Raw genomic sequence first — 72,089 nt, forward strand, 5'->3', positions numbered from 1 at the left:
TAGTTTCTGCAACTTATGATTTCGTCGGTCGCTCGTACCAAGTTTGAAAAGTTGAAACTGAAGGAAGTTTTAAAAACTCATCAAAATATATTCAAAATGGATCTCATTTGAAAGCCCCTCGTCACCGAAAACATAAATATTTAAAAACAAAACTTGATTTGGAATTTTGGTATGAAAGATATGAAAGATTGAAAATCGAAAGCCCAAAGAAAAACTGGGATGCGTGCCCCCGCTCTTGCGTACATTCTGCAAAGCCCCTCCCTAGGAAAGAATACAACTTCATATATATGCTTGATAAATAAATAGATCCTGATTTGTGAAGTTAATATTGAAGATGACACTAGGATCTGATGACGTCCATTGGAGAATGTGGAGGAAGTGAGAACTACAAGTCTACAATTGCAGATCTATTCCCAGAAGAAGAATTCCCACGAAGTCACACAGGGGTCAGGGAACCAGGATTACCACTTCAAGGCCTACAACTACATCCTCCAAACTACTAAGTTCGCCAAAAAAAATTGCTAGTAGGCGTCCCAGTGTCAAAAGAAGAGCGGTATAAAGCCATAGTAGTAATGCAATCACATTGTTGGTTGTCGCTTGTAGAATAATCTTTACTTTCTGGTTATTGCATCCTTCTGTCCACTTAGGATAATTAGAGAGAGGCTTGCCGCTTTATTATTATAACAGCTCCATACTTGCATTGATTCATGGACAATGTACAAGTGATTTAAAATGTCTTCTATTTGTTATTGTTATTTTGTCAGAAGAATTGATAATGAAAATTTTATTGATTTCGTCATCACATCGAGTGCTCACTCTGGCATCTGCGTTCGAAAATAGATTAAAAATCCATGAAGTGCCTACCCGATGATTAGATCCTCATTCCCATTCATGCTAGATGATGAGCTCCATACTATTTGCTCAAGGCCAAGGCACACCCATTCGTCATATCCCACTCCTCTTTTCTCTTCTATTCATTGTTTGCTTGTGTTCATGGTCTTTGTAAATTGTTCTCCCTGGAACTAGGATAGTAGACCTCGTCCATGCACAACGCACGCACCAGACATGCCTTGGAAACCTGCACGCATGACATGCGTCATGAACAGATATGTGCGCGCCGTGCCTGGGCCATGCACATACACACGCGCACACCAACTGGCCCATGGTATGGCACACACGCACGAGCGCACATGCCTCACAAACGCGCACTCCCGACCATGGCCGTGCACACGCGCAGGCAGACGGCCAGGGCCCCGGAGCGGAGCGGCGGAGTGGAGCTAATTTTTTTTAAATAATACATTTTTTTTATGAAATTACAGAAATAATACGCGGAAATTATTATTTTTAAAAATAATACACCGTCGGCCCGCTGCAGGCCGACTGGGCCTAATCGGCCCACAGCAGGCCGATCGGCTAGCAGCAGGCCGACTGCAGGCCCGGCTGGCACGCGGCGGCCTGTGGTTGGTCGGGCCACGTCGCGAGGGGGAGGTAGTGGGCTGTCGGCGTTGTGCGCCCCTGTCGGCCTACTGCCCGCCGATCGGCCAGCTGCTGGCCGACAGGGTGCTGCCACCTGACGCGCTGGCCGGCCTGTGCCTTATCCTCCCCTTCCTCTCTTCTTCTTCTCCCCTTGCTCGTTTCTTCTGTGTTCTTCCCTTCTCCTCTCTCTACAGAAAAATGGCACCCATTTATACACCTAAATGAGCAAGATTTTCGCGATTTTGGCACCGTGAATGGGTTCAACTCATTTAGGGCAGCCAAAAGAGGTGTCGATCTACTGATGGGGTAGCTCGTGGTGGTCGTGGTGAGCATTTTGGTGGAGGTGGTGGTGGTGAAGTTGGGGCAGTGTGGTGGTGGTGAAGTTGGGGCAGTGTGGTGGAGGTGAAGCTATTGTTCGTCGTTCTTCGTTGGAGCCGGAGCACCGGCAGTTTTTCGTTCGTCGTTCGTCGTTCTCGTTCGTCGTTCGTCGTTTTTCGTTCCCACGCACGCTTTAAGGGTATATTTCAGCCCACATTTTATTTTTCGTAGGTGCTCCGGTAGTATACATAAATATTGTTATTTGCCCCGATAGTATACGTAAATATTTTTGTGCGATTATTGTTATTTGCCCCGGTAGTATACGTAAATATTGTTATTTGCCCCGGTAGTATACGTAAATATTCTTCGTTCGCACGCACGCTTCGTTCGATGTGAAATTAAATTTGTGTGCGATTATTGTTATTTGCCCCGGTAGTATACGTAAATATTTGTAGTTGCTACGGCAAATATTCGTAATATAGTTGTAGGTGTGTGAATTGTATTAGTTGTTAGTGGGGATAATAAGTTGTTGCTTAATACTTGATACGTACACAGGTGCGTGATAAGAAGTTGGAAACATGAATAAAAAGTTCGAAAGAAGAGACTAGTTTTTTTTAAAGAGTTCGGGTCGGCATGTGCATAGCATGTCAGTGTGATGGAAATTTAACAAGCAAACAAAAAATGGGAAAACTACAACTACATGTTAAAAAACGTTTCAGTCCATATCCGATGCCAATTTGAAGCGGATAACTAAAGTACGTCTCAATGCCAAACTGTTTTTTTTAACTGCCACGCTGTAGTTTAACCCATAACAAGCAATAGCACCCCGCTAATGCCTCAACGTGGGCCTGCTAACAAAAAAACTTCAGATAAAAACTTGGCTAGAAAAAAGACGCATGCCTTTTTCTAAATTATTCTTAAAATAGATTAAAATGAAAAATACATCAACATGGGCCATATAATTCAAATAAACTGAATTATCATATTTGTCGGTTATATTATTATTATTATTTGAGGCATATTTATTATTAGTAAACATGGGCCTATTTATTATATTATTATTAAAACAAGAGTCAAGCAACTCATCATAATCGTCCACATAGATTAAATTATATTGATCGTGAAATTTACTATGGTCCTGGTAATATATAGATATGTCTAATACTTGTATTTCGTTGTTAAAAAAAATAGGTGAGTCGAGATGTCCGATGTAGTGAAGTTGAGATTTTACTATGGTCCTGGTACTGTCCAAACAAATGAGTTGGGAGCAAATCTGAGTGAATTTACTCACATAGAGGTGGCAATGAGCGCACCACAAACATGGTCTGTTAGTCAGTTGAAAGAATGGATTGCGGCAAGTTTAGGTCTTGATACTGAAACACACACCGTCGGTGTTCATGCATTGTGGACACGGTCAAGTTCAAAAATTTACTTTTATTTGAGGCCAATAGAGGGAGACTCCGATTGGGTGCGGTGGTTACAAGGTTGTGAACGAAGGGGATGCAATCCTGTTGCTTTAGTGCTTCCCGTCGTGAAGGAGGTCACTGCACATGAAGGCGAGGGTGGCTACGAAGGACAGAGCAGTCAGGTAGAACAAGGAAATGCTTATGGTTACGAACAAGGACAGAGCAGTCAGGTAGAAGGAGGAAATGCTTATGGTTATGAACCAGGGCAGAGTAGTCAGGTAGAAGGAGGAAATGCCGATGGTGATTACAATGGCGAGGTGGACGCTGACGAGGTAGATGGGCACATGCAGAACCAAATGGAAGAAGAAGACACCGATGTTGAAAGGGGTCATGCCGATGATTCTGACGAGTCAGATGAAGAAGAAAATGCAGAGGAGGTCCCGAATCCTGCATGGTGGAATCATGACTTATCATCTGCAATGACCGTGAATGATGGACATGATTCAGCCTGGCAATATCACCAGAACAATATTGCGACGGGTGCTATGTATCCGAACAAGCAAGCCCTGAAGGATGCAATAATTAATTGGGCAATGTCCACGCAAAGGGTTTTCACAGCTCAGGTGTCCAGTCAGAAATTCCTGATAATGGTATGCAAGAACGCAGATTGTCCCGCCAGGGTGCACGGCTTTCTCCCTAAGTATGGCACAAGTTGGGTGATAAGTGACTTAGTTAATCACACTTGTCTTATTCCCTGCGTCCCTCAAGATCATGCCAACCTTTCATCCACGCTTATTGCTTGATTGTTTTACGATGAGATAGTGCAGGACAATGCTATGGAAGTGAAGGCAGTCCAGACAAAAGTCTTCGCCAGGTTGAAGTACAGAATTTCTTATGGCAAGGCTTGGAGGGCTAAGCATGCAGCGCTTGAGAGGAGATTTGGTTCTTATTTTGATGCATATGACTCTGTTGTCCACCTCCTCCACACCCTGCAGCAGCGGAATCCAGGCACCTATATCGATATCCAAGACATGTTCATGCCAGAGTTCTCAATTGTGAGGGTGTTGCATCGTCTCTTCTTCTCTTTCGGTGTATGCATCGAAGCTTTTAGGCATTGCCGACCGGTGATATGTGTTGACGGTACTTTTCTCACAGGCAAGTACAAGGGTCAGATCCTGACAGCCATAGGTCAAGACGGCCAAAATCAAGTCGTCCCACTGGCATTTGCTTTTGTGGAGAGTGAGAACATTGAAAGTTGGACATGGTTCTTCAGGCAGTTGAAAATATCAGTTGTGAAGGAGAAGCCCAATGTGTGCATCCTTCATGACAGGCATGCAGGTATACTCAGTGCGATAAGGACACTGACAAACCTAGGCCCTGAGGAACAAGTTCCATGGCAGGACTTGCAGAGCCGTTGGTGCATGCGCCATCTCGGGGCTAATTTCTTCTCGCAGTTTAGAAATAAGAACCTGATGAATCTGTTCAAAAAACTCTGCAAGCAGAACCAGTTATGGAAGTACAATTTGATACGCGACAGACTTAATGTGTGCACGCAGAGACACGTGAGGGACAGGAAAGCTGCAAGAGATGCAGCGGTGAGGGCACATGTTGAAGCAGTAGCTGCACAGTTGGCAACAGGAACAACGGCCGTGGAGGAGGAGCCTGTTGGGCTATGTGACCTGCCAGACTTTGACCCACCTGGTACTAGGAGAAGGCTCGGGAGGTCGATTAAAACCTTCGAGCAGTGGATAGAGCATGAGCCTCTGGAGAGGTGGTCTTTGCTACATGACACACATGGAGCAAGGTACGGTGTCATGACAACGAACCTCGCGGAAACATACAACTTTGTCCTCAGAGGAAACCGGGCATTGCCACTTACAGCCATCGTTGAGGGTATTTTCTATGGCACCGTCAAGTATTTCAGAGACAGACGTCAAATAGCAGAGCAGCATATCTTGAACAACCCAAATACACGGTACTGTGAAAGAGTCACGAAGTACATGGACAACAAGATGCAAAAAGCTAGGTCACACACTGTAGTCGCCATCGGTAATCAAGAAAGAAGGTTTGAGGTCCGCTTAGCCAACAACAAATTTGGATGTGCAAATGAGTTGAGGACGCATGAGGTGAAAATTGGCAATGAAGCCTGGCCAACGTGTGAGTGCACATGCAATAAACCGAAATTGCTTCACCTACCTTGCTCACATGTACTTGCTGCTTGCGGGCAGCTTGGAATGGACGCAATATCGTTTGTGTCTCCATATTTTCTGAAAGAGGCTGTCCTCAATACCTGGACAGGTGAGTTGATTGGTTTTCGATCAATGGGTAATTTCAACAGCGTCAACCCCGCCGAAAGGCGTTACATTCCGAACCCAGAGCATATGCGTACAAGTAGAGGCAGACGGCAATGTCAGCGCATCCGAAATGATATGGATGAATCTGAAGCAGGAGGTCCGACTAGGCAATGCATTCTATGCAATGAATTTGGCCATAGGGACACTAATTGTCCCACTTTCGTCACTGGGCGTGGACGAGGCAACCGGGGAAGAAGAGGAGGTAGAGGCAGTAGAGGAGTAAGGGCGAGAGGAAGAAGCTAAGCTAGCACTAGTTTGTTCTGAATTTGTATTAAGTGTGGTGTGGCACTATGTTCTGAATTTGTATTAAGTGTGGCACTATGTTCTGAATTTTTATGAAGTGTGGCACTATGTTCTGAATTTGTACTAAGTGTGACACTATGTTCTGAATTCTTATTAAGTGTGGCACTATGTTCTGAATTTTTATTAAGTGTGGCACTATGTTCTGAATTTTTATTAAGTGTGGCACTATGTTCTGAATTTTTATTAAGTGTGACACTATGTTCTGAATTTTGTATGTGCAGGAATGTCGGGATTGTGGTTGCTGAATGGGGACATTGATAGGGGCCATCGTGCTGCGATATGGTATGAGCGCAAGCTTGAGCCTCTGGTCACTCGCACTCCTAAGAAAAACTGGAAGATACACTCAGGATGGCTTCAGCGGTACGTGCTTTATTAATTTGCACACTGACATGCATATTAATGGTTGAAATGGGAGACACTAACTGCAAAGTTCTCTGATGAAGGTTGAAATGGGCCGGCCTTTTACCTTTCGCGTGAGTCTATCCCGGGTGAGAAACGCCTCGCCATCGATGGGTCTTTGCTGAGCTGCTTAGTGGACCGTTGGAGGCCAGAGACCCACACGTTTCACTTCAGATGGGGAGAGATGGCTCCTACTCTGGAGGATGTGTCACTTTTGCTCGGACTACCGTTGGCAGGTCATGCCGTAGGACCGTTGGACGCACCGGCTGGTTGGGAGCGAGCTCTTACAGAACGTTTTCATGGTGTTTTTCCGGATGCTCCGGATCCGGTATGGGAGCATCACGGACCTAAGTATGAGTGGTTGCTAAATTTCCGGATAATTTCCCCTACCTATTATCTTGAAGTTATCGTGCATAAAGTTTTACAGAAAATAATTGCGGCTTACTAAAACTTTCTCTTCGCTTAATGCAGATCCAGAACTTCCGGGCGCCGTTGACTGCGGAACAGATCACTCGGAGCCTGGAGGCCTACTTACTGTGGCTTTTCGGCAAGGTGATGTCCACGGAGAACCATTTCACCACTATTAGCGCCCTCTACATCCCTATGGCACTCGAGATAGCGAGCGCTCAGACGGCGGATCAGATCAGACAGAGGAGTTGGGGTTCGGCGGTCTTAGCGGCTACATACCGAGGTATGTGGAATGGTTGCCAGCTTACATCGAGAAAGCCAGCCCTTCTTGGATGCCCTCTATTCCTACAGCTGTGGTCGTGGGAGAGGTTCTCTATAGGTCGACCAGATGTACATGTTCATGAGCCTATAGACGCCATGTTTGATGTTGACGGCATCGACATGCCTACTTTCGGTCTGTGTTGGACTCGTCGCGAGGTATGCACCGTGTTGTAGTTTAATGCAACTTTTTCTGCACAAGAGATAGTTCGATGCTAGCGGCTACTAACTTTTCTTCTCTGCAGAGACGCTCTGCTAGTGATCAGACCAGGAAGGCATACACAGCATTGAACGAGCAGTTCGATGCGTACACCGGGGTCATCTGGCAGCCCTACACGGAAGCAGCCATACATGCGAGATACCCTGCTGGTATGTCTGTGCTATGCACAAGGGACCGAGATTACTTGATGACAAAATCTAAGATCATCTTCGATGTCTTCGTCGAGGAGATGGCATAACAGAGGGTTATGAGGCAATTTGGTCTTCTGCAGTTGGAGCTACCTCCCCCTATAGAGAACCCGGTGCTAGCACACAACCACAGGTATTAACCAGTTTTTCAATGTTGCATTATCTTTCATAGTAATCCATTCGAAGCTTTAGGTAATTGTTGAACACACACCACAATTTTAGGACGACAAGGAAGGGCATGAACAGGACAACTGCTGACTGGCTAGTTAGACTAGAGCCGTATGTTATAGAATGGGAGACAGCAAACACAAATCTATGGCACGAGAATCGCAATTTCGATCTCGATGAATTCAATCTCTATTTGCGGCGCTACATGACCGGAACACGGTTACGCATTGTTGAGTACTCCCACCCAGAGGAGATACCGGATCCTACTCCGTTGGATATGTACCCGAGCTATGATACTTCGGGCTCTAGGCAGTACGCGGTAAGATATATTTTCTTACGTAATGTTCTCACATACTTTGACGTGCAAGAGACAGACATTATTAATCGTCATGCAAATTTGCAGGCTACCTTGACACGTGAACTCTACGACGACGTGACCACCTTTGGACGATCACTATCGTCTGGACCTCTTCTTCAGCATCGTCCAGTGGTACAACCCTTCTTGGAAAGAATTCAGAATAAGATACGGACTGTGTACTAGGCTATCACGTGCACCCAGAGAACCGATGTTGTTCAGCACCAGCAGGAGCAGCCGCGTCACTCCATGCACCGACATCAACCACGTCCACGTCTAGCACATCAGCCGACAACCAGGCCACCCCGTCCTGCCCAACCTGGCAGTTCTACGTGGCACCCGCAGCACTATGGTCCCACGTCGAGCTTCGTGTTTTCTCCACAGCCACAGCAACACGGTCCCTCATCGAGCTTCGTGTTATCTCCACAGCCACAGCAGCACGGTCCCTCGTCCAGTTTCGTGTTTGAGCCAGAGCAGACGTCACACCCAGCAGGTATGTGTCTTCATATTTATTGTTTTCAATATTAATTGACGCGACCTCATTCTTCATGATGAAACGTTCCATCGCGTAGGAGCCTATGGATATCAGGCGTCTATGTCGGCATCACATGATATGTGGGGGAGTGATCAACATCCTGAGGACAACATACAGGCTCAGATGTCGCAGCACACGCAGTGGATGAACATGTTTTCGACTCCTCCACCAGGCCCGACACAGGATACACAGCATGGCCAGGGAGAGTCTGAGATTCCTCCTCGTCACGTTAGGGCACCCGACAGGTTGGGATGGTCCCCGATTCCAGATCCGCCTCCCCGCCAGGCCAGACGTCCTCACTGACGCTTCTATCTATCAGTAGAGACATTACCATCTATTTCTGTGTGAGACTTATGTCTATTCTATGTATGAGAAAAATGACTATGTACTTATGTACGAGACATATGCCTACTCTATTTTAGTACTCTGTTATCGGAACTACAAGATCAAATTTAGATAGAACATAATATTCATACAACGAGACATTACAAACAATTAGATAGAACTACATCTAAATTAAATGGTACGTAACTGAACTCACAACATACGGCATAAAAACTACATGAAGTCATCATCGTCATCCTCGATCGATGCAGAAACCTTGCCCTTTGATGATGAAGAACCCTTTCCCGCCATATGTTCGCGCCAACTTTTTCCCGCCACCCGTTTCCCGCCACCCGTTTCCCTCCTCCCATTTCCCGCCCCATGTCCCGCCACCCATTTCCCGCCACCCGTTTCCCTCCTCCCATTTCCCGCCCCGTGTCCCGCCACCCGTTTCCCGCCACCCGTTTCCCTCCTCCTATTTCCCGCCACCCGTTTCCCGCCACCCGTTTCCCTCCTCCCATTTCCCGCCAACCCTTTGCCGCCTTACCGCAGTCGTTCTTTCCCGCCGTTTTCTCCTCTCTACCTATAAAACCCCCTTCAGATGGAGCTGGATAAGCATTGCAGTGTGGTGGTGGTGAAGTTGGGGCAGTGTGGTGGAGGTGAAGCTGTTGTTCGTCGTTCTTCGTTGGAGCCGGAGCACCGGCAGTTTGGTGGCCGCCGTTCTTCGTTCTTCGTTCGCACGCACGCTTCAAGGGTATATTTCAGCCCACATTTTATTTTTCTTAGGTGCTCCGGTAGTATTTGTTAATATATTTAGATGTCAACTAATTAGTTGTGTAAAAATGTGTAGTTGCTCCGGTAATAATCCGTCCTATATGTGGATGTCAAGTATTTAGGAGTGTCAGTATATGTAGTAGTCCAGAAAAAAGGTCCGTAATATAGGCAGTCCATTCAAATATATTAATCTGTCAATATTTGTAGTTGCTACGGCAAATATTCGTAATATACTTGTAGGTGGGTGAATTGTATTAGTTGCTCCGTTAATATTCTGTAACATATAGCTTGGTAATATATAGACATGTCTAATATTTGTTAGTGGGGATATTAAGGGGTAGGTTAGGTACTCAATGCGATTTGTGTGTTGCAGATGGCTAAGGGTACTCAGTGGGTGCTTAGCCCTATTGTTCATGTCCAAGGCTTTTCTCCAACCGTTGTGCAAGTTAGTGAAGTGGACCTCATTTTTGATTGGTTGAAGACTAAATTCATGTTGAAGCAAGGGTTGAAGGAAGACGATTTTGTGTACTACGTCAGCAGGAAGCAGTCAGATGGCCCTGGGGAAAGAAAATTGATTGACATAACTGATGATGGCAAGATTCAAGAAATGCTGAGCGAATGGGAATGGAAAAGGGTTGTTGAGTTGCATTGCTACAGGAAACCGAGTTATATGTGATGAATTTGTCATTCGAAATCCGCCTCCCCGCCAGGCCAGACGTCGTCACTGACGCTCCTATCTATCAGTAGAGACATTACCATCTATTTCTGTGTGAGACTTATGTCTATTCTATGTATAAGACAAATGACTATGTACTTATGTACGAGACATATGCCTACTCTATTTTAGTACTCTGTTATCGGAAGTCCAAGATCATATTTAGATAGAACATAATATTTATACAATGAGACATTACAAACAACTAGATAGAACTACATATAAATTAAATGGCACGTAACTGAACTCACAACATACAGCATAAAAACTACATGAAGTCATCATCGTCATCCTCGATCGATGCAGAACTCTTGCCCTTCGACGATGAAGAACTCTTGCCCTTCGACGATGCAGAAACCTTGCCCTTCGATGATGAAGAACTCTTGCCCTTCGACGATGCAGAACCCGGAAGCGGCGGCATGAAGATATCATCTTCGTCCTCGCTCTCCTCAGTCCATAAACATGGATTATTTGCTGCAATCCTTCTGAAAGTTTCACTCTTCGGCACCACTACCTTCTTCCACTTGTCATGCAACCTAAGAAGTTCTTTACGTACCTCCCCATAGGTCCTTTCAGGCCACCCAGACCTACGTAATTGGTGAGCCAACTCATTCATTATGGTGTCACTACCAGTGAGTTCGTCCCATGGAACTATCCTATTATCCATCCTGAAATCGGTAGCTAGCCTCAGAAGAGTCCTGCTCATCCCAGGGTGAAAACTACGATCGAAAGGATAATGGGACATCTCAACTACACTACACTGCAATGCTTATCCACCTCCGTCTGAAGGGGGTTTTATAGGTAGACAGGAGAAAATGGCGGGAAAGCGAGCTCCGGTATGGCGGGAAATGGGTGGCGGGAAACGGGTGGCTGGAAATGGGTGGCGGGAAACGGGTGGCGGGAAAGGGTTGGCGGGAAATGGGTGGCGGGAAACGGGTGGCGGGAAATGGGTGGCGGGAAAGGGTTGTGCGGAATACGTCAAAGTTTTACAAAAAAAATCAGCGATCATTCGGAAAAAAAATATTGGCACATGCACCAGTCGGCCCACAGCACGCCTAGTCGGCCCACTGCAGGCCTATCGGCCAACTGCAGGCAGACTGGACCCTGTCGGCCAACTGCAGGCCGACTGGGCTTGATCTGGTGGCCGACAGCCCAATCGGCCAGCAGCAAGCTGATGGGACACCAGTCGGCCTGCAGCGGGCCGACGGTGTATTATTTTTGAAAATTCTTTTTTCAGCGTAATATTTCTGTAATTTAAAAAAAATGTATTATTTAAAAAAAATTAGCCGGAGTGGAGGGACTCCGAACAGTGCTCTATTCTAAAAAAAAACTATAAAGGGTTTGAAAGCATATGGAGGAAACGAACACAAAAACACCATGATAAAAGATAGAAAATCCTAGATCTATTCAAAATATAAACAATGAAGGGTTTGAAAGCATATAGAGGAACTAAATCCATCTAAAAACTATGATAAAAAAGAATTGAAAATCTTAGATCTATTCTGAAAATGAAGCGGTGAAGGGTTTAAAAGAATTTGCAGGAACTGGATGCACCAAAAAACAACACGACAAAAGATAGAAAATCCTAGATCTAGTCTGAAAGCAAACAATGGAGATTTTGACAAATATCTGTAAGAACTAAATGCACCTAGAAACCACCACGATAAAGGATTGAAAATCCTAGATCTGTTTGTGAAAATGAATGATGGAATGTCTACAATCATCTGCGTAGGAACCAAACTCAACCAGAAACACCACAATAAGATTGTAGAAAAATCCTAGATCTATTCTGAAAACGAATTTAATGCCAATCTTCTGTGTGACAACGAATGAAGTGCACATCTGTTGCGTTAAGCAACACATCTCTGAAAATTCTATCGGAAAATCCATTCTTCAAATGGATAAACTCCATACAAAAAGTTGGGATGATATTGGATCTGAAAATAATTCGTATCAATATTATGGACAAACTCAGGAGCAAGACTGCAGAAAAGCTGGCAGAGGATAGGACGTAAAATAACAAAGCACAAACCCAATAATCAAGCATTTCCTTTTTAATTAAAATAGTCAGCCTGGTGGCGTGCAGTGTGAAACCAGATCCAGCAAGATTACGTGCATGCAAACGGGCCATAGTTGCAACGTATCTTTTCTTTTTCCCCTCGAATCCACACCATCGTCGACGGTTAGGTGTATACGTACGCATTACTACGCCGCGTTCGTTGCTTCTCACGTTGTGATGTGATGGATTGTGGTGGAGGCCAGATGGCATGTCTGGGTGTTTATATAAAAGCCAGCCGGTTGGAACAAAATGGCAAGTACTGATACGGATTAGAATTTTGGGATGGAAACAACCAAGGACTTTTGGCGCTGAGGCAAAATGAAACATTGCCGATTTAAAGGGAACTCTTATTTTAGAAAGAGGTAATGACAGGCCAATCAAACAAGAAAATAGAACGCGTGGAAACAAGCTGTGAATTACCAATAAACACATTTCTACCCTAAAGAGGTTACTTTCTCCATTGCCATAAAACCTTCAAAGTCATATGCTTTGCTTTCTCTACACTCCAATCATATGCTTTGAACCCAATATCTTTAAAAAATAATGCATTTGAACTATGGTGCAACCAAATAACTTCTACTATAGATATTACGTTCTCATCGGGTGGCCGACCGGAAGACTAGTTTGATGGAGAGACCCGGGAGAGATGTATCTCCTCGGTGGCATAGAGATTTAAAAAGAGTTGTCTCCCTTAGAAAGTCATACACGTGCCAGCCCAAGGCATTGATACAAATCTCTCACATTTGTGCTACAAATACCACTGTTATATACTCCATCCGTCCCACAATATAAGACGTCTTTGAAAGCTAACATAGCTTGCAAAGATGACTTATACTGTGGGACGGAGGGAGCATTATTTATGCCCATTACACACGACATATATGTGCCAGATAAAAGGTGACAAAATATCACGAAACACATGAAATTCACACAACTTTAACTGAGTACAAAATAAAGTACAATAGCTGAACGGAACAACGAACAAGGAACAATACAATGACTAGTTATCTTAGCGGACATTCCAGTCCTCTGCGTTCCGCATGGATGGCACGAGCCAGATAGGGGGGCATCGCGCCCGAGCTTGATTGCTGGTAAGTTCTACACCTAGTGCAAGATCTTCATTCAAGCTGAAACGGCATAGGTCAGGAAAGTCTCCATTCCAACTCCTAATGCGTTCATGCATACTGAAAATGCATCCATGCTTCATGAAGGGAAGATCCTGGGCATCATGTACAGATGGTGGCATTTCAATCATCAGTGGATAATTCATGCCAATGAACAGAGAGTATGCTCCAAGATCATGTTTCCTTTCCCAGTGAGCCCCAGCAAGATTCCAGACCATGCCATTCAACTGGAACACAAGGCAGCGCATTGTTCCATATGAGCGCAGTCCTCGCTCCAGATATGGACTCTCGACCTCTTCCCCTGTTACAACCCCACGTGTGTGGACCAATAACATAGTTTGATTGTCATTTATGTCAGGTACAAGATTCCAAGAGAGAGGCGTGAGGTCCTGTCCATCGATGATAACAGGAGCCGGGATTTTCTGAGGAGCCAAGTTCAATCCTGCCCAAAAACCGTTCATCATATTAGTTGTCTGAATTGCAATAGTTCCTAAAATGTGATCAATGTAGTTGAGCTTACCGTACGAGAGCTGCCAAACGAAAACAGACCCCTCGTTTGTCAGTGCAAAGATCCGTCCGCCATGAAGAACAGCATCTTCATACACAAAAGGGAACATGAGGTCCGACCTTAATAGTTTCCACCCGTCGGAGGTGAAACCACCCCTGGCGATGGCAATTGAGATGTCGAACACCGCGATCACAGTGTACTTGCTATAGCCGGCCTTCTTGGATGGTGCATCAGCGATAGCTATCTTGTTCAGCTTTGCCCTTGCTTGATCAAAGTGGAATTGCACGCTGTCTGGCAAGTCTTCCAGATCAAACCCTATGCTGGAAATGGGCGGAAGTGGCACAGTGACCGTAGTGTACACATTGTGCAGTTCAATATGGCCAGCATCCCCGACATACGCTAGCCAGTCACCGTTAGCACCAACCCAGCGTTTGTCAGGAGTAGACATAAAGCGTGCATGCAGTGCCGGGGCATCCAGAGGCATGAGCGTACATCGCGTACCTTCCTGTGGCAGCCCGATCGGCCACGAGAGATCTTCCTCGAGCACGCATGGTAAATCAAGCGGCATGTCAAGGGATATTCTAGGAACTGTCTCTAGAAGGACGGTGCAAGTACCAGCAAGTCGAGCACGACTAAGCACGTCAATCCGAGATGTTATTATTTGCAGGATGTCCTCCTGCATGTTGGCCCATCTTCGCTGGTTGCCGTCCGTCGCCTCCAAGTTTGCCTCGCGGGCATGTAGCATGTTGGCATTCCGGCTAGGCGATGTGGGGAGAGGATTTGGCAAACATTAATAAGACATGTAAATTCTAAAGGAATTTAGTAATATTAAGGCGTGTCAATTAGAATGGAAAGAACAATGGATAACCGGTGATAAATTACTTATTTGAGATGGGTTTGACAAACATCTCCAAGAACCAAATGCACGTACAAACACCATCAATTCTCAAAAGAAAACGTAGAAACATCATCAGAAATGGTATAGGAAATTTGAAATGTGCTCTCGAAATTATCTTTAAGTGTTCATTTGTAGCGTTAAGCAAAACAATGCTTTTTTTCAAATTTTCTGCAAAACTTCATTCTTCAAAGGCGTGAACTTCACAAAAAAGGGTGATATTATAGAGATGACACATGATATAATACATGTCAAATCCATAAAACATGTCGGAATCTGATGGCATACGGTACGAAAAGAGAATCCCATTAAAAAGTACAAACGAGAACGAGCGGTGATACATGTGATTGACATGTATTATATCGTAAGAGCAAAAGTAGACTACGAATGATTAACATGCAACGGGCAAGAGCTGCAGCATACCGGGGCCGGCCGCGTATGGAGTTCCTTCTCGACCGTCGAATCCGCGCCATCGTCAGGTGTATCGCGATACAGCCTGTAAGTACTACCCTGCCGTTGTGGCTTCTCAGGCTGTGATTGACTGGTGGAGGCCGGAAGGAGGTGATGGTTTGTCAGCCAGGCCAAAAGGCCGGCTTATATAAGCTGGCCAGTTGGAACAAAATGGCAAGTCTTGATACTATTGATAAGGATTCAAAATTTTGGATTTTAGCGAGAGGCATGTGAACGTGTTCGGGTCTACGCCTTGAGTTTTATAGATGTAAACGTGGACGATATAACTTTATTTTCTTATGTATGTGAATGCCGTTGATTTAACCTTCTTGTTATATATGTGAACGTGGTTTATTTTACTTTACGAACACAGACGCTCATACATACGAACATTTACTCATCCCTATAAACGCACGCACGCACGCCCTATCCTTATGAGCACCTCCGAGAGACTGAGACGACACATCATTTTGAGATTGAGAAAGTTGCCACAGACGTCTACCTAGTCAACGGGAACGTCTCCTTCCACTGAACCCACATCACCAGAAGGTCTGAAATAAATTCAGAAAAATACGAGCACCAGTGTCAAGTCTACACCTGAACCCTCGTGGGCCCGGGATAAAACTGTGCTCCTAGCCATCCAACCACATGTTGGTTAGTGGTTGGTTCGTGAGCGTATAACTTGTTATCAAAAGATAATCAGTGACTCCCTGGAGGGAAAAAAGTAAACACTAGAAAAATGCATAACATTATTATAACGCCATAGACATAAGAAAAATGCATCCTAGCTAATAAAAATGTATAGCTTTGGTCTTATATGACTTTGCTTTTGTCGATGTTTTTCCATGTGCGCGTGAGTTGGTGTAAGTTGTGTGCATCTTAAGTATGCAAAGGCCGGGTGTCTGCTCATTGTGTTATGTATGTTCTTGATGCTTCATTTTAAGGTTAAAAGAATCCACCCTTTGTCGAAAAAAGGATGACCAATGGCAGCACATATAGACCATTGCCATTAGCAATATCTTTCACATGATTTGAGGAATATTAAACTTGTTTTTTCCTGGGTTTCTCGTGCGCCAAGAAATAGTGGGAGTACAGGTTGCACGGTTGTATTCCACCATGCAACAGAGGCTAAACTACGTTGGGAGCACAACTGACGCTACATGGGAGTACATTATCTGGGAGTTGCACCGAAAAACGGTTCAGCCAAACCTATCAACAATGTTTCTACTTCCAAAGATCTTCACGTGCCAATCGCAAAGATGAAAACAGCTCATAATTTGGACGCTCGATTCAAGAATATTCCACTTTGAAAAGTTGGATCCAAGAAAAAGAGCACAAGCAACCCACCCATTTGCCTCCCATGGGAATAAACATCAAAAACTCTTTGGTGGCGACACCTGGCGCAAATGCAGTGAGCCACTTGTTCCCACCAGAGAAGTTTGAAAGTGACATTTGTAAGAGGTACCCCTTAACAAGTTATTTCGAATAAAACATGTCTTGAAATTATCATTCTACTTAAAACACACGGGGACCTATTAAGAAAACTGGCCCATTGTGCAAAAAACGTTAAAATGAAATACTTATCAAGTGAGACAAAACAACTTGCGCTATAACACATAGTTGAATTGAGCCCATTTTACGCCCGCGGCTGCCTCCTTACTAGTTGAATTGACCCCATTGAGCTCACTCCCTGCCCGAAATCTCCTACACCGGTATGCAAGAGATAGGAGCCCGAGGGGCTACAGACCGTGGTGATGGAACGACTATGTTCGTTGGAGCAGTGTACATTGGACTCAGTTCCAGTGCTCCTCTATCAAGTGTGGCTACTAATGTCATGCGCATGGCGCCGTGATCGATTGTGTTGGTCGGGAGGTGGCCACTAGTGCCAATGAAAAATTTGGATGTGATGCTGATGTGCGTTGGATTGGCGCCTAAAGGGTGGCCGAGGATGCGCTAGGGGGATCCTTGGCTCAGATGACCGCCTATGAATGGGATCGGGAATCCAGATCGGTGCAGCGCCCAATCTGATCACTCCTACATTGTAGCTGGCTTCCAAGGCCTGCAGGCGGATGCAGCTGCATTGTGTTGACCGTGGGGTCACATGGAGATGTGTGGGGTTGTGTTATGGCGTTTGATGTTCTTAAGTGTATAGGGTTGAGTTGCAGCCTTTTCAGGGTAGGAGTATTATTCTCACAGAGTGCTTAGCAAATGGTCTTTGCCTCATATAGAGGTTTATCAAAATGTGTCTGCAATTTGATTAGGGATGGTGTCTATCTATACAGAAATATATGTGGAATTTCGTGACCACTCTTACAGGATAACTTAGACACATCCAAATAAATAATTTCACTTGTTTTTAAAAATATTTCTTGCACTAGTACTTGCATTAGCATAATAACATACTATGCGTTTGTGGATTGCTCACTCTTTATTTTGCAACCAAGACATCATAATATAATTAACTATTATGATGCTCTTTAATTGATGTTAAAAAATATTAACAAATTTGAACAATAGGTATACAGGAAGAATCAATCATGCCCTTTAAATTACCACAATGATCTAGAGTTAGAATAACTTATTTTGAAGTGTGGAGGTCTTCCCAAGGTGATAGTTTCTATAGCTAATTTACTGGCTACACAAAATGTAAACATTGATAGATAATATTGGTGGGATACGTTAGGCGCATCGGCTGCAATATAAAATTTTCCTACTGGTAGTACAACCAGGAACATGCTACGGAGATGGATCACATATCATTACCACTAGACGTGTAGTACCATGCAGCAGAAAAAGAGTCGTGGAAGCGCGTCACCAAAGTCATCTCCTCCTCGTGATCTCCCATGTAGCCGATCGGACCTCATGAACAGGTTAGTCGGAGCGTAGCAAGTGCACTGCCTCTAACGATATCCTCTCGTGCAGGAGGAGAGCCCGTGTGGCGGACTGCTAGGTTTGATTGCATAGCCGGCAGCATGTGGAGGTGGCTAGTTACAACACATGCAAAGCCCTCATGACCAACGCCGAAGCGATCAACTGAATGCATGTGTCGCACCTCCACTATATATATATATATATATATATATATATATATATATATATATATATATATATATATATATATATATATATATATATATATATATATATATATATATATATATATATATAGGCATCCACCGCGGGCTTAACACATGGGCCCCACATGGATTATAAAGCCCAAAGTCTGTCTGACCTGGATCTGAGTACGAGTAGGATCATATCCGACTCACCAAGTCGGTTCGGGCTTTACAGGTTCCTTCCCTTAAGAGCGGGACCCCTTAGGTTATCATCAACTTGGTCTTTAGCAAAGCGTGCCTACTCTAAGTGTCTAATGAAGTAGGTTCGGTGAACCTGTATAACGTGTCACACTTCTATTCCTTTTGCCTCATGATATATGTTGTCGTGCTATAGGCGAGTCAGTCATCCTTGTTGTACGTAGCCTGGGCTCTTTCTCATTCCAGTGATGCTGACCTCAAACCGGATTGTATCATAATCCTTATCACATGGACATACTTATCCAGGTCGGATCACACGAGGGGTCTAGAGTATATCTATACTAATCGGAGGGGCAAATCCCATCTTACTCAACCATGCCTCAGGACATGGGTTAGGACAAGCCCCAACCCTACCTTTATAACCGATTTACAGAGTATCATTTGGTCTGCCCAAAGCAGAATTATCACTATCCCGAGTCCATGTTCCAACTCAGGTCTTAGGATACAGAACCTATGTTGTACAAGAGACTCACATATGACATATCTCCGCGTCTCACAGTCGGGTCTATCCGACTCACACCTTATCTGAACTCGGATCCGACTAAGTCGAATCTGACTCCAGATCTTTCTGAGTCCATATAATCCTGCTAGCATCCAATGCTACATGGCTAGTGAGACTAAGCCATCCACCATATCATATGCTAGTCTAGCCGGCTGCTTGTCCACACAACCCTTTTGACTAGGGACCATTTAGACAGTCATCATACAATGCATAGTCTCACAAACAAGTCACGTACTTGCTGATACGCATCATTGATAATATCGAAATACTATATTGATTCATGAACTTACATAGGAAATATCATCGTAGCTGATCGCCTCTAGGGCATATCTCTAACAAATGTGCAGTCGTTGATTCCCAAAGTCATGCATCATCCATAGACAAATATGGAGTATAATAGTCTATGGGGCCTATTTGATTGGATGCATCACCATTTTCGTACTTGTCCGGATTAACTCAAGCCATGTATCTTCTGCCTATCAATTTTTCGTCGAGGCCACAACATTTGGCGAAGGGGACTAGTAAGGAGGTGGATTGCAGAAGGTCACTCCAGAGATAGTGAAGAAGAATCAGTGGTGGAGAAAGGGGAGAATTTCTTCTCCAAACTCCTTGATTTGAGCTTACTCCAATAGATGCCACAGTTAGTCACCACTGCATTCAATGACATAAGGATAGTTTCGTCCCATGATAATGGATTCATCCCCGAGTACATTGTATCATGAATAATGGAAGAAAACCTTGTGTTATCCCTTGGATCCAATCGTATCCTAACCACCCAACGCACAAGGCGTCACCTAATAGTTATGAGAGACTGGGATAAATATAAAATTATCTTTGGAGCATTGACTTCTCACGGTTATAGTCGCTGATACTGTTTGGGGAGTGGGTATCACATCTCTGTAGGTATGAGGCTACTTTGGGTGCTTGATCTGGAGGCTGCATTGTGTGTAAAGGAGGAAAATCTCAAGAAGATGATCAAGCGGCAGTATTGCCTGAAGTTTCACTCTTTATAATGATGCATTGAGATCTTCCATCTGGCAAGTTCACTTGCTGATATCAGGTTGCTCCAGACTCTAGATGTGAGACATCCCTCCATATTAACACTTCCTGTGAGCATAACCAAGTTACATAAGCTACAGTATATTCGTGACGACAACATCATCCCGGTATCAACACTGTATGTCTCATCTAGTAGCTCACTAGAGTTACACGCATGCCCTGACATATTTGGTGTTCAGGTGCCTATAGGTATTGAAAAATTTACGGTGTTGTGCACAATTGGTGTTGTCAATGTTTGTGTTCCACGTGGGAAGACCATTGTGGAAGACCTCAACAAGCATACCCAATTGCACAAGCTTGGAGTGTCTGCTATTAATAAGCGTAACAACAAGGACTTTTTAATTGCAACTGTTAAGCTTCCACTAGTAAAAGAGGGCCATTTGTCCCGGTTCGTAAGGCCCATTTGTCCCGATTGAGGAACCGGGACTAAAGGGTTGGTACTAAAGCCCTATACCTTTAGTCCTAGTTCTTACACCAACCGGGACAGATGGGCCTCCACGTGGCCGCTGCTGCGAGCCCAGGCAGGAGGGCCTTTGGTGCCGGTTGGTAGCACCAACCGGGACCAAAAGGCCTCCACGCGTCAGTAGCTGGCAAGAGCTGAGGTTTTTTTTGAAAGAGGGTGGTTTTGGGGGTTTTGGGGGTTAATTTAGGGTGTTAGCTAGCTAATAGAAAGAAGTGTCCTCTTTTATCTCCGTGCTTGGTCGACGATACGTACTATATGTATAGAGAGGCCCTCGACACGCTAGCTAGTAAGCACATGAAGGAAACCATTAAGTACAGAAGTTCGTCATGAACATATGCATACCGAGAGAAGTGATATCGACCTCTCCTTCTCCGAGAGATTGTGCGAACAACAAGTTTTCGTATATCTATCCGACGCTACTGGCTACATATATACAATATTAAGATCTCTTACAATATAATCCCCTAATTATATATGAACTTTGGCACCCCGATCCGCATGGAACAGGGGGCCTTCGCACGTCAGCCCATTATAACACCGGACGCACGACAGGTCCATGATACAGCATTCCAGGTACAAGAATACTCATCAAATACATGTGTATAAGATTACATCATTGATGAATACAATTTTTCTGGCATAGCCCTAAGGCTATTTACATGGCACCGGAAGTCCATATAAATGGCGGCGGAAGTCTTGGTTTGGCAGCGTCTCACTAAGGCGGGGCTCCATAACGCATAGGACTGGCAAGATTACGGCCTAGCATGACGGAACAAGCGAACGACCTACAAAACTGGCATGAAACGTCAGGTCAGTACATTCAATGTACTTGCAAGACAACCAAATAGATAGCATCCAAACAAACAGATGACAACGCAAGAACCAAGCGTATGCAACAACCTACCTCATGGCAGAAACTAAGCATGGCAATGGCATATCAAACTTACTTCTAACATGGCTACAGCAAAACATAGCATGGCATTTCAATCATAACATGGCATATCAAAGCATGGCGTAAATTCAGTCAAAGCATGGCATGGCATCATGAAACTATGCGGAAAATAAACTGCCAGTCATATCCGATGCAAACGTAACATGTTAACTTTATGCAACCTTCTACTGTTCTACCATGGTTCTTTAAATGCAAATAACAACTTACTACTCATGCAATGCAAACAGAATGTGCACCGAGTCCCTTGGACTATCTTACCCGTGGGTTGTATTGCAACCAAGCGATGATCATGCACGGACCACCAATGGAACCACACTTGGTTCAACACTGACCGAGACCTTGTCTCGTGATCATGCCAACTCATCATCGTGATTACTCACGACTGTCTCACAGTCCAAGTCATCACCTTATTTCACATTATTCATCCACTTAGTTATATTTGGTTCACCCTCCATTTCTACCGAGATCTGATAGTGTGACCCACTACGAACTTGTGCCCATGACCGAGGACGCGGCTATCGATAGATTTAACACACACACACTCTGCAGTGGTAGCGCACTGTACCCACACCATAAAACCCACGGCCTCGCACTCCCATTCGGGTGGACCAACGGAGTTCCGACAAAACCGATCTATTGCCATGACACTCTCTCGGCCACTCCGACCAACACCCCTTTTGGGTTCAGTCCTGGGTGGCCCATGCCTACCAAAGGTCTTACGACCACCGTCGTGGCAAAAACGGTCCCAAATGGGGACAAACAACGCAAAACAACTCAGGCTCACAAGGTTCATGTCCGCCTACCTGATCAGGGTAGCGCGTGCCCATAACCTTCCCTACGTTGGAGGCACCAGCGAGAGGCCTGACAATAGACCTGTTAGGGCCTTCCCATACCAAGGCAAATGTGGCTGCACTGGAAAAAGCCCGATTTGGTGGCACTATAACATCCTAGTGATGACGGAGGGGGTTGGTTATTAAGTCATATTATTAACCTCTCCATCATCAATCATTATGCAAGCATTATTAAAATGAATGCAACAACTAACATGCAACATAGCGATGCAGTAACAGTGATATCATATGAAACATGGCAATACTAAGTACTTGCAATCTTAGCAGTGCAACCGAATTATCATAGCATCGATACTACTAACATGAAACTAAGCAGAGGCATGATATTCTCAGTAACAACATCAAACTAGCATGTCAACTATTTCATGAAAACTTAAGCATGCAAGGCAGATAACAAAATCATATCGTACGAGTGAAATATCAGCAGACGGAACAACTAAGAAACTACTGCAACTAAACACACACACGAGGTGCGAGCAAAGTCAACATGCGAGTTCGGGGCTTATGATAAGAGGTTGGCTTGCCTGGGGTCGAGGATTACTCCGGAAAAGTGTGAAACGATCGCGGAAAGATTTGCCGGAAACAGTTCTCTCTCGGAGGGGGCTGTTTTCGTGCAAGGGCAAAATGGTCATTTTCAGAATGCACAAACATGGTGAAAATAATTCCATCAGAATGGGTTCGACGAAACAAAGACGTGGGCTTTGGAATCACCTGATTTGGAGCTACGGTTAAAGAGATACGATTGTTTAACTACCAGGGACCTATGTGTGAAGAAAACCATTACAAACTGGCCCCCGACAGAAAAACAAATCATGCCTTTCTCAGAAATACGATTTCCAGAGGGGAAAGCGCATTCAGGCCTGGAGAAGAGGAAGAATATGCTTTCGGCTTAGGGAAAGCGCATTTTTGGGAATACGTGATCACTTATCCACGTCAGCGCCTGGGGTCAACCCCTAGTGCGACTGACGGGTGGGCCTCGCGGAGGTGGGGCCCGCCTGGCCTGCGTCTTCAACCTCCCGCTCGCACGCCCGCCGGGCAGAGGGAGGGGCTCACCTCGACTGCGATAGCCGGCGCGTCCGGCCACCGCTCGTGACGGCCGACCTACCCCCTCCCGTGGTGTTGTCAGCTGCCGTCGAGGGGCACTAGGGAGGGAGCAGCAAGGTGGGCGGTGGAGCAGGGCGTCGGCCTCCGGTGAACAAGGGGCTTCGGTGGGGGAATGGGGTGGGCAAGGCAACGGGGAGGCTCACCGGACCCTGGGAAGGACAGAGGTGGAGGTGGAACGGCGAGAGGGGAGCGGCATCACCGGAATCGAGCGGAGCCCGAGACAGCGGCCATGGCGATGGGGAGGGGTCAGAGAGGAGCTCTGGGCTCGGGGAGAGGCTCTGGGAGGCGTTGAGAACTACGAGGGGGCCGAGGGCTCTACTTATAGCCGCGGGGACGAGCTCTAGAGGGAGGGGCGAGGCGACACGCGGCACGGCTAAAGTTGGAGGGGATTTGGGGAAGGATTTGGCATAGCTGCAGTTCAAATGCCAAATCTGACCCAGAAAGCAATTGATGAAGAAGAACTCACTAGGAGTGTTGTATTAGGCTAAAACTTGGTAAAGCTTCCTGATTTGGTCATATGTAGACGCTGCAAAAATATCATACCAAATGGACTTGCCAAATTGGTACTTGTTTCACAAGCATCAGATCTGACCAGAAACTTTGGAAAAATCCAGGAGAATATTGGCTACATGAAATGAGCCAAAATTTGGTCTAGCTGGGTTATATGGATAGGAGAAGGCTTGGGAATTTTTCAGCCATATTGGAGCAAGATAAAATACACTTGCTTCACAAACTAAAAATTTGGACAGAAACCAAGAATTGCTCCTGTGCTCACATAGATCAATGAAATGATCTGAATTTGGGTGGAGGCTAATGATTTGGAATACTTGATAAGAGGGAAAAGTTTCATCCCATTCTTAAACTCTATGAAGGTACTTCCTTCACAACGTTACAATCTGGTCAGAAACTTTGAAAAATTGCACAGGGAGCTAAGATGAAGAGAGTGAGGTCACATTTGGTATCCAGGGGTTATTTAACAATGTTAATCACCCTGCCAAATTGCGGCTCAATTGGAATTAGGAATAGAGCACTTCCTTTGCAAAACTTCAGAGAAGGCAGAAACTTGCATTGGATCATGTGCCTAATTTTTGAACTGTGGAACATGGGATAAGGATGGAACTTGTGATTATATAGCAAGGGCAAGCCCCACAATTTATGTGAGAATTTTCCCTGCTATGAAAATAGTAGTTCCTTTAGGAAGTGGCAGAAATGCCATATTGGTATTAAATAGGAAAAGGCAATTTTCCATATTTAATTATGGCCAATATATTTGCCAGAGCTTGGATTAGGCATAAATATCAACTCCACCAATTCTCATGAATTTAGGAGATGGCTAGCTATGCCTTTGGATTTTATTCCTCAGAAAGGCAAGAAAAGGAATAAATCATAATTAAAAAATATTGCATGGGACTTAGCAATATTTTTGCATATCCAAGGATTAGTAGATTTGGAGGGTCTCTTGAAACAGATGGAATGATCAACAGCTCAAAGAAAACGATGACTCCTTTGTAATCACAAAGGACACATTCAAATTCCAAAAATTTGGAAATAGGGTTTGAGAGGATTTGTGCTGGTGCAAAAGAGGGCTTGCCCACTGACAAAGACATGATCAAGGTTTTGAAAGATTGGAAATGACAAAATTTCTCAGAGTCATCCAACAAACTCCGGAGAAAATTTTGAAAATGAGTGCCAGGAAGGAATAACAGCACAAAAATTGATAACCCAATTTTGGGGCTGTTACATGAACGTAGCTGCAACATGGTATTCTCCGGCTTTATTGATGACGTGATCAAGAAAGAATCCCGCCAAGTCCTCTTCAATTGCTTTCATGCGATCTTGTGGTAGGAGTTCATTCCGCATCTGCCACATCTAATTTGAAGAAGGGGGTTAATACATATATATGAATGAAACTCAACAGAAATGATGGCGTAATAAAATGATATTGTGTATATTATTGCTTACGCACCTCATATTGGCTTTTAGAGTAGCCCCGCTTATTTTTGCAAGTCGCGTTGTAGATGAACTCGCACACGTAGTATCCACAGTAATCATTCCGTTGTTCCTGCCACAAGCACTTTACGAGAAATAGAGGTCAACCAAACTGATAATGAAAGCATTATAAATGGCATGATGAAAGTAGCTAGAATCAGCGGGTGATGCGCCGAACAAGCTAGCTAGTAGTACTTACTTTCGGGTATGTAAATCGCAGCTCCCTCGTCAGTCCTGGAGATTGTGCGGTGAATACTTTCCAAACCCTGCGAGACAAAGAAAATAATTACTTGATATCAGGAAATGAACAAAAAGTTCCCGATATGGTGCGATAATGATCGATTGAACTTACTTCTTGAGAGTTTTAGTCATGTTTGCATAGGTCTCGGGATCTTTTCGTCTCGAGTGTAAGACGGTTACTAGTCCCTGGTCAAGCTTAATCTCCAGGATAATATAGAGGAAGCTGCGCACGCATGCATAACTCATCAATTACATTACTATAACCTCGAGTGATACGGGAAACTGAATATGCACAAGACAGTAACACTCACTTGAAGTTGTAAGGAAAGAGTATTTTATCTTTGTTTTGATTTATTACCAACGATTTGAACAAGTTAGCCTCGGTTTCTTTGGCTTGAAATTTAACCGTAAATTCATATATGAGATTTGTGTTAATGAACCCAATATCATACATTTCTGCTTTTCTGCATTCGACGATCTTCAATCTGCATAATATAGTGAGGATAATTATAAATACATGCAATGAAAGAGCTGAGCTATTTATAGAGACTTAATGACAGAAGTAGTACTTACAGACAGTAGCAAGTGACCGTTAATTTATCGAGGGCCTTTTGATTGAAAAACTGGAAGAACTCCTCAAATGGAATAGACAACAGATCAATTCCAATAAGGTCGTGCTCCTCTTTAACTCTCAGCATCAAAGTATTCGTCCCCCAGACTCTCTACAGGTTTCCATGTACCAATCATGGAATCTTCACATCATCGTTGTAAGAGATCTTTCATCTTTGACGAGAGGCTTCCCGTAATGGTATTTGTGTTCGTCCACCTCCAAGAAATCATAATGTACATCGTCGGGCAGGTAATCTCCAAGATTAGTATTGGGCAAAATCTCTGGATGATTAGCGACGATATCGCTAGACACCTTGAGCGGGGGCACGATTGGTTTGCTTGTTCGCCGACCCGGGCAATTTTTTTCCAAGCTCGTCGTTCTGCTAACCTTCGATCACTGATAGTACTTCCCGACCGCTCCGCTTCGATATATACCTTTTCAGTAATGTGCTCATAGTTGTTTTTTGGCGGAGACGGTGGTGGTTTCTTCAGGGCATCGATAGTGCGCTTTACTCTCACCGGATCTATCTTCTCCTCCGGAGGTGGATGTTTCTTTGCTTTCACCGCTTGAAAGAAGTCCCTCACTTCGGCTTCCACAATCTTCGCGGTTTCCTCCACGGTCCTCTCGTATGGTAACTTCTCTAGAGGCTTGAGAGATGGATCGAATCTTTATTGCCTCCCGCCTCTGGCTGTACTGCTAGACACCAGAGCAGACAGAGTGGCTGCGGCTGTCTTTTTTCTTTGCTTACGAGGCGGAGGAGAAGGACTACGATGCGCCGGAGCAGCCGGAGCGGCGGCGGGTCTCTTCCGCCCTTGCTGACGAGGCGGAGAAGGAGAAGGCTGGCTGCTCGGGCGCGCCAGCGCAGGCGGAGAAGGAGGCGGAGTGCCGCCACACGCCGAAGAAGGAGGCGTAGTGCCCTGATCACTCGCCGGAGGAGGAGGCAGAGGAGGAGGCGGAGTGTCCTGACTCGCCGGAGGAGGCGGAGGCGTCCAGTTCGGAAGGATGATGAGCTCCTTCCGCCATAGGAATGGAGTCTTCAGAGCAGAACCCAGCTGAGTCTCCCCTTCACCGGTAGGGTGGTCAAGCTCGAGGTCCTCAAATCCCTCCGTTATTTCGTCCACCATCACCCTAGCATATCCTTCTAGAATCGGACCGCAGTGAAAAGTTGCGCCGGGTTCAGGAGGTCGAACAGAGCCGACAGCCGCCTTGACTTTTAAGTTCTAACATTGTGCCATAAGGTGGCAATGTTGAGACTCCGTGATAGCATCCATGGGGTAGCTAGCAGGAGCCGTCAAGACAGGCTCCTGAAGCAGCTCGGTGGAAGCCACGCTGCTTCTCCGCTGAGATGGCGGGGCATTTTCGGGGGTAGCTTCAGCAAGTCGCTTGCTGCGAACTGCATCTCGTTCCTCTAGCGCTTGTACCCTTGCGTGCAGCTTCTGCAGTTGGGTCTGCTCCAATTTCTTCCTACTCTCCTGGCATTTGTACCCGCCTGCGTCCGAAAACCCAGCCTTCCGCGGAACGGAGCCTGGCGTGCCTCGTGTCCGTCCAGGGTGCTCAGGATTCCCGAGGGCCATTGTGAGCTCGTCGTTCTCTCTGTCGGGAACGAACGTCCCCTCATGTGCTGCGGCGACATAGTCCTGAAGCTTCGTGACGGGTATTCGCAGTTCCTCGTTCGTCCAAACGCACTTCCCTATTACAGGGTCCAAGGTTCCACCAACCCCGAAGAACCAAGTCCGGCAATGGTATGGCCAGTTCAATGTCTCTGGTTCAACCCCTTTATGACACAGGTCACTCTCAGCCTTGGGCCACAACGGCCGGGCTTTGAGGTAGCCACCTGACCCCGTGCGATGGTGAAGCTCCTACTTCGCAGCATTTTTCTTGTTTCTCGCTGACATCTTCTTACTCTTGTCCGATGTCTTGTGGGCCACAAATGCGTCCCAGTGATCCCTGATCTTCTCATACCGGCCAATGAATTATGGAGTCTTGTCTTTGTCGACAAACGTTATTTTCAGCTCAGTCTTCCACCTCCTGAATAGATCCGCCATCTTCTTAAGAGCATGAGCCTTGACCAATGGCTCTATAACTGACTTCTTCAGATCCTCCTCTGGCGGTAGGGTGAAATTTTCCTTCAGCTCGGTCCAAAGATCATCTTTCTGCCTATCGTTGACATAAGACACCTCAGGGTCTTCCTCCTTAGGCTTATACCATTGGTGGATGCTGATCGGGATGATGTCCCTAACAAGAACCCCGCACTGAGTAGAAAAAGCTTCCTTAGTCCGGATGGGTGCAATCGGTCGGCCATCGCGCTATTTCTGTGATCGTGAACTTTTCATCCGAGCGCAACTTTTTCTTCGGGCCTCATCTCTTTACCGAAGTTGTGCTCGATCCGGAGGTCTAGAAAAAAGAAGACAGACGAGAGTTAATATGTGTGCATACCAAAACAATGAATGCATCTAGTCAGCACATGCTTAATTAATATATATACCTGGCCGAACTCCATTCGGTCACCGGAGCCGTTGTCACGGTTTCCTTCTTCCACCGGCATTCGGTCACTGGAGCCATTATAATCATGTCTCTCTTCCTCCATTGTTCGATCACCGTAGCCTGCTTCTTCACCCTATCCTTCCAGACCATCGATGTCGTAGAGATACGACAAGACATCAGCTCCGGCTGCGATTATGTCCCCCAACACCTGTTCTGCTTCCTCGTCTCGTCCGTGCTCCATTGTTTCTGCAAATATTACAACATGGAAATTATTATACAAACATGACAGCATGTGGATATATTAGTGGCAAACGTTGACCTAGCTACCTAATCACAACAAGGAATCATATTAGTGGCCTCGACGCTTCTCTAGGGTTTGGGGTGGCCTCGGCAATGCTTATAGGGTTCGGGGTGGCCTCGACGACAACGCTCTTTTAACTTGGTAAATTTGGGTGGCCTCGGCAGCGCTTCTATGGTTTTGGCCGGACCGCCTCTCTCATGATTGTCTGACGTCCGGACCGACAAGGGATTTAGCAAAATGGCGCCATTCTGGATGTGCAGAAAATTGTCTAGTGTCAAAGGATTCAACAAAACCATGTCTTCATCATTAGGCGAAAGTAACAGGCGCATGGTGGTACGAAGTTCTCCAAAGTTGTTCTGGAACAGAGTCCCGGATAGGATAATTCATACAAAAAGATGAATTATCCTATCCGGGACTCCGTTCCAGAATAACTTTGGAGAGCTTCATACCATCATGCCCCGGTTACTTCCGGCTAATGATGAAGCCATGGATTTCTTCAATACCTTGACACTAGGCAACCTCTCGACCCATCGAAGATCCTTGACCCTCGACCCTCAAACCCTCGGCCCCTCGATGACCCTCGAACCCTCGACCCTCGAACCCTCGGCAACCCTCGACCCTCTACCCTAGCTAGTTCCCGAGCCTCGACCCCTCGGTGATCCTCGACACCATCGTTCCTGATAAAAATAAGAAGAAGAAGAAGAAGAAGAAGAAGAAGAAGAAGAAGAAGAAGAAGAAGAAGAAGAAGAAGAAGAAGAAGAAATAAAAAGAGGAGAAGAAGAAGAAAAATAGAAAAAAAGAGGAGAAGTTCTATTTTTTCTTCTTCTCCTCTATTCCTTCTTCTTCTCCTTTTTTTTCTTCTACTTCCTCTTCTTATTTTTTTACTTCTCTTCTTCTCATTCTTCCTCTCCTTCTTCTTTCTTCCTCTTTTCTTCTTTTTCCTTATTTTCCTTCTTCCTCGACGACCCCAACCCTAAACAGCACAACTTCCTCTTTTCTTCTTTCTATGAATAAAAAAAACATCATATTCTATGAACAAGAAAACATCATATTTCATCCACATCCATGCATACATCATATATATGATCATCTATGAACAAAAAATCATCATATTCTATAAAAAATCATCATATATATGAACAAAAACAATTATGATAACAAGCATATATATCATCATATATATGAAAAAAACAAGCATATATATGAAGAAAAACAAGGAGAGGGAGGGCGTCGGCCGGACCAAGGTGAGGAGGGGCGCAGGGTCGGCGGCGAGGACGGCGACGGCGATGACATCGACGGGGCAGGGGCGCGCGCTCGAGGCAGGGGGCTACGGCGACGAAGTGGGCGGGGCAGGGCGACGGCGACGACGGGGGTGGGCCGGGGCTGCGCGCGTCGGGGCAGGGCCGGGGAAGCCCGCGTCGTGTCAGGGGCGGCGAGCGGCGACGGCGTCGGGCAAGGGGCGCGGGCGACGGCATCGGGCAAGGGGCGCGGGCGACGGTGAGGGCGCGGGCGACGGCGACGGCGTGTGACGGCGAGGGCACGGCCGACGACGACGACGGGCACGGGCGACAGTGACGATGGGCGCGGGAGACGGTGACGACGACGACGGGGGCGGCGGCGGCGGCGGGATAGCCTGGCAGCGTCGATGTGTCGGCATCGTCGAGGCGGCAACTGCGAGATGAGAAGTGAAATCTCACAAGTGTTTGCTTATATACCAAAGCCTTTAGTCCCGGTTCGTGGAACTAACCGGTACCAATGCCCCCTTTAGTCCCGGTTGGTGCCACCAACCGGGACCAAAGGGTGTCATTGGTCTCGGTTGGTGCCACGAACCGGTACCACTGAATCCTGGCCCATGATTGGGTTTCTAGTCGTATTCAGGCCGTGTTGACCCAGTAGGTGGCACTTTTTTTTGTGTTCTTTGTTGCTTTATTTATTTTATTTTGTTTCTACTTACAACAAAATACTTACTTTTGCTATTTTATTTTATTTTATTTTGTTTCTACTTATTTATTTTATTTTGTCTACTTATTTATTTTATTTTGTTTCTACTTATTTATTTTATTTTCTTTTTGCTTATAATGTTTTGAACAGAAAATACTTTGATAATTTTAGTTGCATAAATTTTATATAATTGTAGTTTAAAAAATACTAGAGGTTTTTGAAAGCTTTGAAGTTCATTCTTTTAGCTATTATTCATTTTTTTTGCTATAGTTCATTTCTTTTTTATATTAGCTCATTTTTTGAGCTAAATGATCCTGAAATTGAAAAGCACTACAAATGAACTCTGAAAAGGTTGAAAGTTGCCATGGTATCATCATTTCACCCAAATAGCATGTGCTAAAAAGTTGAGAGGGTTACAACAAAAACTAGATGCACTTCGTGTACAAAACGGACAATCTCTTTCGAAGTATCAGAGTTTCATACGGAAACTCGTCTGTTACATGGATATTCTAGATCAAAGGCATCATCATAGTAGTCGTGGAGAGAAAGTCTTCACTTTTCCTTCGCTTCTGTCCTTTGCTTATTGCACGGTAACCATGGATAATCTTCATCGTTTAACAGGGTGCTTGGGTCAGCCTTGACTTTGAAGGGAGGAATTTCATGAAACTTTTCATAATCTCCGGACATGTCTGTCTTGCCCTCCACTCCCACGATGTCTCTTTTTCCTGAAAGAACTATGTGGCGCTTTGGCTCATCGTATGATGTGTTCGCTTCCTTATCTTTTCTTTTTCTCGGTTTGCTAGACATGTCCTTCACATAGAAAACCTGCGCCACATCATTGGCTAGGATGAACGGTTCGTCAGTGTAACCAAGATTGTCCAGATCCACTGTCGTCATTCCGTACTGTGGGTCTAGCTGTTCCCCGCCTCCTGACAGATTGACCCATTTGCACTTAAACAAAGGGACCTTAAAATCATGTCCGTAGTCAAGTTCTCATATGTCCACTATGTAACCATAATATGTGTCCTTTCCCCTCTTGGTTACTGCATCAAAGCGGACACTGTTGTTTTGGTTGTTGCTCTTTTGATCTTGGGCGATCGTGTAAATGTATTCCCATTTATCTCGTATCCTTTGTAAGTCAATACAGTCGAAGATGGTCCCCTGGACAACGAGTACAACTCATCACAAATAGTGTTTTGACCTGTGAGACGTGTTTCCAACCAACTGCCGAAAGTCTTGATGTGTTCACATGTAATCCAGTCGTCACACTGCTCCGGTGTTTGGAGCGCAGACTGTTCTTGTGTTCATCGACATACGGGGTCACCAAGGTAGAGTTCTGTAGAACTGTGTAGTGTGCTTGAGACTAAGAATGCTTGTCCCTGCATATTATTGAGTCCCCTCCAAGCATGCCTTTTCCAGCCTGTCTCCCCTCATACCGCGATTTAGGGAGACCTATCTTCTTAAGGCCAGGAATGAAGTCAACACAAAACCCAATGACATCCTCTGTTTGATGGCCCATGGAGATGCTTCCTTCTGGCCTAGCGCGATTAAGGACATATTTCTTTAGGACTCCCATGAACCTCTCAAAGGGGAACATATTGTGTAGAAATATGGGGCCCAGAATGACAATCTCGTCGACTAGATGAACTAGGACGTGCGTCATGATATTGAAGAAGGATGGTGGGAACACCAGCTCAAAACTGACAAGACATTGTGCCACATGACTCCTTAGCCTTGGTATGATTTCTGGATTGATCACCTTCTGAGAGATTGCATTGAGGAATGCACATAGCTTCACAATGGCTAATCGAACGTTTTCCGATAGAAGACCCCTCAATGCAACCAGAAGCAGTTGCGTCATAATTACGTGACAGGCATGAGACTTTAGGTTCTGGAACTTTTTCTCTGGCATATTTATTATTCCCTTTATATTCGACGAGAAGCCGGACGGGACCTTCATACTGAGCAGGCATTCAAAGAAGATTTCCTTCTCCTCTTTGGTAAGAGCGTAGCTGGCAGGACATTCATACTACTTTGGAGGCATGCCGTCTTTTTGTGCAAACGTTGCAGGTCCTCCCGTGACTCCGGTGTATGTTTTGTGTTCCCATACACGCCAAAGAAGCCTAGCAGGTTCACGCAAAGGTTCTTCGTCACGTGCATCACGTCGATTGAAGAGCGGACCTCTAGGTCTTTCCAGTAGGGTAGTTCCCAAAATATAGATTTCTTCTTCCAAATGTGTCCGCGTCCCTCAGTGATATTCGGAATAGATAGTCCGCCGGGACCCTTTCCAAAGATTACGTGTAAATCATTGACCATAGCAAGTACGTGATCACCGGTACGCATGGCGGGCTTCTTTCGGTGATATGCCTCGCCTTTGAAATGCTTGCCTTTCTTTCGACATTGATGGTTGGTCGGAAGAAATCGATGATGGCCCGGGTACACATTCTTCCTGCATTTGTCCAGGTATATACTTTCGGTGTCAGCTAAACAGTGCGTGCATGCGTGGTATCCCTTGTTTGTCTATCCTGAAAGGTTACTTAGAGCGGGCCAATCATTGATGGTTACAAACAGCAACGCGTGCAGGTTAAATTCCTCCTGTTTGTGCTCATCCCACACATGTACACCGTTTCCATTCCATATCTGTAAAAGTTCTTCAACTAATGGCCTTAGGTACACATCAATGTCGTTGCCGGTTTCTTAGAGCCTTGGATGAGAACTGGCATCATAATGAACTTCCGCTTCATGCACATCCAAGGAGGAAGGTTATACATATATAGAGTCACAGGCCAGGTGTTGTGATTGCTGCTCTGCTCCCCGAAAGGATTAATGCCATCCGCGCTTAAACCAAACCATACGTTCCTTGGGTCACCTGCAAACTCAGCCCGGTACTTTCTCTCGATTTTTCTCCACTACAACCCGTCAGCGGGTGCTCTCAACTTCCCGTCTTTCTTACGGTCCTTACTGTGCCATCGCATCAACTTGGCATGCTCTTTGTTTCTGAACAGTCGTTTCAACCGTGGTATTATAGGAGCATACCACATCACCTTCTCAGGAACCCTCTTCCTGGGGGGCTCGCCGTCAACATCACCAGGGTCATGTCGTCTAATCTTATAACGCAATGCACTGCATACCGGGCATGCCTTCAAATCCTCGTACGGACCGCGGTAGAGGATGGAGTCATTAGGGCATGCATGTATCTTCTGCACCTCCAATCCTAGAGGCATACAACCTTCTTTGTTGCGTACGTACTGTCGGGCAATTTGTTATCTTTTGGAAGCTTCTTCTTCAATATTTTCAGTAGCTTCTCAAATCCTTTGTCAGGCATAGCATTCTCTGCCTTCCATTGCAGCAATTCCAGTACTGTACCGAGCTTTGTGTTGCCATCTTCGAAATTGGGGTACAACCCTTTTTTGTGATCATCTAACATGCGATCGAACTTCAGCTTCTCCTTTTGAGTTTCGCACTGTGTCCTGGCATCAACAATGACCCGACGGAGATCATCATCGGGCACAATATCATTTGGTTCCTCTTGATCATCAGCAGCTTCCCCCGTTGCAGCATCACCGTATTCCGGGGGCACATAGTTGTCATCGTCCTCTTCTTCTTCGCTGTCTTCCATCATAACCCCTATTTATCCATGCCTGGTCCAAACATTATAGTGTGGCATGAAACCCTTATAAAGCAGGTGGGTGTGAAGGATTTTCCGGTCAGAGTAACACTTCGTATTCCCACATATAGGGCATGGAAAGCACATAAAATCATTCTGCTTCTTTGCCTCAGCCACTTCTAGAAAATTATGCACGCCATTAACGTACTCGGAGGTGTGTCTGTCACCGTACATCCATTGCCAGTTCATCTGCGTGCATTACATATAATTATGTGTGTCAAAAACCATTACAGATTCACATGGATAGATAAGTGACCAAATTAATAGAAGTTCATCATCACATTAAAACCAAAGAACATACATAGTTCTCATTGAACAACATATAGCTCTCCAGAGCATCTAATTAAACCATACATTGAAACTATGTAAAACCTTTCAATGCAACAACAAATGTGATAATAATCACAACCAAGGTAACAATTGATCCAACGACGTAATGATACCAAGCCTCGGTATGAATGGCATATTTTCTAATCTTTCTAATCTTCAACCGCATTGCGTCCATCTTGATCTTGTGATCATCGATGACATCCGTGACATGCAACTCCAATATCATCTTCTCCTCCACAATTGTTTTTATTTTTTCCTTCAAATAATTGTTTTCTTCTTCAACTAAATTTAACCTCTCGACAATAGGGTCGGTTGGAATTTCCGGTTCAACTACCTCCTAGATAAATAAAATCTATGTCAACTTGATGGGCATAATTGTCATAAACACTAAATGAACCAAATAGTTATAAAAGATAATATATACCACATCCGAATCATAGACAGGACGAGGGCCGACGGGGGCGGATAACAAAACCATCACACTATATAATAACAAGCAATAATAAAAGTAAGAAAAATAGACAAGTACCTATTTAAAGTAAGAATTTTTTCTTTCAGAAGAAGATAAGAACAAGAGGCTCACCACGGTGGTGCCGGCGACGAGATCGGCGCGGGCGATCGACGGGGGTGAGGGGACGGGACGTGATGGACCGCTAAACCTAGACAAATCTCGGGGAAAATGGAGCTTGGAGGTCGAGCTTCGAGAGGAGAAAGCATAACTAGTGTGGCTCAGGCATTTCATCAAACACCTCATGTGCATAGGAGGTGAGCTAGAGCACCACAAAGCTCTCCCCTTCGGCCAGAAAAAACAGAGCACTGTGGAGTGCTCTGCTCGTGGGCGAGGGGTATATATATAGGCAACTCATTGGTCCCGGTTCATGGAAGGAACCGGGACTAAAGGCCCCCCTTCCGTCCCGGTTCTAGGCACGAATTGGGACCAATGGTTGTGGGCCAGGAGCGAGGTCCATTGGTCCCAGTTCGTGCCTAGAACCGGGACTAATGGGTCCACACGAACCGGGACAAATGCCTCCCGAGGCCCGGCAGCCCCGTGGGCACACGAACCGGGACGTATGCCCCCATGGGTCCCGGGTCGTGACAGAACCAGGACTAATGGGCTGGCCAAGCCCCAATCAAAGCCCTGTTTTCTACTAGTGTTCATGCACTAGCCAACGCAACCAAAAGTGCGAACTAATGGAAAGATCTTGGCAATTCACATATACACTTCAACACCCCCTTGCACGTGTGACGCAGAAAGTCAACACGTGAATAGATTTAGAGGTATGGCTCAAGAAGCCTATAAGTGCACAGAAAGGGGGCAATAACAATTTTTGAATAAATCGTGAAAGCAAGGACTTGAAGCTCAAGTTCGTAGGCTCTAATTTCCATGTTAAGCTTCATGCACTAGTCAAGGTAACCAAAAGTCCAAACTGATGGAAAGGGCTATGCTATCCACATATACACTTCAACAGCAACCTCGGGTCTTGTGCATTTGGAATCATTTTTATTGTGGTATGGCAAGGATAATCAAGGGGCTTCGATGACATCTTCCTGCCTTGGGAAAACCTACAGCGTCTTCCACTCTATGGGCTTGAAGACGAGTTGCCAAAATTAAGAGACCTTAGCAAGCTAAAGAAGCTGGATCTTGAGATGGTCACTTTGAAGAAATATGACATTGAGTTCCTTCGCCAACAACCTAACAAAACAATGCATTTTTCATCTTCAAGTCAAATAGCTTCAACTCCATTTTCATGTCAAGATGTGTGGGGAGCAGCTGGTCACCTTCTTAAAGGTGAAGATAGTCGAGATTGCTTGCAGCTGCAGTGAGTTACATGTATCCTTGGATCAAAATCGATGAAGAATCTTAAGCTTCTCTAGATTGTTTACGCATGTGGATCATATCAGCTTGGCGGCCTGAATAATCTATCTGTACTCAAGCAAGTCTTTCTCAAGGGTACCAATGATGAAGCATTCATGAAACAATTTGCAAACGATCTTGCCAATCATCCAAAGAGCCCTACCGTAAATCAAGGGTAACTACCGCCATCATCTTGAAACCTCACTGTATCTGAGTATCAGTTTGTTTGCTTCTCCTTTTTGTTAAATCCCCTTTTGTTTGTAATCCTGAAGAGTCTTGGTGTTGGTGTTGCTATTAATCTTAATTTCCCTGGCCTGTTGACTCTGCTTATTCTAGATTTCTCACACTTCAGTATGCTCTGATGTGTACTAAATCAAACGTCCACACAAGTGGAGGTGTCTGTCTTAATACAATATGATTTTAAGTGTATCACTCATACAAGGGAAGGATGGTTTTTTAACCCGCAATCAGGGATTTATGTGTTTTCTGAGGAGCCGGCTGCATCCCTACAGATCTTCCAGGTTAGTTTTCAAACTCTTGTCAAATACTCCCGGCAACGATGATTAACCACCCTTCACTTTCGCACTATGTCTTGTCTCTTTTGAATTGTATCCCGAAACTTTCAAATCTTAATTAATATACAGATGGAGTATATTTTATCTTTGTTCTTATAATCACCTTACACAGAAATCTAATAAACTAGATGAGACCCCGCGCATTGTTGTGGACCGTTGAATACATTTCAATTAGATTGGATTGTGTGGAATATAAATATACAGATTAATAACATCTGAGCCGAAAGTAAAAATACATACAACTTATTATATTTGATTATATATAGTTGTAAAATATTTATTGAATATTTAGATTAATAACATGTGAGCCAAAACTGAAAATGCATACGAAATTATTATATTTGATTATATATAGTTGTAAAATAATTATTGAAAATGAGTAGAATAATTGAATGAAAAATATTTTTGCACGAATGATTGCATGTGGGGGTGGGTCTTTTCCCATGCATGGTTGCATGTTGAGGTGTGCCTTAACGCATCCATAATTGTATGGTGATGTGGCACATTTGCATGTTGAGATAAATAAGTTAGTGGAGGTCACTCTTTTACGTATATAGGATATAGGATATGTTAACACAATTTCCATTTTATGTCGTGTTGTGTGTTTTAAACATGCAATAGATTGATCGTTCATTCCAAAAGGAGTTTAAGCGATGCATATTTCTCGGAATTAACATTTGAATTACATTAAGAATGAATTTGTTCTGGTCTTGTTGATTACTGGCTACCCATTTATTTTTTTTCTTTGAGTGCTGTTACAGAATTTATGTCTTGTTATTTTAGTAGAAATTTAAAATCTAAAGAAAGGGGCAAGATTCAATTTTTCTCACTATATTCTTGTGATTTCCTCTTTTTATGTAGTTCTCACCCATGAATAGCTTATCAGAAAAGTCATGTGTATTGGAGATCTTAACAGCAATCACACTATTTTGCGAACATCCTATTTTACTCATGGTGAAATTCCCTACTAAGATATGATGTTGATGTCAACATATCATATACTCCCAACGACCAGTTGTGATGTTGATGTCAACATATCATATACTCCCAACGACCAGTTGTACTGAATCACCGACACTTATTTTCAGATGGATGGACTACATATCATATGTGTCATCTCTCTATTCATGTTTGAGTAGTTTCGCCTGTCCTTGTGGCGTTGGTGATCAGTGTGAGATTGGTGTAAAATTTTTATGCTTTAATAGATGCAGTCCTTCGTGCGAGGGGGGAGCTAGCACTATAGAATTTGAGTCAACTGACCACAATCGATTTATGTAAATCATGTATTAAATTGATGATAATAAAATATTAATTAGTGTTGAACCCATATGATATATGAAGATGACCACATTAAGAAATTTAGCTAGCTTCGCCCTGCTCTGTGCTGGTGCATGAGTGCACATGTGCATTAGATAAATGCAACATGGTTTGAAATATATATGTTGATGATAGATGGATGGGATGCAAGAGTGACGGAAACCTAATCCCATAATTCTAGATCTTGAAGTAGGGGTTGTAGAGGAATCAAAAGAACTTCAAGCCATGGTTGAGGTTTTACCTTGATCCATCGTCAATAGAAGCTGGGTAAGACATTGGTACTCAAATGGTCACTGAAGCATGGTAAGATAGGCTTACCCAAACATGAGCTTATCCTTCGGGTTGATTGTAGCAATTATTCATGTTTCATACATCCAGTTGCCTTCACCAGACCGTCAGGGAGAAATGGAGAACTCCAATTCTGAATCCTGTTTGTCTACGAATAGGAAAGTTATAAGGCAAAACTTTGTCTTTGCCACTCTAGCTTTTGCCAACTTTGCGTATGCCACTCTAGAATTTCATCTCTCACTTTGCCACTCTTAGCTTATGATAATATATCACAAATGCCATTCTGTTAGGTCAATGGACATTTTGACAAAAATAGAGCAGGGAAAAGACCAGATTGCCCTCAATTATTTTGATTTGCTTTTGCCACTCTCATTTTTTTTTCAAATATTGCTTTCCCCATTATAGCAACGTCATGACCAGCAGCGTACTAAACAAGACATTTTGGTATGACATATTTGAAAATCTAACCATCAGACATAATTGCACAATATTTAGAGATCATGACCAACAACACAGTAAAAAGGAAATTTTGGCATGAACTATTTTAAAATCTAACCATCACACATAGTTACATAATATTTAGATGAGAAGTATGCACATTAATAAGATCATGACACGTAGCACAGTAAAGAGGAAATTTCAGATCTTTGTTTCCTTCCCAAGTTCTCCTCAGGTATCTCATACTCATATTGAGAATTTTGAGTTAAATCTTCGAGTATGAGGTTGGGTATGTCCTTTTCTGGAGGTGGGATTGGTCGAAGCACACTAAGAGAAAACCATCCCCCTCACCATTCTTGCAAAACTGGACAAGTATCTTAATAATATTTTCTTCCTCATTCTCATCATACATGCTCACCACATCTTCATCATTGCGAATTAGCACAAAATATTGGTTGCAAATATTCCACTTTCAAAACACCACACCCTCATCATTTCCCCATAGATATTTACTCCGGATGAGCCTCACAAGTTGATCGTAACTAGTCTACCTCTCTACATGAATGTGCCAACTCCAAGAAGACACAGTGCACTGCTCGCCCTAGTAATTCTTGTAGAACGTGCCCCATATGCCACAATCAACTTATAAGGTGGCATGTTTGGCCTACATTGACACAATTTTGACATCGGTGAATGCAACCACATTGAAAAAACTTGAATGCTGCCACAACATAGGTGATTTACAAAAATGAAAAGTGAGGGACATTACTGCTGATCTAGTGCTTTGGTTATGTGAACATAGGTGATTTACTAAGATAATCTACTGTTCTAGTGATTTCCTTATATGTCGCCAGAACGTAGGTGTTTACAGACATGAAGAACACTATGCAATCAGCGTTTACGAACCATACTAGCAAACAAACTAGCACTAGCATCTCACATACATGTGTATATTTATTAGGCACACCAGCCAATATGCCCCATGAATAGAGCACAAACGAACCAGCATGAGCATAAAAGGAATTCTATTTCTAGCATAAAAAGATGTTTATTTCTAGCAGACCAGATGCTACACATCAATGTGAGGAGTTGAAAACTTGCCCATCAGGAAGAGGAACCAGCAGGTTCGAGGTCTTTGGTGCCGCCCCTGCCGCCATGGCTGAAGGCGTGGGGAGGAAGGCCGGAGTAGAGGACGGGTCATCGCTGGTCCGGACCACGTCGGGGAGGGAGGCCTGACTGGAGGAACGAAGCCCGCTGCTGCGGACCGCATCGAGGAGGGAGGGTGGAGCGGAGAAACCAAGCTCCCTGTGGCGGACTACGTCGGTGAGGGAGGCCGGAGAGGGGCACCGCGGAGGGGAGGGCAGAGTTGCGCCATGCATCGAGGTTAGGGCTTCGCCTTATGTCATTCTTACAAATATTGACAGCTCTTTTCTTGGTCAACTAGCTAGAATAAACGGTCAACTAACGGATGTGTAACGAATGGCATTTGTGATATATTATCAAAATCTAAGAGGGGCAAAAGTGAGAGATGAAATTCTATAGTGGCATAAGTAAAGTTGGCAAAAACTAGAGTGGCAAAAATAAAGTTTTCCCAAGTTATAAGTAATGCAACTTTGAATCTCATGGATAGTTCAATTCTTCGTGAAGAAGGCCATAACCACAAAATGGTTGGAATAAACAAGACAACAAAACAAACCTGCTACAAGCGACGAGCATAGAGGATTTTATCCCACTACGCAGCAACCACTGCGAGAATGGTGCCACCGACTCCGAGCGTTGGTCCGAGCTTCCCCCGCCTTCTGGTGCTGGATCGGCCGCCGGAGACAAGGAACATGCTAGGAGTCTGAGCTCTCCATCTTTTTTTAGCTCTCCTCGGCTGCTTTTTTTATTTTTAGTCTGAGCAGCCTGATGTCTTCTTTCAGCGGAATACCCTAGTTTGACATGCTTTGCCTCAAATAGGCGCCGAACTGCACAAGCGACCAAGTGAGCGGGCCGACCTATTTGCAAAACAGAACATAGTAATCGGATTCAGTTTTAATCTGGTTTGAAACCTTCTGGAAGGTTCATGAACTAGTTTATATTTTTCTCACGTTTTTTCACTGTTTTTCTGTTTTTTTTTCAGTTTCCTTTTTCTTTTCTTCCGCTTTGTCATGGTTTTTTATTTTTCTTTCTTCTAAAATGTTCAAAAAATAAAAAATGTTCTTGTTTTGTAATATTCTGATTAAAAAAATGTTCCTGCTTTTGAAAAAAAAACAGATTTTACAAAATATGTTCATCTTCTCAGGAAACGTTCACATTCTAAAAAAATATTTTTTACAAAAAATGTTCAGCATTTAGTGTTTTTAAGTTTTCACGTGCTAGCTACGCACGCACCATTTGCTTTTCGCCTCCAACTAGTAAAGTGGCCCGCTCTTCGCGCGGGCTAGTACTCAATACAGTTAGATTCAAATTAGTTCATATTTGCCAGTTCTTTGGCTTGGCCGTGAAGTGGTGATTTTAAGGATATAACCCCCTTAATGCTTCGGGGAAATATCTAAAGGCTATGGTGTTGCTGGTTTTTTTAGTGCTAGTGCTCTAAACCACTGGTTTACCTAATGCGGCTGCAGCTGATTTCTGTAGTGCTACGTGCTCTTAACCATTGGTTTAACTAATGCGGCTGCAGTGATGTATACATGGTGTGCGGCTGGCTTGACAATACCGTTGAGGTGTATTAAAGTTTCTTATTTTTAGTATATAGTGTTTTCCCGAGAAGTATCATGTGCAACAAATTTGCATTAATATGGGTGATTTTGTAATGATTATATATTTTTGTTCATATTCCCATCCATTATATGTTGGCATTGATTTTTTTTTTAAATTGCATCACCAAAAATTACACAATTTACGCTAAATGTACGTATATGCACTATACTGTTTTCCTTAGATGTGTACACTAATCATAGGTGTTTTTTAATAATTCATAGCTGATTTTTTAGAACAATTCATACCTGATTATTTCTGTTGTTTGTTGTAAAATATTTTTCCATACTTGAATGATTAGTTGAGCTTTTAGCCCAATAGACTCACGCGGATACACACAACGTTCAGGTATCTCTCACACCTTCACACAGACGCTGGTCTTGCCGGATCCCCATTGCCACATTTCTCCTTTCCTTACTTTCTCGGTTGACTCCTGGGTTGCTGCCGTCGATTGATGTCCAAATTCATAGAGCAAGGACACCCTTGTTTTATCCGTTGACTCCCAGATGGATACCACCGGCTAATATCCAGCTACACAAAGAGCAACTTTGGTGCTGTTGCTGATTCGTTGTGCATGGATGTCATCTCCCGTAGCCAGCTTATATCCGGATTGAGTTCAGCCTGAAGAAGCAGATCTAGAGATCCCTTGAACATAGGTTTTTCTTTCTACAAAAATAGATTGGGAATTGATAGTTTTTCTTTGTAGCTAGGCGTCAGCGAAGAGAACTGGGATCCCTAAGCAATACTGGCAGCGATAGTGCAGAGACTCATTATGATGGCCACTACGTGAGGTCGAGGACATTGGGGACGGCAGTTGCGTGTGTTTTTATTTTCTGAGGGGCGGCAACTACCATCTGTATTCTAGGGTTGAGTCACACATATGGTTGGACAGCTTTAGTTTTTTTCTTATAAAGGAAGGTTTTCACGTAATCTTTTTCTTTAAGTGCAGGTAATCTTTATTTTGGGATTGACCCACACGTACAGGCTAAGGATAGCTGCAATTTTTTTTTCTTTTTCAGATCGAGCCATCTTAGATCTAACCCATTAATTATGTCTTTTAAGTTACAGGTCCATCGAATTAACGACCCGATGTTTCAAATTATTATGGTAATTTTGAGCTTATTTCTCTTTTTTTATGATTAATCCGCCGAGCAATTTTTTTGTATGTAATAGATAGATGCACAATCTAGTTCTATATGTGGTATCCAAATTGAACTCAACTTGGACGTGAGCCTGTTTTATTTTTGTTCCGGACAGAACTTTATGTAGTTTGCTTTTTTAGACGTAGTTAGCTTTTTTTTCCTCCATCTATTTCTTAATATCTATTTGAGAGGTCCCTCTATTTCTTAATAGACATGTCAATGATGGATGTGTACGTGAATAAAAAAATCCTCCCTCTAATTTTTTTTCTTTTTTGAGAATCATCCTTCTATTTATCAATGGACATGGCTCTATACGTGTCTTTTATTTCAAAAAGTAGGCAGCATTGAGCCACACGTACATGATGGATGTGTACGTGACTTTTGTTTCAAAAAATCAGGCAGGGTACATGACTTTTGTTCCAAAAAATTCGGCAGGATTTTGGGCCACGCGTATAGGCTAAGGATGGCTCCGGTTTTTTTTTCTTTTCTGTTTTTTTCTTGTTGAGATGGAGCGGTCTTACATCTGATCTGATCTATTAATTATGTCTTTTAAGTTATGGGTCCACCAAATAAACGACCGATTGCTTCTAATTATTGTGGTATTTTTTTACAAGTACATGAAGCTAACTTTTTTTTATGGGTGTACATGAAGCTAACTTGATTACAGTTGGGGCTGATGGGCCTTTGTTTTTACGTTGAGGCTGATCGGTCTTTTTTTATGAAATGGCTTGGCGGCTGATCAACTTTCTATTTGACGTGACCAATCTATTTTTTTAAGGGAGTGGAGACCGATTGATCTAGGACAATGCCTAAAATCGTGAAGCATCTTTTTAAGGAGTATAAACGTTTCAAGCTTCCATGTAGAAAAAATTGAGCTACAGTTATTTATTTTCTTTTTGAGGTGAAGCTCTCTTGGGTCTAATAATCCATTATTTACATACGTAGAGGCTATGGACAGCTGCAGTTTTTTTCTCTTTTGATCTAACGCACAGGCCAAGGGGTTTATCTGCAGGCTTTTTCGTTTTGAGATGGAGCGCTCTTTACATCTAATAAACCATTAATAGTGTGTCCAAAAAAGCCCATTAATTAAGTATGTACAAGCTTACGGTGGATGTAGTTTTTTCTTTCCTTTTGAGATAGGGAGCTAAGTACGTGCAAGCTTACGATAGGTGTAGTTTTTTTTTTTGTGACGGGGAGCTGTTAGATCTAATCCATTAATTACAGCTTTTAAGTTATGGGTCCACCAAATCAACGATCATATGTTTCTAATTATTGTGGTAATTTCTAGCTTATTTATCTTTTTTCTAATTAACCCGTCAAGCATTTTTTATATATAATAGATTTGACGCAACTAGTAGCCTACGGTGTTCATGGGCCGGTGAAAGGGTCAGATGCCGGGCTGCGGGGTGGCGGCGGCAATGGGCCGCCGCCGTACGACATGCCTCCACCATCCAGTGCGCTGGCCACGGCGCCAGCGTGGTGGAGCCACGCGCGTCGGTCGCACACGGCCGCGAGCTTCTCCGGTGGCTCCGACTGCAGGTAGCCGTCCTCCGCCTTCTTCTAGCAGCGATTCCCACATGTTGCTAGTGATCGATGCCAATGGTTTAACCATCTAGTAAACAGACCTAGGAGGAGACCATTAATCATTACAATAAAGCTAAATTACAGTCGACCGGAATTTCGCAACAGATCCGAACGATCCCATCGCCGTCCGCTGCACACGCCTGGGCCTCAATTTCTTTCCTGATTTTTCGGCAAACCTTACTAGCACGTCGCGATCGGCGAGAAGAAGAATTGCTTGGGGATGAGGATCGAAGCCATGACCTCTTGCAATATAGTGCATCAAGCTAGCCAACTCACACACGATTAGTTGTTGTCAACAGGGTTCAGATCTTTCTTATATGATTAGTTAGGTAGTTATCTTACCACACTACATGTAACGTGACAAAAATATTTTATTTCTTTTCTTTTTTGTGAACCAAATTTCTTTCCCATTGCCTGAAGATTTTCTTTCCTTTTTTCTAGTTAGAAGACACGCTAAAAGTCTAGATAACTTAAGCCTAGAAACACTGTGGTAATTTTTTACCCGCTAATATTTTTTTGTTCAACCATATCCCAATAAATTATGTGCAAATATCATAGCAGTTTACACATAGTAGACCTGATAACTTACATTTTGACCCAGTGAAAAATGTATGTTGAAACGTAACCGATATTTTCTGTGTAAATACGAGAAAGCTAACTTCCAGTCGACTAACTCGCAATAGATCTGAACGCAGGCGACGCCGTTAATTTTTAATCGCACAGTGTGCGCGCGGTCCCCATACCTCCTGGTAGATAACTATGGCAGGTAACCACATGCCCTACACTAAGCTTGTGTTTTCCGGTGCTCGCCTTTTTTTTACCATTTTGGCATTTGTTTTCTTGTTGTTTTCTAGTCGAATGACTCATCTACTCTATTAGTATGGTTATATGCATAAGATATTTGGATCATTTGTACCTCTTATGACTTTATGAGGTAACTCTACTAGCCAACCACCTCACCTACGTTCCCTTCTAGGTTTGCACAAAAGTTAATGTGATGTCTGATCTTTTCCGCACTTAAGTAGATTATTTTACCAGCTCGTCTCGAGTTGATGACACCATGGTAATTTGGGCGACATGGAGGGAGGGGGGCTTGATGAAAATATACCGTCAGTTTTTGTGTGTACAACATGGTAACTCACACATCACAGACCTGATAACTTATGTACCCCCATCCTGATAACTTTGGCGGGGGAGGGGTGTTGATGAAATATCCCCTGTCACTTTTGTGTGAATATCATGGTAACTCACTCATCAGAAACCCGACAACTTATGTACCTCAGTCCTGATAACTTTGGCGACCCCCCCCCGGGGGGGGGGGGGGGGGGGGGGGGGGTTGTTGAAATATCCCCCGGTCACTTTTGTGTGAATATCATGGCAACTCACACATCATAAACCTGATAACTTATGTACCCCGATGCTGATAACTTCGACGCGGGAGCGCGGGGGGGGGGGGGGGGGGGGGTTGATGAAATATTCTCCGATAACTTTGATGTGAATAGTATGGTAACTCACACATAGGAGACCTGATAACTTATGCACCCCGTTCATGGTAACTTTTAGCGATGAGGCGTGATGAAATATACCCTCGGTAACTTTTATGTGAATAGCACGGCAACTCACACATCGCAAACCTGATAAATAATGTACCCCAGTCTCAGTACATTTGGCGAGTGGGTGCGGGGAGGGCGCTTGTTGAAATATATCCCCAGTAATTTTTTGTGTGAATAGCATGATAACTCACACATCGCAGACCTGATAACTTATGTTTCCCACTTCTGATAACTTTGGCGACCATGATGAGGGGTGGGGGGTGTTGAAAAAAAAGTTGAATGCCCCCCCCCCCCCCCCCCCCCCCGGTAATTCCTGTAAAGTTATCATGGTAATATAAGAAGTCTAGACCTGATAACTTAGGTACAAACAACACGGTAACTTTAGACCCGAATAAGAAGTTGTTGAAACATGGCCTGGTTACTTCTATGCAAATAGTATGGTAATATATGCATCGCGGACCTGATAACTTAGGTACAAATACCATAGTAACGTTGACCCGGGGGAAAGGATTCGTTGAAAACACACCCCCGGTCACTTCTGCATAAGAAGGGCCGGTCCTGGGATTTTAGGGGCCCGGGGCGAGAGTAGAGCTCGGGGCCCCTTAGAGCGTTTCCTCGGGACTGATTTCTTAAACATCTTTCATGCTTTCTATTCGATCTAAAGGGTTAATCTTGCGCCCAACACCCGACGAATTTGCTTTACTTCCTAGCAGGTTGAGTAGGAAGAACTATCACATCCAGTTCCTTTTTAGAGAAATATAAATTGATTATGAAATACTATAAATGAACTACAATCATGGACTAGTTTCTTTTACCTGTCTAGTGCCCGCGTCTGTGTGTTCCATAGAACATTGCAAAGAACAGACGCAATCCAATCAAAAATAATTATGGGGCAATTGAATCAATTTGATGAAAAAGCATATATACAGTGCAATTAGCACCAGACGTGATGACTCTTAGACAGATGACACATAATTATAATTATTTATATGTTTTCCCTAAGCATCACATCAAGGTCTCTACATTGGACCTGCCCTTAATTAGTATGTGAATATTAGCAAAATGCTTTAAAATACTATATTAACTTGATAAAAAACTTATTAATTATAACATTGATTTCACAAATGACAAAGCCTTATAATTTCTACAGTAAACACGCATCAATCAGTTATCAATGAAGATCGAATCTTGATTATCATCAACTTTTTATTAATTATCATGGGAAAAGCAAAATCGTTAGGGAACAATACCTTATCCAGAATCAGCTTTTCATCCCATTGACGGGAAGAGCCGGCTAGAGCAGTAGCGCAGCATCACGTATGGTCGGCGACGGTCCCTCGTCCGCTGTCGTTCAAGTGATTTCCGATGGGCACGAGGCGAAGAGGCGAAAATCCGTACGGCGGCGGCCGCCGACACCATGACTCGCGTGCGTGCGTGAAGTCGTAACTGACGCCCCCTCTTCAAGATTGCTGACTCGATCCATGATCGACGCTCGTCCGTAATTAGTTGCCAACAACGTAATAACATGGGCCAACTCAGCAGCACGTCTTTTCAGCCCATGCAGGGTTTGAACTTAGCAGCAGGCCTACATACATACACGTCCCTGGGTGGGGGCCCCTCCAGTCCGGCGCCCGGGGCGGCCGCCCCCCATCAGGACCGGGCCTGTGCATAAGTAACATGTTAGCATACATATAACATAAATGATAACTTAGGTAACTTTTGACGAAAAAAGTGATCAAAACATACCAACATGAGATCTGGTTTCGAAGTTGTTGTCACGATGGATTTTTTATGTGAAAACGATTTTCAGTCAGAAACAACAGTTTGAGCTATAAAACATTTTATAGTTTCGAAATAGTGAGAATCTACAATGACATCAGCTTTCTTGTGCTATCGTGCATTTGCATGTGGAGAGAAAGTTGGAGGAGCTTTTTTTATGCCCCGGTAATTTCTGTGTAAATAAATTGGTAACTGACGTACCAGAGATGTGCTAACTTATTTAGCCTGGGTCTGGTAACTTTTGACCTGAATTTTTTCGACAAAACATAAAAACATGAGATCTAGTTTCGAAGGTCTCGTCGTGATGAATCTTTTATGTGAAGACGATTTTTCAATCGGGGCGACGGTTTAAGCTATAAAACATTTTAATTTCCGAAATGAAAGGGAATCTAGGATGACATCACCAATTTTGTCTTTTTCTGCATGCATGCATATATGTGGTAAAAGGGAGGTGGAGTTTAGGTGAAAAAACCAGGCTGTGTACACTCGATGCATCAATACTCAATACTCTATCGATCGTCCGCACCTATCGCTAAATTCCTGCCGTCCGGAAGTTAGTCACGTCCTAATCATTAATGTTAGAGATAACGGAGAAGCCGAAAGAGTAGTTGCATGGACAATAGATCCTTTACAGGCAGGCTCCCCTGTCCCCTGGCCGTAGCATTTCCTGGCCCATGCCTGAAATCAAGTGAGCATTTGCTGTTCCCCATATACTGTTATGAATCCTTGTATAATGCAGGATCTGAACACATGAAATTTTGACCGCAGTGGTAGATTATTAACATCAGGATCACAACTAGAACGGATGCTATCAAAATTCCCCATGTTTTGATGCTTAAGTGTGGACCATTTTGGACCTAGTGCGGTGTAGATGCAGCCATGGCGGAGCCACACATGTTATGTGCACGCGGTCGCGGCGGCGAGCTTCTCCGGCGGCAGTGAGTGTAGGTAGTGCTATTTCGGGTTCTTCACCCGCAGCTGCCAGCCTCTTCTTCCCATGATTCCCTCCCCACATGTTGTTAACGATGTCGATGGTTTAACTGTCATTCTTGTCCGCCGCTCAAATCTCATCAATCTATTAAATATTTCAGTGAAATCATGTGCCATTGCCGCTGAAATAAGATGAGCTCATATGTGAACGTCACTAGCAAGCAGAGGTAGGTGGCGAGGAGACCATTAACCGACCATTAGTTGCAGAGATGATTGAGAAGCTGTACGGGCAGTTGGGTGGGCAATAGATGCTCTACAGGCAGACTCCCCCCTGGCTGCACGATTTCCTGGGATCCATCACATTACATGTTGTATGGACCATTAGTTGGCGTGTGATCCCCTCACCACAGGTTGCTTCTACTATGGATGCTGATGGTTTAACTGTTTTGCTAGTCTGCCACTCGACTCTACCTACCAAGTGGTCAGTGGAATCATTGTGTCTTCGCACCCCGCCATTGCCGCAGAAATAAGATTGTATTATATGTGACATCATCAGTAGATCTAGGAGGAGACCATTAACCATAGTTGTGGAGATAACTGATAAGCCGCAAGGGCAATTGGATTGGCAATAGATGATCTACATACAGCTCCCCTGGCCTGTACCATTTCCTGGGCCACGCCTGAAATCAAGTGAGCGTTTGATGTTTCCCATATACAGTTTCAGAATCCCTGTCACGCAGGCCCTGAATCCATGAAATTTTGACCCCGTATACAATTTATTTTGCAATCCTTGTGATTTGTTGTTTTCAACTGGATCATAACTATGGGCTATTACATGGGATGTTGCTGTCGTTTACCTGTCTTCTAGTCATGTGTCATGGCCGCCTAAATATAGGATGAGCTCATATGTGAACGTCACTAACTGAGCTAGGAGGCGAGGGAACCATTGTCCATTAATTTCAGAGATGATTGAGAAGCTGAAAGGACAGTTTGATGGACAAAATTGATGCTCTATGGAGCCCCCTGGCTCTACCATTTTCATTAGGTGTGGACCATATTGGCTGTCTCTGCTTGCTGTTCTCATGCATCTACTAACATGGGATGTATACTGGCTGGTCCTGTCGAAATGGCAGTTGGATGGACAATATATGGGAGACCATTAATTGCAGAGATGATTGAGAAGCCGAAATTGCAGTTGGTGGACAATAGATGCTCTACATACAGGTTCACCTGGCTGTACCATTTCATGGGCCATGCATAAGATCAAGCGAGCATTTGCTGTTCCCCTCCATATACTGTTTAGGAATCCTTATCAAGCAAGACCTGAACCCATGAAATTTTCACAACAGGGGTTGGTGGTTAAGATGCAGTTGGAGAGGATTTATCAAAATCTCCCGTGTTTTCATGCTTGACTGGACCATTTGGGACCCTTATCTACCATGGATACTGTGGCTGGACCTGGCTCTCTTACCTAACATCGTTACTGTCCGGACCCCATGCCGAGTGTCCAAGTCAAGTCTACTCCGTTTGGTCTAGATCTAAATTTGGAAGCCTTTAAAGGCGGATCGACAGTCTGATGGTCTTCATGCGCTTCAGTCTTCTACTTGGGCAATACATCTTTTCTGAGGAGCTCGCAAGTGCATCACTATGAATTGTCCAGGTTAGTGCTCCAGCTCTTCATTGTTACAGTTTGTATGCCTCCTTTTGATTAAGTTCTAACTTTGTGCGTTCAGAACCGAGAAGTATATGAAGTATGATTTTTATATTTGGTATTAATCAAAACAAATGCACAACAAGTAGCTAGCTTATTTTCGAACGGATCATGACTAAGGATTATTACATGGTCACATTGATTCGATGTTTTATCAGAACTAACACGATTCCCGCTGTAGATGACTACACTTATTATAGTAAATACTCCCTCTGTTCCAATATAAATGTCGTGATTTTAGTTCAAATTTGAACTAAAACCACGACACTTATTTTGCAATGGAGGAAGAATCAAAGTTAACATGAAGACGAGATGATTGAGTGGCTGACAATGACATGTAGATAACTCACATCATAGTATCAATCTAAAAGGTCTGTGGTTGTTCTTTCTTTCTAAAACAGCGTTTGTGTGATCAGAAATGGCTAACTCACATGATGAACCGGAGAAGAAGCTACAAGATTCAAATGGAACACCGATGTGTGACTTACGTGATGAACTGGAGAAGAAGCTACAAGATTCAAATGGAACACCGATGTGTCTTCGTCTAGAATTTTTGAAAGCCATCACATGTAATTTTTCCACTGAATCAGAACTTGGCAGAGGTGGGTATGGAGTGGTTTACAAGGTATTCCATTTTCTTTACCCAAATTTTCAATTGTTAGTAATGGTAATTAATGAAAGATACATGTACATAGTATGACAAGAGGTGTAACTTAAACCACAGGGAGTTCTTCAGAGTGGGAAAATCATTGCCGTGAAGAAGCTTTTTGAAATACATCTACTCGACGATAAAACGTTCCAGAATGAAGTCACTTATCTTATGGAGACCAGGCACCAAAATATTGTACAATTTATTGGTTACTGTGCTGAATCAACTTTCGAATTGATGAAACAACCTAATGGGAACTTTATTTGGGCTGAAATACCAAAAAGGTTGCTCTGCTTCGAGTATGTATGCAACAAAAGCCTTGACAAGTATATTTCCGGTATGATTACAAAACATTATACATAGTTTATATATTTTATTTTTTCTGTTGGTAAGTTTACTCAAAACATCATTCAAGCTATATTTGATCAGCTACGACTAGTCTAAATGGATAACTACATATCACCGTGTCAATAGAAACTATCCTACATATCATTTACCACAGTCGCAGAAAAGGATGACTATTATAAATGGAAAATAAAATAAATGCATATGAGAAAATGATTGTTAGAAAACAATAATGTCACAAAAACAAAGTTGAATAGTACCAAAAGTGTAATCACTGAATGTGTATAGAATTTTCTCTCTTCTACCTAACATTTTGTTATCAATTTATGCAGATGAATCTTCGGGCCTTGAATGGAATATCAGATACAAGCTAATCAAGGGAATTTGCAGCGGTCTGCAGTTCCTTCATGACAAATGCCGTATCGTTCATCTGGATCTTAAGCCTGAAAATATATTGATGGACTCTATGATGATGCCGAAAATCACAGATTTCGGTTTGTCGAGGATCTTTGGTGAGCAGCAAACACGAATTGTCACTGCTAAACCTGCAGGAACACGGTGACCCCTATTGCTCTTACACCTCTGTAGTTCTTATTTTCTTCATGTAGTTCGCATTTCTTTATTTACATTTGCAGTGCCCAGTGCTTCTTACTTTTAATTATGTTGCAGTGGATATATGGCACCAGAATACTTACTTCAAGGTGTAGTCTCAAGCAAGGCAGATATCTTCAGTCTGGGTGTCATAGTTATAGAGATTATCACAGGCCGTAGAGACTATCCACTTTTCCAGCAAGACAGTCCCCACAGTACTGCTACATCTTGTCAGCATTTCGTAGAGAAAGTAAGATGAACTATTCTAACCTTTGCATCTATATCATCATTTTAGCTCACCGTTGCAAACTTGTAGGTACTTACAAGTTGGAGAAAGAAATTCAAATCCGCATCGAAGTATATATCAATGGAAAAATATAGCCAACAAGTAGAACTATGCATCGTTATAGCCCTAGCATGTGTGGACCCTGTTATGGAGAAAAGACCTACAGCAAAGGATATAGTCCAAGTGCTCAATGCAGCTGACCAGGTATGGTCAGCATTGCATATGATGTGCTAACTTAATTATTATGAAAGCTAGCTATTAGATGAACTAGCTAATTGACCGTGTGTTGCAACGGAGGCAATACATATTCTAGTGGTTAAACACCAATTGTGTTCAACATATACGTTACATCCATCATATTCAAGATTTTATTAAGATTTTATTTGATTTGAGAGTGGGTAGGGAAAGACAAAAAAGTTTTGGTTTAGTTGAGGTTTGGTAAGATCTGATTTGGTTGGGTATGGGTAGGGGAAGGCAAGGAAATTTTGATTTAATTGAGGTTTTGGTAAGATTTTATTTTATTTGATTGAGTTAATGCAGGACATGATTTTGGTAAGATTTGATTGAGTTAATGTAGAACATGGTCTCCAGTAGGACAAGTAAAGGAAAACACCGATTTGGTTTAGATTATTCCTAACAAGGGGGAGGGGGGATGCAACAACATTTGGTGATGTACTAACACCAGCTTGCCTTTAATAATAGAGATAATTTGCACTACAACGGTCCTTGTATACCCACATAAATTGACTTATGTTTCCTATTCTTTCTTTTCTTCATTTTTATAAATGTGTCCTAGATTTATGAATATCAAATCAGCAAGAACTTACACATGTGATTCTTAATTTTATTATTGTAAGTCTAACTACTTGTGTCAGCATAGATGGAAGCCGGCGAAGAGTTGCCTTTTGAAATGCAGTGCAAGGACAGGTTGCTGGTTCTACACACTACTATAAGCAAGGAACTGATACCACACAGTAACAGTGAAGACATGTTCGGCAAAGAGACTGATGGTAAAGTGGGGGACGTGAAAAAACAACAGGAGGGTTGGTCACCGACAACACCCTTGTCAGAGTCAAGCACATGCACTCAGAATCACAAACAGGCAATGAAGGAGTCTAGTACGCCAGAACAAGCAAATGAGAAAACCAATGAGGTGAGCTAACTAAAAATACTAACTTGCAAAGATATGTCTATTTGAGTAGGGGTCACCCCAAATGATCTTTGGTTATAGTTGAGTGCCGGATAATTAATAAACATTATGATTAAGTTGGTTCTTCTAAATATAGTTTACATTATACTAGTCCCACTGTATGTGGATCCGACTGACTCATGCTTCTTTTCCTTTAAAAAAACCATGTATGAAATCATCAAGAAGAAACTTTGCCCGGTGAGCCTTCATTTTGTTTGTTGACAAGTCTTATCAGTTGTGCCTGTGTGCATGGTTGTGTGTAGATGGAGGCCCATGAAGAGTTGACATCCAATACGCTGTACACGGACAAGCTGCTGGTACAAAACACTGCATGCAAAGATCTCACACCCCTGAGTGTCACAGAAGATATGTTCAACTACAGGATAGATGGCAAAGTGGTGGATGAGACTACTTGTGAGGGTTTTTCACCAGCGCCTTTATTGGAGTTGAGTACAAACAATCAGAATTATCAAGAAGAAGAGAAGGAATCTAGCAAGCCACAAGTAGCTAGTGGTACAACACCTAAGGTGAGATCACTAATTATTTAAGAATACTAACTTGCAAAGGGTATTCTACTTGATTCTAGGCACCCTCAGTTATTTGTGCATCTAGCAAGTTGTGGTATTCATGGATGTATCCTTGTTTCCATCAATTTTTGGTATGTTTAGGGTGGTCTACCCACGTGTTTGTGCGTGCGCGGTGGTTGTGGTGTGCAAAGTTTGGATTTCGCCCGAAATTTTCAAATTTCAGGCGAAACACACCCATTTCGTTCAGGGCTGGTAAGAATATTTACTGCGACAAAACCTTCTGAATTTCAGGAAATTAGGTTAAATATTCAAATTTAGGTTGCATTGTCGCATTTCGTCCAAAAATTCAAATTTTGTTCTTTGCTTTTCATCCGAGATTTGACCGAAATTTTTCGAGATGGGCAATATTTGCACATTTTGGTGAGGGCCGGCAAAAAACAAAATCCGAAAGCCAAATCTCTTGTGGTGTGTGCACACATATTCATTTTTCTTGTAATAATCATTAAAAAATCAACCTGTAATTTATAAGTAAATTACTTGTGAGGAAGAGCAATTACCTCAAGAATTAATCATGTATGGATAGTAACTTCTTTGGATATTAACCACACAAGTTCTATTGCAGATAATTGCAATCTGTAGCAAACTTCTCGATGTCCACCCACCCGAGCTCAACTTCCCCGTCGAACCCAACAAGTTGGTCACATGTTCACTGCATCTAACTAACAGAAATAATAATCAAGTGGTGTTTAGGCTTATGGAGAAGAGATATAACTGGATGTGCTTTCTGAAGCTGCCACTATATGGCATTGTGCCCCCGAGGTCAACTTACACTCTTGTTGTGACAACTGATAAAAGGGGAAGCTTGCCAACAGAAAGAGAGGTTGATTTAATACTGCAGACTGTTATAAGTAATGAGTATATCACGCCTTATAAAAGAGGACATGAGTGGGACAATTATTTTGAGAAAGCTAAAAAGGTTGAGAAAGCGGTGCATACGGTCCCCTTGAAAGCTATTTATTCTCAGAAGGGGAAGATGTCTTGTGAGGTGAGTTTGTTCCAGTAAGCAAAGCATATTCTATCAACTTAGAGATACAAGTGAAGCATATGGGATCGTCCATTTCAACCATTTTCATCTGCACCTCACTCCACTTATAACCTATAGCCTAAAAATTACACTAACATTTTGCTAAGATCACATATATTTCACTAAGAGAAATTTTTAGGATTAATGATGTGCAATTCTATGTGACAGAGATTTATGAAAAATTCAGAAAACTGAGAATTAGGAAAACTGTCAAGTGTTTCTGTTGTTGAGGAGTCAAATTCATATTGGCCAAAATAAAAGAGATCTTAAAACATTTCTATAACATTTGAATGAAAAAACCAATAGATATGTATTATGTTATTCGCCCGAGCCGTGTCAAATTAAGAATATCTTAAATATAAACATGTCACACCAGTGCATGTAGATCAAACTGTCTTGTGCTTCTTTTCCTTAATGAAAAGATGAAGATTCATGCAACTTAAAGAATTAACTTAATTATGTTATTAGTAATTTTGTTGTTGAAAGTCTTTCCATTTGTATGTACTTGTATATAGGTGGAAGCCTGTGAAGAGTTGCCATTGGATATGCAGTGCACGGACAAGTTGGTTGTAAATACTTTGACCAACGATCTTGCACCCCATAGTGAATTGGTGGATGAGGTGAAATCTGATAGGGGTTTGTCACCAACACACTTGTGGGAGTCAAGCATACACAATCAAAATTGTCTAGAGGGGGCACAATCAGCACATGACATAACCACTGAGATTGAGGTGAGATCGCTAACTAAGAATACTGTCTTGCAAAGCTATGTCCAATTGATTACCAGCAGCCAGCACAAATTGAACTTGTGTGTACTGAATAATTGTTCAAGTAACATTTACAATATGGCAGCAACTTAAGCAATTCATATGTTGGAATGCACAACTACATGAGCTCTTTTCCTTTTTAAATTATACCAAGTCCTACTGTATGTGGATTGGAGCGTGACTTATGTATGCTCTTTTCCTTTTTTTTTTAATTTTTTCCATGTATCAAATCATCACGAAGAAACTTTACCCGGCGAAACTTCATTTGGTTTGTTGACAAATCTCATCAGTTGTGTACGTACATGTGTGTGTGTGTGTAGATGGAAGCCCCTGAAGAGTTGCCGTCGGATATGCAGTACACGGACAAGTTGCTGGTACTAAACACTACTAAATGCAAGGATCTAACAATGCCGAGTGTCACGGAAGACTTGTTCAAGAACGAGATAGATGGCAAAGTGGTGGACGAGACTTCATCCCAACTGTCACGGAAAACTTGTTCAAGAACGCATTTATTGGAATCGAGCACAGTCAGTCAGAATTATCAAGAGGAAGTGAAGGCCACCAGTGAGCCACAACTAGCTAGTGACACAACAGCTGAGGTGAGATCATTAATTATTTAATAGGAAAAAGTATATTTTCGTCTCTCAAGTTTACTGAAGGTCGATATCTGGTCCCTCAACATTTTTTGAGCTACATTTGGCTCCTCAAGTCTCAAAACCGGCACAATTATTCCATAACCAAATTAGGGAGCAAAACCAGCCACATGTCCCTGATTTTCTCTCTCCTCCTGCTGCACCACATACCTGCGCCTACAGCTGAGGAAAACCGATCGCCTACATGCGCCACCGCCGGCACCATACCCCTACCAAACCATCCATTTGTGCCGCCGGCCGCGCTCCTTTCGCCAGTGGCAGATCCGCCGTGGTGGTGAGCCGACACCAGCACACCTCAGATTTGTCTGCGTAGGTGGCCATGCTGGTCGGCGCCGACGAACCTAGAGAGGGCCGCATCACAGCCCCTCCCTTTGATATGCAACACTGCCGGTGACAGAGGAGAGAGCCGCCGCCCATCCCCTCCCCTCGACGACGCTGACGAGGCTCCAACTGGCACGAACTCACTGTGTCACCGTCACCTCCCCCTCTATGTACTACATCGACAAGAACCCGTCGTTATGCATGTGGAGTTCATTTCATGGATGCATGTCGTTCGGCTCCATCGCCCGTGTCTCCTTTTGCGGAATTGTTGTGCTGAGGCCGATGTAGATGTCCGAGGTGGTCGAGGGCCATTATAATAGCGGTGCTATTCCTGTGGGCCGTGAGAGTGTTGGAGACATTGAAGATCCCCAACGGCTTCGCCGACAAGGTGGCGGCGGTGGGCGGGGGCAGCCTCATCATGTCATTATGGAAGAGAGAGAAAACCGCTTCCACATGTCCAATTTTCTACTCAAATCTGATTTTGGGCAAAACTTGCCTGGTTTTGAGACTTGAGGGACCGATTGTCGAGCGAAAATTCTTGACGAGCCCAATGTAGAATTTTGGCAAACTTGAGGGATGAAAAATATACTTTTATCAAATAAAAATACTAACTTGTAAAGGAATTCCATTTTATTCTATGCACCTTCTGCAATTTGTGTCATTCATAATGTATCCTAGTTTCCCTCAGTTCTTGGTATGTTTAGGGTGTTTGTGCGTGTGTGCGGGTGTAGTGTATACAAGCATATCCATTTTTCTTATAATTAAAAAAAAACAAATCAACTTGCAGTTGAAGAAAAATCAAGTAAGTTACTTGTAAGGAAAAGCAATTACCTCAAGAATTAAACATGCATGAATAGGAACTTCATCCGATGTTAACCACACAAGTTCTATATAATTGAAAATATTTTAAATACAAACTTAATACACTATAGCAGTCGTGGTGCATGTAGATCAAACTGTCTTATATGCTTTTTCTTAATGAAAAGATCAAGATTCATGAAATGTGAAATCAACAAGAATAAATTTAATTAAGTGATTTTATTTAAAGTCTCTCCATTTATGTTTTTTTTGTATATAGGTGGAAGCCTGTGAAGAGTTTCCATTGGATAGGCAGTGCACAAACAAGTTGGTTGTAAGTACTGCGAGCAAGGATCTCGCACCCCATAGTGTGACTGAAGACCTGTTCATCAACAAGACAGATGGTAAATTGGTGGGTGAGGTGACGTCCGATGAGGTGGTGGGCGCCCCAGGTCTCCGGCGGCGGGTCAGGGTATGTCCTCTGCCCAACAACCAGCAGGTGCAGCGGCATCAAGCACCATCGTCGCCGGTTGCCCCGGTGCTTTTGTGTGAATCAAACATAGGCAATGGAAATTATCCAGAGGGGGCAAAGGATTCTAATGAGACACACTCGGCACATGACACAACCACTGAGACTGAGGTGAGATGCTAATAAGACTTGTCTGTTCTGAATAACGTTGCAATAACAGTAACAATATGGCAGCAAATTAAGCAAGTCAAATGTCAGAATGGGCAACTACATGATCTCTTTCCTTACAGGTAATCCCAGGCTCCAGCACCATTCTTGACGTCTGCCCACTTGAGCTCCACTTTAGCTTCGAACCCAACAAGTTGATCCCATGCTCACTCGAACTAACAAACAACACAGTTGAAAATTTGGTATTTGTGCTCAAGGAGAAGAGCGATAACAAGTCGTCTTTCTTATGTCTGCCATTGTATGGAATTGTTGCCCCGAGGTCCACTTACACTCTCGTTGTGACAATCAATAAACACAAAAACCTACCAGAAGAAAGAACCATAGATTTAATCCTGCAGAGCAGTACAATTGGTGATGATTCATTATGTAGTGATGCCAAATACATTTGCAAAGAACGTTTTAAGGACGTCAACGAGTTAGGGAATACGGTGCACAAGGTGTCATTGAAAGCTGTTTGTGCCTCACAAGGAGAGACGACATTCGAGGTCAGTTTTTTCAAGTAAACACTTATTTTCTGCTCAGTTGGGATAAGTGAAGTATGGATTACTAGGGGTGTTCAACCTTGTTTGGCTGAAACTGTGCATACCATGTGATGTAATGCACTAGAAAGGTTGGAATTTTTGCTGCTGTGAGTCTATGTCTTATCGCCTCATCTATGCTGCCAGTCGCCAGACTACCAAAACTGATCGGTATTTAGGATGCTACAGAACATGGTCTCTTACATTCTGTTTTACCTACTGAAACGGAATGTTTCAGCAGTACGTATGGAACATATATAGCATGCATACGTGAAGGATAGGTTATGATTAAATGGCTGGGCAATAATTACTGAGCCGTGAGCCCATGAAAAAAATTGGTCTGGGAAGTTTGTAATAAAAAAATATAATTTCTTGAAATATTGATGTCCTTCTTGAATAAATCTTTTACAACAACAAAATAACATAACCAATTCTTGTTGTACCAGAAGTGACTCATACTATTTCAAATTGTGCCATGCTAACTGAGAGAAGTCCTTAGTTACATTATATCACATAGATGACTCAAAATGGTCAGGGCAGAGATCCCAGCAAAATCCATTTATGGGTCCAATTGCATTGTGACATTAGAATAATGCTCCTTCATTGATGAGTTGTACAGTACTGATGCTTCCTTTTGTTTATCCTCTTTTTCATGCATTGATGATGCAGCACGCAACCCTCCCTCTAATAAAGGTATGTTGGTTTTTTTTTTACTTCTCATCCCTAGATCCATTTTGAAGGTGGTTCCTGTAGTGCTGACAAGAACTTCATTTGGTCAGATCATATCGGTGGAGGATACAGATTCGCTCCATTCCATGGATGCAAATCAGACAGAACCATTGTGAGTGCATATCATAATATGGGCATTTGAATGTTTAAACCTCATTTTTCAAGTTAGTGCATTGGATGCGTTCTCATCTTCTTCTCATACAGAATTGTAACAGGTTCATTTGGGTATGTTCACATGCAGAATTATGGCCTACAGGTATGTTACTGTATTATGTGATCAGTTAGTAGTTTTCTTTTATAGATGACAGAAGAGTTTTATTGCCTCCTGGCATCTCCATCGAAAAGATACATGCAGCAGTTAGTACATATGAACATCTGTTGATTGCCAAATACCGATTTTTTTTCTTGAATACGCAGGACAGAGATTACCAAATACCATTGCCTAAATTTGGTGATGGTCGACAGGAGCCGTAACATTTTTCCTTATTTTGTGGGGAAAGCCATAACATAACATATTATTAAGAGAAAAGTCTAAAATAAACCTTGAATTTGTATTCATAGTCTGAACTGAACCTTGATTTTTAAATCCCTGAAACTAGCACCCTATATTCTATAATCCCGGTCTGTCCCGGCTGATTTTGCTAAATAAGTGTTTGGCGTCGCCGGGAAAAGGACGATCCCGACCGGATTCACGTACTACTCACACGTACTACTGGGCCCCACATGTCATATTCATCGTCCCCTACCAACACTCTCTCCATCCGATCCATCTTCTCTGTAGATTCGCGTCCTCGATGTACAGCGAGAGGCCTCGTCCCAGTCCGGTCCCCGTCCACTCCAGGTCGCCGGCACCTGTCCCTTCTCCGTCTCGCTGACCCTGTTTGTCATCAACCCGTCGCCCTCGACCCAGCCTCGGCATCTGCTCAGAACTCGCGCGCCGTGGACGGGAAGATGACGTCCCCATGCTCTCTTGCACCACGCGGCAGGTCACGACCACCAGTGACGTCCCGTTGCGCCCCCATCAGCGTCGGCCGGTGCGCCCGTCGACCTCCTCGTGCGATTGATGCCCTCCTCCTCGACAGTTGTGCATCGTCTCCTCCATGGCTCAAGCCCCGCGTCCGCTCCGAGGCCGCGCGCCGGGGACAGGACGTGACCGCTTCAAGCTCGCTTGTGCCACGCAACAGAGCACGACCTCCCACCGCGACCCGTCCGAGGCAGCCGCGGTGCTCGCTGACATCCTCGTGCGGCTGCTGCTCATCTCCCCGATGGATGAGCGTTGTCATCCCGTCGCTATATTACACGCATGAACTAGCTTTGTGCTTCTAGCTACTGCTGTGTGCCGTGTGCTAGTTGTTGCTGTCGGTAGATAATGAAACTACTTTAGGGACGACAGATCCTGGCCGAACTTTGGACGATGGAGAATTTAACGGCGCTACTCAGTTTTGCTCTATGTATGGACGGCATAATGCTTCGTGCTACTAGCAAGCTAGCACCTTTGTAATCTGTGAGAGTACTGATCCTGGTTTGTATTCTCTTTTCTTGGTGGGCCAAACAATTGCTGCCTCTCCCATAATATAAGAGCGTTTTTTATACTAGTGTAAAAAACGCTCTTATATTATGGGACGGAGGGAGTAGTTACTAAAAATCATCCGGGATAGACCGGGATTAAAGAGTATAGGGTGCTAATTTCAAGGATTTTAAGTTTAAGGTTTAATTCAGACTAGGAGAACGAAATCAAGGTTTATTTTAGACTTTTTCCTATTATTAAAGTTCTCACCAAAAGCCAGAAAAACCGTTACACCATATATCTCTTTTCTCGTGGTAGTATTTCAATACCCTGGGTAAATGTAAAGGGTCTTCACAAAAAGCCCAAATTTGTATTGGCAAATATACCATTCTTTTCTCTTCTTTTATTCACCTTAGACTAACAAATGACTTATTTGTATTTTATATATCGACAGGAATCGGTAGGTTCGGTTGAAGCCTCAAGCTCGCAAATAGGTATCCTTCAGACTTATTTGTTAACACATGTGTCTCCTGCGGTGCACTGATATGCTAATTAGTTGATCATTCTCACTGCAGTTTGTGTTAAATTCATTACTCGAAAGAGATGGTTTCTGGCTGGGTCAAGTGATGGTTTTGTTCATGTGTACGAGTATGAAAATAAAATGGAAAAAATCACGAGTTTCAAAGCTCACAATCTTGGTGTTCGTTCGCTAGCCATTCATCCGACCCAGCCGTATGTGCTGTCAGGATCTCGTGCACGAATAAGGCTTTGGGACTGGGACTGGAAGTGCATACGAACATTTGAAGAACACTGGGGCTATGTTTGTGGAGTCACATTTAACCCAGAGGACCCCAACAGTTTTGTTAGTTTTACTGATAGTTTGAAGGATCACACAATACAGGTTTACTTTCTCTCTCTCTTCATTCTTTCTAAGATGGAGTACGTTTCCTTTTCTACTATACCTTGATTGAAGGCTCTTATGATTGGTGTTCAGGTTTGGAGTCTTGATTCTACCAAATACAAGTATAGTCTGTCTGGGCATTCGCATAACGTGAGGTGCCTAGATTTCTTCACATGTGACAGTCGGAAGTATTTGGTTACTGGCTCTTTGGACAAGACCGCCAAGGTCTGCTATTTCTTTGAGATGTAGATTAATACAATACACACATAGCGTTCTAATATGCATGCCTTGTTTTTCAAATAAAGATATGGGACATGCAGAAGAATGAGTGTGCTCGTACACTACCGCATAGATCCGCAGTTCTTTCCGTCGTTTCCCATCCCAATCCTCCCGTTCTAATAGCAGGTACAGAAGACGGTCATGTTTATTTGTGGTGCTCCGTTAATTTCAGGTAATTACCAAAGTATGCCCTTACGAAACAAGCACATGCCCTACATCTCATTACAACTAATACTATCATAGATTGTGTATTACAAAATGTTACGATAGACAACTATTTGGCAAGCTCTCACATACCAAACATGTTTCCCTTGTGATTTGGTTAACATTTATGGTAAATTAGTGAGTGCTTCATATTCCCCAGGCTCAAGAGGGTACTGAACATTCATGGCCGTGAAAGGGTCGAAGGTCTGGCATGTTTGGCAGGGTCGCGAAGGTAACTAGCATTCGCTGTTCTTGTTATTATTTCTACTGCCTACAGATCATCATCACATACTGCCTGCCTAGCTATATCCATGTTCTTGTTCCCTCTGATGCCGGACAAGTACTAAAGCGCATGCTCCTTTATCTGCTAGGGTCGCGGTTGCACATAACGATGCACTATCAGTGATTGAAATTGGCGATGAAGAACATGGTGGTGGCGAGGGCAAGAGTGAGGAGTCTGTATCAGCAGCAGATTGGGAAATCCTGTTGGATACAAACGTGGAGAGCATGCATGCAAGAAAGAAAGAAAAAGCTAAAAAATGCTGACACCAACATGATGTACGGGACTTCTGACAGTCTTTTTGCAAATTTGTGGGACCACCTGAGATTACCATTGGACCTCAGATCCAACGGGTCATAAGCTCCTGGAGCATGGGAGAATGCTCCCTCCCATAGCACCTGATATTCTCAGGTATTCTGAGATCTGAAGATTTGGATGGTTGAGTGCTTGGAGCGCAACAAGGCAACTCTATCGCCAAGATTAACTCTTGGTACGCACGACTAAGCTGCAGGGAGTAGTTAGAGCTTGAGAGCAGAAAAATGATCTGGCTAGGTGGTGTTGTTGCTTGAGAGTTGCTCTCTGCTGCTCGACAGTCGACAGTCCAATGTATAATGTGTAAATTATTAGTTTCATTGATTTCTTTGGACTATCGTAACGAGGTATATTACTGTAATTTGCAGTGCATCACACAGTGGATGATATTATTATTACATCAAAGTCCAGAGATGATAATTTTATCACTGTAATAGATCATTCTGAATGGGCAGTATGGTTTTCTAACAAGGTCAGTCGTCAGTCCCATTCAATTCCACAGTGCAACATATGCAACTAGACCAGAAGGTATTGGACTTTCGCAAGTTCGATCACTCGCCATTACTCGACTAAATGGCTACTACTCTTCCATTTTTGGAGTTTTAAAGTTCTTCGACCTCTCATCCTCCGTATGGGGGCTGATGAACCAAGCACTGGTGTTCTAAGGTTCTACTGAGATCTTTGCAGGTCACACGCAACGACACCGCACATCCTCCAGACCTGATGCAAGGTCCAAAACAATTGGAAACACTTTGAAATTGATGCAAGAGTAGCAGCTATTCCAGCAAATGGTATTCTAAACATAAAAAGCTATTTGAGAGAATATTGCACATTCAGTGAGGATAATCGGGGTTCGTCCTAGGTCCGCTTGGTCCCTCGGCCCGTTCCGCAGTTGCACCATTGGCTGTGATGAGAGTTGCGATGGTTTCACCCGTCCTTTTCTTTATGTTGCATTCATCTTTGAAATTGGCTTCTCTGGGTTCTTTATTCTTGAGGGAAATATGCATCTCTTGTTATATTTGCGTCGAATATTATGTACGCAAAAGGTTATGTGGACTTGAAATTATAATTGATGTGATTAGGTACGATGGTGGCCCAAACTTCATACGTGCTCGTAAACGATTACTTTCCGTTAAGAGCTATCACACAGTTGTCGAACCAGAGCACTACTTTCCGGCTGTACGTAGACTCTACGTACGAAGACGAGTATTTAACAAAAAACTACCACATTTCGTGAAACAGTGCCTATAAACTACTCCCTCCATCCCATAATGTAAGACGTTTTATGCCACTACACTAGTGTCAAAAAACGTTTTACATTATGAGACGAAGGGAGTACTATTTTATAAATTTGTGCCAAAAACTATCACTTTTTGACTAATTTTTTCCTGAAACACTAATTTCTGCCTCATAGTAGTTTGCTGAAATTAAACATGATTATGACAGGGCTGACCCACACGTAGGCGCTGACATGGCACAGTGGTCAAACTCCCAGGCCGTGCCGTGCGGGAGATGCACGCGAGCCACGCGCTGCGCCCGCCCCACCGCCGGCCGGCGAGCAACGCCACCGCGCCATCAGTCGAAGCCAGCGTCGCGTGCTAGCTAGCCGGCCAATGGAGCATTGCGGGTGTGCTAGCATGCGGGCTTTGCATGCTAGCTTGTGCGCGTGCACAGCGGTGCGCATAGCCGCCGCCGCCGCCGCGAGCGTGTGCTCCGTCCGCCGCCCGCGCCACCCGCCGCTCCGCCCAGCCCACCTCACCCGCCGTTCTGCCCCGCCGGCCGGCGAGCCCCGCCACCTGCGCCGCCCTCCTTCCTAGCCGAGCCGCCTGCTCACCACGGCTATGGCGGCCGCCATCGTGCCAAGGCCTCGCCACCCCCCGCTCGGCCTTGCCGACCGACGCCCCCGCCTTTGCACCTCGTGTACGCCATGGACTGAGAGACCAGTGCCGGAGAGGTGCTTCGCCGGGGCGTCGCAATGCAGAAAAGCGCGGAGTGCATATGAGGTGTTCGAAGAAATGGCAGAGAGAGAGGAGGAGGAGGAGGAGGAAGAAGAAGATTGATGCTGACAGATGGGCCCATCCTGTCAGAAAGGCGTTTAGAAGAGGCGAATCAGGCATTTTGCCGACATGATAGTTTTTAGTCAAGATTAGTCAAAAAGTAACAGTTTTCGGCACAATTTTGTAAAATGATAGTTTGTAGGCAAGGTTTCTCAAAATGTGGTAGTTTTTTGTTAAATGCTCTACGAAGACTTGTTCGTCGAGATGACACGAGCTAGCTGAGGAGTTGACGCGCACGTGCTAACCAAGCAAGCAGCCTGGTTGATTGATCTACAGGAGACTTGCTCACGTAGAAGCTAGCTAGACGTACTTGATCGATTGATTTCGCTGGGTACTCACACACACACGAAACAATACGAGGCGCTGATGGATAGCAATAGGTACGTCTATTGTATTGCAATCTTTTCCGTCTATATGGTATCGGAGGCAAAAGGTCTTGAGCTCAACACCCAGCTAGCGTAGTTAAATTGCAGCCGACTTTCTGTCCACGTTTAGGCTTGAGGGAGTCACACATGAGGGGGAGTATTGACGTATAATGTGCTGCATAGCCTGTTTCATAAGATCGGTCTTTTGATTGCATTGGTTAGAGCATGCACTTCTACATGGTATCAGAGCCAAGAGGTCTTGAGTTCAAGACCTGGCTGACGCAATTAAATTGTAGCTCACTTTCGGTCCACATTTAGGCCTGAGGGAGCGGAAGTGTTGACCTATAATGTGCTGCTTAGTCTCTTTCATCAGATCGATCTTTTGGTTACATTGGCTAGAGCATGCACTTCTATAGATCTGGGTTACAAGGATTACAGGGGTACTTAGGATTACATGCTAGCTATCCTAGCAGACTACAAGTCCTAATCGGCTACTCCTCCTAGTCCGACCCTAATTCCAACATCGAGTCGTGTAAAATCGGACATGTCGTATCCTAAACCTCTTATATATCGAGGGGCACCACACGTTGTAACCCATGATAACTTGATAGCAGAGGTACCCGGGGGAGCCGACGGCTTGTACCGGTGTCCGGATGACCGGTATTGCGTATGTTGGGGAGAAGCACCCGTAGTCATTGTCCCGAGGAGGTAGCCATATCAGTGAATCTCATTAACAAATATCGTCCCTCAATGTGTCGTCTATATCTTAGATTAGCGTTTTATTCCAACATCTCTGTACCAGGGATTCCTCTCTGGCAGATGACCGATTGCTCTCTGGTAGATGACCGTAGACATGGAAAATTTCATTTTTGATATTTTCCATCTACCTGTGTAGTTCACAGCTAGCTAAACCTGACAGCAAAATAAGTAATCATTTTTTTATCATCGACAGCTTGCTACAGTTTGTCCAAAGGAGCAGAACAGGATATTCAAATATATAGTTTTTGTCGTCCAAGTACCATTAGACCAGAGCCATTCCCTTCGCTGTCCCGGGTTTGAATATTCTTTTTGAACCAGACATAACTCCTTTCTATTAACTGAATAATGAAAATACAACTGTCCAAACCAGAAATAAGGAGACGGGAAAGGGGAAGCGAGTTCAACGCATCGTCAGAAAACCCATTGCAGCTGGTGCTCATCGTCGAAACACCCACTGTAGGATAAATATCCGACAACACCAACATCTATCCTATCAACTGTTCATCGCTTGCGCAGGAGCAAGAGAGTCTATTACCCACGCAGGGGCAAACCAACCAAAAGCCACGAAACAGGCTGAAACCAAACATGTCCTCCACCAGCTTAGCAACTGTGGGTTTGAATATCTAGCTTGCTCATTGAAGGGCGTCCTGATATGAGAATTATCAGGGTTAGAACTTCACAGCCAACTCAAACATCAGTTTAACAATCGATGTCAACCTGCAGATGCCACGTAGAACATAGAGATCTGCACGACGCATCCTCTTGCTTAATTTTAATCTTTAGAGTGTAGACCAGCCAGCTGATTGCCGGGCACAGCACGCACCCCTGACCTTGTGTTTGTCATAAGATATTACTATGATATATATAGATGGCTGTGTGCAACGCTTGATGCAGAGCCTAGGGATAATCCTCCTTTCCGAAAGATGGTCCACCTGCCCCCCACCTGCCCCCGCGTTGTCGTCCTGGGCGACTCGGGTGGCGACTAGGGTTCCCCCCACGCCGCCACCCCTTTTCCCCGTTCTCCCTCGCCGCCACCTGAGGGTCTCGCCCGGAAATCACCAGCGGACGCCGGGGAAGGTGGCGGCGAGGCCTCTGGCGCCTCGTCCATGGCGGAGGTCTTCGGATCTGGGGCGGCGGCCCTGTTTGGCGAGGCAGCGGCGTCCTCTCGGCTGGCGCCGGCTGCGGGTGCTTCTGGCCGGATGGCTCGACCACGCGGGTGGTGAGCCGCCGGCGGGGGCTGGCTGCGGCGCGGAGTTGTTCCCCTCCTCGCCGGATCTGAGGTTTGGCTCCCTCCTCCTTGACTCCCTCTGCACCGTCGTCCCCTGTTGCTTGCGTCTCGTGCGCCGGATCTGGAGATGATGTGTGCTCGGTGGTGAGGTGTGGGACCACGGGAAACCGTTTGGTTGGTTTGTCCGGCCCGGCGGCAGCGATGCCTTTGGCGCCGTTCTTCCTCCCTGGAGGTGCCGCCGAGGTCCTCCCCTCTCCACCCTCGTTCCCCCTCCCGGATGAAAGCCCAAAATCCGGCTAGGATTGGGCGGCAACGGCACGTTTCGTGTCGTGCTCCTCCTTGGAGGTGCCGCCTGGGGAGGGCTCGTGTTCGGGTGAGGTGTGTCAAAGGTCCGAGCTTTGGGCGGCTCTGGTTGTCCGGCGGCGGCGATTTCGTCGGGATTTGCATGGCCGGCATTGTCCCCGTTCCCCTCAAGGGTGGTACCCACTGGTTGTGGCGTGTTTGCCTCAAGGCTGGTGGTACGGCACCTTCGATCCGGCGGTAGGGGATGGGGTTCCCCGTCCCAGCATTAGCAACACGGCCCCGGCTGTGGGCTCCCGGTGCTCTTCTTCAACGGCCGACGGGTCTTGCTCCTCGACGTTCTGCGGTCTTCCTTGATGTCCTTGCTGCCTTTCTTCAGCAGCTGCTCCCGGTGGCTTTCCGGCAGTCTACTGGTGTCCTTGGTAGCGGCGGTATAGTGGATGTTGTGTGCCCATCGTCCATGGTGTTGTGCTCTACGGTTGCTCCTGGCCCCGAGGTTGCCATCGCTTCTGCTCTAGGGTGAGCGCTTCTCAGGTCTGCTGGTTCGATGCCTTTCGATCCAAGGCGAGAGGGAAGGGGCCCTCTGCGGCGCGAGAGGAGGAAGACGCCTGGTTTTCATCATCCTGGGAGTCAGCCCAGTTCATGCCCACACTCTGTTCTAGCAGGTCTTCATCCTGCTCTGTCGGTCGCTACCTTGGTTATCTGTTTTGCTGCTGTCTTCGGCTAGTACAAGCAATGGGTTCGGTTGTATTTTCCTTTCGTGCTTGTGCGCTGCGTTGAGTTGTAAGCTTCCTAGAGTGCTCCCTTGTATCGTTGGGCTGATGTGGTTTGGTGTTTGTTTGTAATTCCTGGCCGGTTGATGGCTTTGTTAATTCAAAGCCGGGCTCTTCGCGAGCCTTCATTCTAAAAAAAAAAAGATGGTCCACAACAAAACGTTTGTGGTTTCGATCCATTGATGGCGTCAAGACTAACTAATTAGTCTATGATCGAGGTCTACAAAGTGCAGACTTACACGGCTCAACTACTTGTTGAAAACTTGTTCCAATCAATTATACGCAGTTAATGCTTAGGAGTGGCAGAGCCTGACAAGCAATGAGGGGGGGGGGGGGGGGGGGGGGTGGGTGGGGCAATTTTCAAATAAAAAGCAGAATATGCATGAAGATGGACGCAACTCACATGATACAACATGGCAATAGAGTAAATCCTGCTCCTTTCATCCTTTGACAATTCGGCTCACCAGCAGTCGTCGACTTGTCATCTTGGCGGTTGTGCGCATCAGCACGAGACAGTCCCGTGCAGTTCAGACTTCCGCAAAAAAGAGGGTAAGTACACATTCGATCTGTTTTCATTGATTGCAAATTGTGCAGAGTTTTCGCACAGAGAGATCAATCTAGAGCAAAGCATCAAGTTCATGAAGCTGCTCGTACAACAATCGAGCTCTCCTGGTTGACTGGAAGTGCGACTAACCACTGGGCTTGGCTCGCGTTTGTGATGGACAAGTAGGGCGGTGGTTCTTAAGTCAAAACAAACCGGGTTTTCCACTGTTTCTTCTCCCTGTTCCAGTATTTTTTTTCTCCGTTTTTCTCTCTTCTCATTAGTTTTCTCTTTTCTTCCTTTTTCGTTGTTTTTATTTTGTTTCCTTTTTTCTCCATTTTTTTCATTCTTTTTTGCATTTGTTTCGTTATTTTTTAATTTTTTCTTTGGATTATTTTGTATCTTTTTGGGTTTTATTTTTTGTGTTCTCTCTTTCTTTTGGTTTCATTCTACATTTTTCGTATATGCCAACAACATATTTTGAATACACATTTAACATTCTTACAATATAAATTTAAGATTTTTAAATACATGGTGTACATTTTTTTTATACATTTTTAACATTTCCAAATGCTTGATTAAGATTTTTAAAATACTTGTTCAACATTTTTTTTTAAATGCTTCATGAACATTTTTATATACATGATCCCAAAAATTCATCATTTCTTTAGTACATGGTCAACACTCTCCCTATACGCATTTAACATTTTTTAAATGCTTGGTTAACATTTTAAATTACTTTTTCAACATTTTTTTCAAATGGTTGATTAACATTTTTATAAACACTTTAACATTTTTCAAATGCTTGATTAATATTTTTCAAATACTTGTTCATCATTTTTTCGTATGCTTGATTAATTTTTTTTTTGAGTAGATCAAATTTTTATAAAAAGAATTGTATACGTGATAAATATTTTCTCTATACATATTAAACATTTTCCAAATGCTTGGTAAATATTTTTCAAATGTTTTTATAGAGTGTTTTTTGTAATACATATATATATAGAATATTTTGAAGTACAAACAAAAGTAAAAAAGTAAAGAAAACAGGAGAACAGAAAACAGAAGATAAAAACATAAGAAGGAGGCTGGAGCTTCCCGCGCGGCTGGGCTGGGCCATGTGAAGCTCCCCGGACGCGAGGCTGCCCACTTTCTTGCTTCCAGCGAGACATAGATAAGGGCACCCCTCTAAAACCAACATACATAATAACTAGGTTGGAGAAGAGAATTACCAATTGATGGGCTGGGACAGAAATATTTGTAGTCAAATTCTTTTTGCAGTTTTGCAAGGGGGTGTCGCGACCCCGTTTGGCCTGGCTTCCCTAGTGATGCTTTGTACTTCCTCCTTCCGGGTTGACTAGCAAAATATAAGGCATATGATGCAAAAATAATCTTATTGGGAACTTCTTCTAAATATTAATATGAAACTACTCCCTCCGTCCGGAATTACTTGTCATCGTAATGGATGAAAATGGATATATATAAAACTAAAATACATCTATATACATCTATATCTATGACAAGTATTTTCGAACAGAGGGAGTACTATGTATACGACACTTCAGGCCATGATTCCAATGCGACACACTATGGAGTGGACACCCTTGCTTTCATCAGATGCATCGATGGCTTCTATACAACGGGGGAGCTATCACGTACTACGAATCCACCATCGCGTCGTTGGAAGGCCAGGCCGGATAGAGAGACATTGCCGTCACCACTGCCGCGAGGAGCAGCCTCCACAGCCACGATCTAGCCGGCTGACCGTAGCCCGCGCCACCCGCGCGTTAGATCTGGCCGCCGCGAAGGCTGGCGCCGTTGATCCCTGAGCACGCTCCACCCCACGTCGCCCAATGCACTCCGGACCAGCAGGCCCGACCCACGTCCCAAGTCCACCACACAAGAGACGATCGATCCACGCCACCGCTACCCGCCGATCGGGCTCCGCCTGGTCGCGCCCTCTGGCTGCGGCGAGGGAGGAGCACGGGGAAGGGGAGGCCCTGGCGGTGGCTGGGTTTTCCCTCATGTTGCTTGAGGGAGCGACGGTACGGACGGGGCGGATGGATGGGCTTGAAAATTTTGGGATGCCATGAATTCACCGGTGATCATGCAACACAGGCTCCCTGTAGTGATGTACTCCCTCTGTCCCAAAATATAAGAACGTTTTTAACACTACACTAGTGTCAAAAACGTTCTTATATTATGGGACGGAGGGAGTAATAATTAACACTCTATAGAACCTCACTCTGTGGTCAAACAAACTCAAAATACCCGAGCAAAAGTATCACGACGTAGGCTTTTTTGCGAAAAGGAGGATGACCCCTGGCCTCTGCATCACGGCGATGCATACAACCATTTTATTAATTGTTCACCAAGTCTTTACAAAGTAACTCGGTTTCTTTTTCTCCTACTAA

The 72,089-nt window shown here is 44.0% G+C and overlaps 1 protein-coding gene and 1 pseudogene across 3 annotated transcripts; both read left to right on the forward strand.

Moving 5' to 3' along the window:
- Nucleotides 1–15,285: 15,285 nt before the first annotated feature.
- Nucleotides 15,286–37,138, forward strand: LOC120969199 (disease resistance protein Pik-2-like; annotated as a pseudogene).
- Nucleotides 37,139–50,877: 13,739 nt separating this feature from the next.
- LOC109752367 (uncharacterized) lies at nt 50,878–64,100 on the forward strand. Of its 3 annotated transcripts, none has more exons than XM_020311260.2 (23): nt 50,878–50,964; nt 51,432–51,640; nt 51,740–52,001; nt 52,342–52,567; nt 52,679–52,850; nt 52,917–53,090; nt 53,767–54,039; nt 54,339–54,602; nt 54,744–54,854; nt 55,225–55,647; nt 56,202–56,417; nt 56,774–57,052; nt 58,506–58,865; nt 58,985–59,407; nt 60,110–60,133; nt 60,220–60,281; nt 60,374–60,425; nt 62,131–62,170; nt 62,252–62,577; nt 62,671–62,802; nt 62,883–63,028; nt 63,221–63,292; nt 63,432–64,100. In XM_020311260.2, the coding sequence occupies exons 1-23, from the start codon at nt 50,952–50,954 to the stop codon at nt 63,604–63,606; spliced, it is 4,434 nt and encodes a 1,477-aa protein (XP_020166849.1). In that variant the 5' UTR covers nt 50,878–50,951; the 3' UTR covers nt 63,607–64,100. The 3 variants fall into 3 exon arrangements, with proteins under 3 accessions (XP_020166849.1, XP_045087080.1, XP_045087079.1); XM_045231144.1 differs by having other exon boundaries at nt 50,881–50,964; nt 51,417–51,640; XM_045231145.1 differs by lacking the exon at nt 54,744–54,854.
- Nucleotides 64,101–72,089: the final 7,989 nt, after the last annotated feature.

This window comes from Aegilops tauschii, chromosome 7, assembly GCF_002575655.3.
Source record: "Aegilops tauschii subsp. strangulata cultivar AL8/78 chromosome 7, Aet v6.0, whole genome shotgun sequence".
NCBI lineage: Eukaryota > Viridiplantae > Streptophyta > Magnoliopsida > Poales > Poaceae > Aegilops > Aegilops tauschii.

Bases quoted from the DNA above. Each gene is read 5' to 3' on its own strand.
- LOC109752367 (XM_020311260.2), top strand. The intron at 60,426-62,130 runs GTATGTTACTGT...ATATATCGACAG, and splicing joins TGCAGAATTATGGCCTACAG to GAATCGGTAGGTTCGGTTGA. The intron at 62,803-62,882 runs GTCTGCTATTTC...TTTCAAATAAAG, and splicing joins CTTTGGACAAGACCGCCAAG to ATATGGGACATGCAGAAGAA.